Raw genomic sequence first — 72,089 nt, 5'->3', positions numbered from 1 at the left:
TATGATATAGATATATTATAATGTACAGCATGATATATATATAATTTAATATATACTATGATATAGATATATTATAATGTAAGGATGATATAGATATAATTTAATATATACTATGATATAGATATATTATAATGTACAGCATGATATAGATATAATTTAATATATACTATGATATAGATATATTATAATGTAAGGATGTAGAGACGCAGATAACCAGGACCTTTACGGTCAGACCGTCTCAGGCGCTCTCAGATCATCGTCTGAAACATCTGAACCTTTTATATTTAACATCTTTCGTGTTTCAAGAAATCTCATTTTAATAAATTAGGAAAAAGAAAAGGTAAGAAAATGACATGAAGTTAAATATAAAAATGTATGGAATCTGTTCATTATCACAGAGTTTTAAATCATCAGAGCTGATCAATAAATAAAGATTGATTTCTGATATAAAACATCAAAGTTTCTGATATTATTTATTAACAAACAAACAAACAAACAGGTTTCCTGATCTCAAGCGGCGGATAGAGACTCAGATTATAATCATTAATTATTAATGATTATAATCTGACGCAGTTTAAATGAAACGCTCCCAAACATTATAATTCATAAATAAAAGCGATATATATATATATATACATCTATATAGATATATAGATGTATATATATATAGATGTATATATATATATATACATCTATATATATATACATCTATATATCTATACATCTATATAGATATATAGATGTATATATATATATATATACATCTATATATCTATATAGATGTATAGATATATAGATGTATATATATATATATATATATATATATATATACATCTATATATATATATATATATATAGATATATATACATCTATATATCTATATAGATGTATATATATATAAAGAACAGAGTCTGCAGCTCGGAGCATCAGCTTGGATCAACATCAGAACAGATTTAAACGCTGGATGCCATCAGCAAATTCACCGTTTAATGTTAAACCTTAAGTTATAATTAATAATTAAAAGAGCGTTTTCTCTGCGCCGACGCGCTTCATATTAATGTATATATTAAATCTGTTAGAAACAAACTCACATTATAAAATATGATATATCGATCTATAGATAGATAGAGATCGATATACATAAGTTCATATTGAATTTAAACTTTTAAATGTGTTATAATATTAACGTTTTCCTCTGAGAGAAACGGATTTCTAATAATTGATATTAAACTTCATCTCTTAATAAATATGATTTATAAAAACATTAAATTCTTCTAATTATTAAAAGTACTGAAGTTATAATTGAATGTTTTTTATTTAACTCAGTATTTATGAACCAATCAGAAACCAGTTTTTATAACCGGTAGATTTTATTATTAATAATAATTCAGCGCGTTTTATATAAAAGAATAAAATCTGATTCAAACAGAAACTTCTGTTTAAAATTACTTTTCATTTTTAACCTTTTTATTCTAGTTTTAATTTAAAATGACTTTGTCTTTAATTTCACATTCAAGCAGAATTTGACTTTCCTATAAATCTCTCAAATCAGCTTTACTATAACGTTATAATATTAATATATCTATATATCACATTTAATCGGCAGAGCTATTATAAATATACCGTTTACAATAATATATCTGAGTATATATATTAATACTAATGTCATTGTGCGCTCACTGCGTGACCTTCACTTTAAAACGTTTATTATTTGCTGCAGTTTAAGCTTTGATATGTTAAATTCATTCTTCACTTTATTCTCTATTTCTGACCTCTTCATTATCTCCTATTATAGTTATAGTTACTAAACTATCTTCAGCTCAGAAACACGAGGGATAAAGAAACATCAGGAGACCTTTCTTAAAACCTAACCCTAACATCAGGAGACTAACCCTAACATCAGGAGACTAACCCTAACATCAGGAGACTAACCCTAACATCAGGAGACTAACCCTAACATCAGGAGACTAACCCTAACATCAGGAGACTAACCCTAACATCAGGAGACTAACCCTAACATCAGGAGACTAACCCTAACATCAGGAGACTAACCCTAACATCAGGAGACTAACCCTAACATCAGGAGACTAACCCTAACATCAGGACACTAACCCTAACATCAGGAGACTAACCCTAACATCAGGAGACTAACCCTAACCCTAACATCAGGAGACTAACCCTAACATCAGGAGACTAACCCTAACCCTAACATCAGGAGACTAACCCTAACATCAGGAGACTAACCCTAACATCAGGAGACTAACCCTAACATCAGGAGACTAACCCTAACATCAGGAGACTAACCCTAACATCAGGAGACTAACCCTAACATCAGGAGACTAACCCTAACATCAGGAGACTAACCCTAACCCTAACATCAGGAGACTAACCCTAACATCAGGAGACTAACCCTAACATCAGGAGACTAACCCTAACCCTAACATCAGGAGACTAACCCTAACATCAGGAGACTAACCCTAACCCTTCAGAGAATAAAGAAACTGAGAAAAGATTCAGATATATAAGAGTTAAATATTAGAAACTAGATTGAAGTCCAAGATTATTTTGAATCTGCTCTCTGTTCTGCAGAGAAACTTAAACAATATAATAAATGTGATTTAAAGAACATCTTTATAAATCTGAGTTTTTAAAAACTGTATTTAACAAATTCTCCAGAAACAGAAATATATTTGCTGTCTCTAAAATAATTTCCCGTCTCCCTCCCGTCTCTCCCCCCCCCCCGGAGCCCCCGGACCCTCTGATCGGATGCACTCCATCTCCCAGAATCCCCGGGGGCAGTACCTCTGTGCGGCGGTGTTAGCGTCCAGCAGGCCGGAGGAGCTCATCCAGGAACGCACGGACAGCGGCTCCTCCTTCAGGCCCGAGCCGCGGGGGGGCAGCGAGTCCTGGATCCCAAACATCTGCCCGAGACCAGGGAGAAAGAGGAGAAAAACTACAAGAGGAGAAGAAGAAAAACGGCAGGAAAAACGACAAAAAATTGTAGAAAAAAACTAGAAAAGAAAAGAAAATGTGAAGGAAAAATACAAATCACGGGAGAAAAAAACGCTTCAAAAAGTCAAGAGAAGAAGAATTTAAGAACTACAGTCGAAGAAGTATTTAAAAACTACATAAGTAGAAGAAGAAGCTGGATTGTGCGGAGAATTGACGGAGAGGCGACCGTTTATTTCTCGACTTTTTTCTCCTCTTCAGATTTTATTCACTTTTCTCTCTTTTTTTTCCGTTAAAGTGTTTCATTAAAAGTATTATTATTAAAAGTGGAGTTGAAGCAGAGCGACGGAGGAGGAGGAGAAATAAAATCCTCAGAGGACGCCGAGAGGAAACGGTCTTTTTTCTTTTCTTTTCCCCAAAGAGAGAGGAGGAGAGACGGAGGCTGACGGAGGACTGACTCTCAGCCCCGGGCCCCACAGGACTAACAGTGAGGAGAGAGAGAGGAGAGAGGAGAGAGAGAGAGAGGAGAGAGAGAGAGAGAGGAGAGAAAGAGTGTGTGAGTAGAGAGGAGAGAGAGAGAGGAGAGAGGAGAGAGAGAGGAGAGAGGAGAGAGAGAGTGTGTGAGGAGAGAGAGAGGAGAGAGAGAGGAGAGAGAGTGTGTGAGGAGAGAGAGAGAGGAGAGAGAGGAGAGAGAGAGGAGAGAGAGAGGAGAGAGAGGAGAGAGAGAGGAGAGAGAGAGTGTGAGGAGAGAGAGAGGAGAGAGAGAGTGTGAGGAGAGAGAGAGAGTGTGTGAGGAGAGAGAGAGAGAGAGAGAGAGAGAGAGAGAGAGAGAGAGAGAGAGAGAGGAGAGAGAGGGAGAGGACTGACTCTCAGCCCTGGGCCCCACAGGACTGGAGAACAGGACCATAACACCCCTGGGTCTCCTCCGCTGATGACATCACAGCAGGAGGCGGGGCCTGCCCTACAAGGACTGGAGGAGAGAGAGTGTGTGTGTGAGGAGAGAGAGTGTGTGAGGAGAGAGAGAGAGAGAGAGAGAGAGAGAGGGAGGAGAAAGAAAGAGAGAGGGAGGAGGGGGCCTTCCACCCAACCGTAGAGAGAGAGTGCATGAACTCCCCCCCCTCGTTCAGGAACATTTCCTCTCAGAGTGAATGTGAGGAGGGTCCAAGTTTATCTGTCCTCCAGACCGCAGGTCCTCCAGACCTCCAGACCTCCAGACCTCAGCACCACCAGACCTCAGGTCCTCCAGACATCCTGACTTCCAGACCTCAGGTCCTCCAGACCTCCTGACTTCCAGACCTCAGGTCCTCCAGACCTCAGTTCCTCCAGACCTCCAGACCTCCAGACCTCAGCACCACCAGACCTCAGGTCCTCCAGACCTCCAGACCCCAGGTCCTCCTTCCAGTACAGGTTCTGACTCCAGTGTCTTCTCCGGCCCCAGAGCATCTCTATAGAACCGTGAGACATTCATCCGTCAGAGTGCATTCAGCTTCAGGGATCGAGTCCGGTCCCAATGTGGTCCGATGTCCCCGTCTCTGATTCTCCTTCTTCTTGTCCCTCCATGTTGTTTTTCTAGAACATCACCACCTCGCTGTGAGTTCTCCAGACGTAGAGCATCTCTATAGAACCGGTTCTCAGTCGGACAGAGTTCTCTCTCTGCTCTGGGTGAGGTCCGTCTCTCTTAGGGTAGAGTAATGTCCTTCAGAACCGGTCTTTAGGTGGTCTTCTTCTTCTTGCTGGTTCCTGACTCTCAGCATGTGGTCTCTGTAACTCTCGGAGCTTCACAGGAACTCCTCGAGTGAAGGGGTGAACCCTGATTCTGGTCCTGAGTGGAGAGGATTCAACCAGAGGGGGGTGCTGGTTTCACACCAGATATGAAATATAACTATAGTTCATATATAACTATATATAGGTGTTTCTCTGGAGATCTTCCCCTCGTCGAGGAGACACAAGATAAACTGACGGGGTTTCAGAGTAAGAGCTCTGCTGACTGCTGGAGGCCTCCGAGGCTCAGAGGGGAGGAATCAGTGTGGAGGGAGGAGGAGGGAGAGAAGAGGGGAAGAGAGAGGAGGGAGAGAGAAAGGACGGAAAGAGAGAGGGGGGGACAGAGGAGGGGGAGAGAGAAAGGAGAACAAATCATATCAAACTGAGGGGAAACAACAGATTAATGGATACACCACTTTAAAACATGCAGACCTGCATTACAGAGAAATAAAGGAATAAATCACTAAACAAAAAACAATAAATATAAAACAACAACTAAAGAGAAAGAAAAAGGAGGAGGATCAAGTGAGTAAACCTTCGAGTAGTCTCATATGACGATCACATGTTACCTGTAGACTCATATGGTGATCACATGTTACCTGTAGTCTCATATGACGATCACATGTTACCTGTAGACTCATATGGTGATCACATGTTACCTGTAGACTCATATGACGATCACATGTTACCTGTAGACTCATATGACGATCACATGTTACCTGTAGTCTCATATGACGATCACATGTTACCTGTAGACTCATATGTTGATCACATGTTACCTGTAGTCTCATATGACGATCACATGTTACCTGTAGTCTCATATGACGATCACATGTTACCTGTAGTCTCATATGACGATCACATGTTACCTGTAGACTCATATGGTGATCACATGTTACCTGTAGTCTCATATGACGATCACATGTTACCTGTAGACTCATATGGTGATCACATGTTACCTGTAGTCTCATATGACGATCACATGTTACCTGTAGTCTCATATGACGATCACATGTTACCTGTAGACTCATATGGTGATCACATGTTACCTGTAGACTCATATGACGATCACATGTTACCTGTAGACTCATATGACGATCACATGTTACCTGTAGTCTCATATGACGATCACATGTTACCTGTAGACTCATATGTTGATCACATGTTACCTGTAGTCTCATATGACGATCACATGTTACCTGTAGTCTCATATGACGATCACATGTTACCTGTAGACTCATATGACGATCACATGTTACCTGTAGTCTCATATGACGATCACATGTTACCTGTAGACTCATATGGTGATCACATGTTACCTGTAGTCTCATATGGTGATCACATGTTACCTGTAGTCTCATATGGTGATCACATGTTACCTGTAGTCTCATATGGTGATCACATGCTACCTGTAGACTCATATGGTGATCACATGTTACCTGTAGTCTCATATGACGATCACATGTTACCTGTAGTCTCATATGGTGATCACATGTTACCTGTAGACTCATATGGTGATCACATGTTACCTGTAGTCTCATATGGTGATCACATGTTACCTGTAGTCTCATATGGTGATCACATGTTACCTGTAGACTCATATGGTGATCACATGTTACCTGTAGACTCATATGGTGATCACATGTTACCTGTAGTCTTATATGGTGATCACATGTTACCTGTAGTCTCATATGGTGATCACATGTTACCTGTAGACTCATATGGTGATCACATGTTACCTGTAGTCTCATATGGTGATCACATGTTACCTGTAGTCTCATATGGTGATCACATGTTACCTGTAGACTCATATGGTGATCACATGTTACCTGTAGTCTCATATGGTGATCACATGTTACCTGTAGACTCATATGGTGATCACATGTTACCTGTAGTCTCATATGGTGATCACATGTTACCTGTAGACTCATATGGTGATCACATGTTACCTGTAGTCTCATATGGTGATCACATGTTACCTGTAGACTCATATGACGATCACATGTTACCTGTAGTCTCATATGACGATCACATGTTACCTGTAGTCTCATATGGTGATCACATGTTACCTGTAGTTTCATATGACGATCACATGTTACTTAGAGTTCCAAATGACGATCACATGTTACCTGTAGTCTTATATGACGATCACATGTTACATGTAGTCTCATATGACGATCACATGTTACCCTTAGTCTCATATGATCATCACATGTTACCTGTAGTTTCATATGGTGATCACATGTTACCCTTAGTCTCATATGATCATCACATGTTACCTGTAGTCTCATATGACGATCACATGTTACCTGTAGTCTCATATGACGATCACATGTTACCTGTAGTCTCATATGGTGATCACATGTTACCTGTAGTCTCATATGACGATCACATGTTACCCTTAGTCTCATATGATCATCACATGTTAGCTGTAGTTTCATATGGTGATCACATGTTACCCTTAGTCTCATATGATCATCACATGTTACCTGTAGTCTCATATGACGATCACATGTTACCTGTAGTCTCATATGACGATCACATGTTACCTGTAGTCTCATATGACGATCACATGTTACCTGTAGTCTCATATGGTGATCACATGTTACCTGTAGTCTCATATGACGATCACATGTTACCTGTAGTCTCATATGATCATCACATGTTAGCTGTAGTTTCATATGGTGATCACATGTTACCCTTAGTCTCATATGATCATCACATGTTACCTGTAGTCTCATATGACGATCACATGTTACCTGTAGTCTCATATGACGAGCACATGTTACCTGAAGTCTTATATGACGATCACATGTTACCTGTAGTCTCATATGACGATCACATGTTACCTGTAGTCTCATATGACGATCACATGTTACCTGTAGTCTTATATGACGATCACATGTTACCTGTAGTCTCATATGACGATCACATGTTACATGTAGTCTCATATGACGATCAGATGTTACCTGTAGTTCCATATGACGATCAGAGGTTACCTGTAGTTCCATACGACAATCAAATGTTACCTGTAGTTCCATATGACGATCAGATGTTACCTGTAGTTCCATATGACGATCAGAGGTTACCTGTAGTTCCATACGACAATCAAATGTTACATGTAGTCTCATATGACGATCAGATGTTACCTGTAGTTCCATATGACGATCAGAGGTTACCTGTAGTTCCATACGACGATCAAATGTTACCTGTAGTTCCATATGACGATCAGATGTTACCTGTAGTTCCATATGACGATCATATGGTACCTGTAGTCTTTTATGACGATCACATGTTACCTGTAGTCTCATATGACGATCACATGTTACCTGTAGTCTCATATGACGATCACATGTTACCTGTAGTCTCATATGACGATCACATGTTACCTGTAGTCTCATATGGTGATCACATGTTACCTGTAGTCTCATATGACGATCACATGTTACCTGTAGTCTCATATGACGAGCACATGTTACCTGTAGTCTTATATGACGATCACATGTTACCTGTAGTCTCATATGACGATCACATGTTACCTGTAGTCTCATATGACGATCACATGTTACCTGTAGTCTTATATGACGATCACATGTTACCTGTAGTCTCATATGACGATCACATGTTACATGTAGTCTCATATGACGATCACATGTTACATGTAGTCTCATATGACGATCAGATGTTACCTGTAGTTCCATATGACGATCAGATGTTACCTGTAGTTCCATACGACAATCAAATGTTACCTGTAGTTCCATACGACGATCAAATGTTACCTGTAGTTCCATATGACGATCAGATGTTACCTGTAGTTCCATATGACGATCATATGGTACCTGTAGTCTTTTATGACGATCACATGTTACCTGTAGTACCATATGACGATCATATGGTACCCTTAGTCTCATGTGACAATCACATGTTACCTGAACTCTAATATGACGATCACATGTTACCTGTAGTCTCATATGATGATCACATGTTACCTGTAGTTTTTATGATGATCACATATTACCCTTAGTCTCATATGATCATCACATGTTACCTGTAGTCTCATATGACGATCACATGTTACCCTTAGTCTCATATGATGATCACATGTTACCTGTAGTCTCATATGACGATCACATGTTACCTGTAGTCTCATATGACGATCAAATGTTACCTGTAGTCTTATATGACGATCACATGTTACCTATAGTTTTGTATGACGATCACATGTTACCCTTAGTCTCATGTGACAATCACATGTTACCTGAACTCTAATATGACGATCACATGTTACCTGTAGTCTCATATGATGATCACATGTTACCTGTAGTTTTTATGATGATCACATATTACCCTTAGTCTCATATGACGATCACATGTTACCTGTAGTCTCATATGACGATCACATGTTACCTGTAGTTTTTATGATGATCACATATTACCCTTAGTCTCATATGATCATCAAATGTTACCTGTAGTCTCATATGACGATCACATGTTACCCTTAGTCTCATATGATGATCAAATGTTACCTGTAGTCTCATATGACGATCACATGTTACCTGTAGTCTCATATGACGATCAAATGTTACCTGTAGTCTTATATGACGATCGCATGTTACCTATAGGTTTGTATGACGATCACATGTTACCTGTAGTCTCATGTGACAATCAAATGTTACCTGAACTCTAATATGACGATCACATGTTACCTGTAGTCTCATATGATGATCACATTGTACCTGTAGTTTTTATGATGATCACATATTACCCTTAGTCTCATATGATCATCACATGTTACCTGTAGTCTCATATGACGATCACATGTTACCCTTAGTCTCATATGACGATCACATGTTACCTGTAGTCTCATATGATGATCAGATTGTACCTGTAGTTTTTATGATGATCACATATTACCCTTAGTCTCATATGATCATCACATGTTACCTGTAGTCTCATATGACGATCACATGTTACCTTTAGTCTCATATGGTGATCACATGTTACCTGTAGTTTTTATGATGATCACATATTACCCTTAGTCTCATATGATCATCACATGTTACCTGTAGTCTCATATGGTGATCACATGTTACCTGTAGTCTCATATGACGATCACATGTTACCTTTAGTCTCATATGGTGATCACATGTTACCTGTAGTTTTTATGATGATCACATATTACCCTTAGTCTCATATGACGATCACATGTTACCCTTAGTCTCACATGGTGATCACATGTTACCTGTAGTCTCATATGACGATCACATGTTACCTGTAGTCTCATATGACGATCACATGTTACCTGTTGTCTTATATGACGATCACATGTTACCTATAGTTTTGTATGACAATCACATGTTACCCTTAGTCTCATGTGAAAATCACATGTTACCTGAACTCTAATATGACGATCACATGTTACCTGAACTCTAATATGACGATCACATGTTACCTGTAGTCTGATATGATCACATTGTACCTGTAGTTTCATATGATGATCACATGTTACCTGTAGTTTTTATGATGATCACATGTTACCTGTAGTTTGTATGATGATCACATGTTACCTGTATTCTCATATGACGATCATATGTTACCTGTAGTCTCATATGATGATCACATTGTACCTGTAGTTTCATATGACGATCACATGTTACCTGTAGTTTTTATGATGATCACATGTTACCCTTAGTCTCATATGATCATCACATGTTACCTGTAGTCTCATACGACGATAACATGTTACCTGTAGTCTGATATGACGATCACATGTTACCTTTAGTCTCATAAAACGATCACATATTACCCTTAGTCTCATACGACGATCACATGTTACCTGTAGTCTGATATGACGATCACATGTTACCTGTAGTCTCATACGACGATCACATGTTACCTGTAGTCTGATATGACGATCACATGTTACCTGTAGTCTCATAAAACGATCACATATTACCCTTAGTCTCATACGACGATCACATGTTACCTGTAGTCTGATATGACGATCACATGTTACCTTTAGTCTCATAAAACGATCACATGTTACCTGTAGTCTCATTCGACGATCACATGTTACCTTTCGTCTCATATGACGATCAAATGTTACCTGTAGACGTATATGACGATCACATGTTACCTATAGTTTTGTAGGACGATCACATGTTACCTGTAGTCTCATATGACAATCACATTGTACCTGTAGTTCCGTATGACGGTCACATGTTACCTGTAGTCTCATATGACGATCACATGTTACCTGTAGTCTAATATGACGATCACACGTTACCTGTAGTCTTATATGACGATCACATGTTACCAGTATTCTCATATGACGATCACATGTTACCTGTAGTTCCGTATGACGGGCACATGTTACCTGTAGTCTCATACGGGTGATATGAAGATCACATGTTACCTGTAGAATCATATGACTATCACATGTTACCTGTAGTCTTATATGACGATCACATGTTACCAGTATTCTCATATGACGATCACATGTTACCTGTAGTTCCGTATGACGGTCACATGTTACCTGTAGTCTCATACGGGTGATATGAAGATCACATGTTACCTGTAGAATCGTATGACAATCACACGTTACCTTTAGTCTTATATGACGATCACATGTTACCTGTAGTTCTGTATGACAATCACATGTTACCTGTAGTCTCATATGATGATCACATGTTACCTGTAGTCGTATATGACGATCAAATGTTACCAGTAGTCTCATATGACGATCATATATTACCTATAGTTTTGTATGACGATCACATGTTATCTGTAGTCTCATATGACGATCACATGTTACCCTTAGTCTCATGTGACAATCACATGTTACCTATAGTTTTGTATGACGATCACATGTTACCTGTCGTCTAATATGACGACCACATGTTACCTGTAGTCTAATATGACGATCACATGTTACCCTTAGTCTCATGTGACGATCACATGTTACCTGTAGTCTCATATGATGACCACATGTTACCTGTAGAATCATATGACGATCGCATGTTACCTGTAGTATAATATGACGATCACATGTTACCTGTAGTCTTATATGACGATCACATGTTACCTGTAGTCTTATATGACGATCACATGTTACCTGTAGTCTCATATGACGATCACATTTTACCTGTAGTGTCATATGACGATCACATGTTACCAGTATTATCATATGACGATCACATGTTACCTATAGTTTTTATGACGATCACATGTTACCCGTAGTCTCATATGACGATCACCTGTTACCAGTACTTCCATATGACCATCACATGAATGTTATCTGTGATTTCATTTGACGATCACATGTTAGCGTTAGCATTGTGGGTTTTATTTTGAAAAAAATAAAATAATGATCAGTTAGATGAGTTTCTTCCCGTTACATGGATATAAAACACTCATAGTTTATTAAATGAACATGCCCTCAGACACTGTTTCCTGCAACATGTTGCCGCAGTGCCCCGGTACCGGGGTCTCTCGGGCTTAACAGGTTAAAGAGCCCCAAAATAAAATGTAAAACACATACTATATTAATGTGTTTTATAAAGCCTTATCTGCACTCCATCCATCAGACACCTGATCCGTCCTCTGGAGGACCAAACCGCAGAAGAAGAACGAGGAGGAGAAGGAGAAGGACAAAAAGGAAAGGAGCTTCAATACTTCCTTCATCACCTTCTTTAGGAAACACTGGACCTTCTTTTAGGAAAGGAAAGCAGAGATCCTGTCCAACAATGCCTTGCGGCAACATTCGGCCATTCACGGATACAAGCGATCGTGACGAGAACTGATATCACTTATTCAGCATTAAACAACCTATAAAGGGCTTTGTTTGAGCATCACTATAACAACCAATAGGAGAAATATGAACTCCAACAAAGTCTCTGTTTTATAATAACTACAATTATGAATGGAGGCTTGTGGCGCAGTGTATAGTGCCTTGGTGTTCCGATCAGGGGAGCACAGGTTCAAACTCCACTGCAGTCAGCATGTCGTTGTGTCCCTGAGACACTTCACCCCAAATTGCTCCTGTGGGGAGTGTCCTCAGTACTGAGTATGGAAGTCGCTTTGGATAAAAGCGTCTAACAAGTGACATGTAATTAATACGTTTCACTTTACTCTTTTATTTCAGCTCCTGATGACGACCCTCTGACAGGAAGTTATTAAACTCTGATGATGATTAAGACGAGTATCATCTTTAAGTGTGTGTGTGTGTGTGTGTGTGTGTGGTAAACCCTCCTCGTCTTTATCGTATATGAAATGTTTCCTTTTGTGTGTGAGACGGAGCTCTGCACACACACACACACTCACACACATATTTGCATTTAAATAGCGACATCACCAGCGTTCTCGGCGGAACACCGGCGGGTTTCCAAGATGTCACAGCAAAGTCAGATGGGCCAGCTGTCACACACACACACACACACACACACACACACACACACACACACACACACACACACACACACACACACACACACACACACACACACACACACACACACACACACACACACACACACACACAGTGGGTTTAAACGCTGCTGTAGTTTAAACTGAGTGAATTCATGTTTTTAAGTCAGCTATGTGTGTGTGTGTCTCACCTGGTCATAATCTCAGTATTTAAACAGCACCCCCCCCCCCTCGTTACCTGTGGGCTGTCAGCAAATAGGAAATCCCGACAGGTTAAAGACAAAGCACTGTAACAGGAACCGAGTCTCATGAAGCTGCAATAATAATAATAATAATAATAATAATAATAATAATAATAATAATAATAATAATAATAATTAAAGTCTCTGATTTAAAACTCATTATTAATTATTATCTGAGTTTTTTTATTTTATTTTTTTATTCTACTAAAATCATACAAAAACGTATAATTCATACACACAAATGAACAAAATGAGTAGAAGCGGGAGGGTTGAAGCATAGCATATGGGGAGTAGCCCTCCCGTGCATCATCATTAGCATCAATATAACAATGGCATTTATTTTGTCAAAAACGTATAGAAATGAAGGAGTACAAAGAAATAAAGAAAACTAATGAAAACTGGAAACAAATAAAATAAAAGTTAGGGCAAGAAAAAAGTAAATGCATATATAACTGCCTGTCCTCCTACAAAAAACGACCAAATAGGTCGATTGTTTAAGCAGCTTAGATTACGACCCATAGCCACGTTTTAAAGTGTAGCACCTCTAGTGGTCGTGTAAGAAACAACATGCCCCCGTTTATTCACAAATAATCCTCTCTGGAAAATCCTAAATTGTAGCATAGTTTAGCTATTAAAATGCTTTTTGATTAGATTTCTGGTGAGAATATTGTACTCTTAGAATCCACGTCCAGTCGATGTGTAGGATCTATGGTTTGATAGATATTATGAAGATGATCTGAGGTCTCGTCAGGATAACGTGTGTGCAGCTTCCATGTAAAGTTACTGTGGGTGAAAACAGTTTTTCAGGTTTAGAAGTTTTCATAATAAAACCAGATATATCCCCCTCACTGTCAAATGATTACACAGTGATATCTGCATATCCACTAAGAAACATCAGTTTATCCTTGTTGATTACACAATATGGATTGGTTTAAATTGAGTACAATGCTTTTGTGTTTTTAACCTTCGATTCAGAGAAACAAATAGTTTATTAGAAGTTTAGATACTACAGTTTCCGAAGACACTACACTACCCAGAATCCCCAGCTGCCGTTTGGGACTACAGCATCCGCCTTGCTTTACAAACCCCGTGATTAGTCATCAAGCCCTGTGATTGGATGTTGGAGTGGCAGTGTGACAAGGTTACGCTGAGCGTAACAGCTCTTTGAAATGGAATGGAACCACGGCAGACTTTCCAAAACTGGAATTGGACGGCTCCAGCCCCCGGGTCCAGCCCCCCCCCAACATGTTCTATGGCACGTCTCTTTATAAGACGTTTTCGTATTTCCCACAATTAGAAGTTGCCAGTATTAAACTGTGTACACCCTGGAGGTTTAGCGGATACGAAACACAGTGGTGTTATCAGATGTAAAACATATAATTAATAAATGGGTGAATGAATATACCCACATGCCAGCTAAGGTCAGAAGAGCTTTATTTAACAGCTGGTCTTATGTCAGTGACCCCTCCTGTTGTTCATTGATAAGCCTGAAACATGCTCAAGGTTCAGAGGCACATTTTGCAAATATGGCAGTAGCCATCGATCATCTTAAGATAAGATATACTTTATTGATCTCAAGTTGGGAAAGGTTTTTGTTACAGCAGCATACTACTACTATTTGAGTTACTTTGCAGATTCTGATTAATGATGTGAAATATAAACAACCCTTAAATCAGACTTTAGTTACACCTGAGTCAAATTCAGGGAAGGTGATTGTCAAGTGCCAAAATAAACTATGCAATATATTAGACGTTAAGTACTTTGTCAGACTTCATATCTATCTGAGGATAACCCCAACGTTTTTTTCTTATTCAAAAGAAGACCTTAACCTAAAGTAATCTTTAATGTTTAAATAAAGCCTTATTAGTGTGTCTGTTTTGCACATCCTCCTGTTCATGTCTTTGGACGTCCTGCACTAAACTGTTTTATTGTAGAGATCACTACAGTATCTTCTTGATATTTTCAATGTTGTATGTAGGCTACTCTTAATATTTAAATGTTTTCATCAAATAAAACTTATTCAACAACAAAATTCAATAACGTGCTTCAACCACTAGGCGGCGCGGGTTAAAAACCCAGTGGTGTAGTTAATGAAACATAATAATATCAAACATATGACTATTAACTTGATTGTGAAATTAAAACAGAACGGTAAAGGAAAATACAGTTTCAGTCTCTCGAGTTGAAGCTTTAGAAAGGCTAAGAGCGACCGCAGGCTGATGTGTTTTAACCACACACACACACACACACACACACACACACACACACACACACACACACACACACACACACACACACACACACACACACACACACACACACACACACACACACACACACACACACACACACACACACACACACACACACACACACACACACACACACACACACACACACACTAAGCGCAGACTTCTGTTCCTCCATGTTTCGTTGTTATCGTTTCACTGAGCGGACCCGGCGCCTTTTTTTTCTTCAAACGCTCCCTTTTGGTCCATCTGTGGCGGTAACAGGTTTTGTGCGCTGTGATGATTCGGCTAGTAATGAATATTAAATGTTCATTTGATCATTGGTTTTATTTTGAAAACGTTGAGACCGGAAATACTGTTTTCAACCCGTAACTTTACATGGAGGCTGCCGCATACCTCAAATCATCTTCATAATATCAAACTATAGATCCTACATATCGACTGGATGTGGATTCTAAAAGTACCATATACACTTCTCGCTAGAAATCTAATCAAAAAGCGTTTTAATTTAATTAGCAGGCATTTTCTTATGGAACATGTTGTGCATAATCAGAACTGCTTAAAGCTTAACTATATCAACACATTTGAATAGATTGAGTTTTTTAAATATGGGAGTTGTGTGTTCATATTTACCAACACCACAGACGATTCGTAACACTTTTTTAAAATATATTATTATTTTTTGTAGATTTGTTGAGTACGTGTTTCCCCATATTTCGGAGCAGTAATATAGGTAAGGGAGAAATAGACTGTTATAAAGAGTTCTGAGTATTTTTTCCTCGAGAATTTTCTTAGTACGAAACAGTTTTTCATCCACAATGAGTCCTACAAATGTACATGCACCAACTTTCTCCATCTCAGTATGGCCAATCCGTATCATGCAGTCGTTTCTGCTCTCAGACTCTGTATTGAATAACATGTCATTTGTTTTGGCCACATTTAGAGATCATTCATTGACTGCAAACCAGTTACATAATATTTCTAATTCTGCCTTCGCCATTTTAACAAGATCACCAAGATGATGATGGGAGCAGAGAATGGTGGTATCATCGGCAAACAGAACGAATGTTAACATGTCAGAGGTGTTGATAATGTCATTAATATAAATCTGGAACAGTTTTGGACCTAAAATGGATCCTTGAGGGACTCCACGTGTTATAGGAAGATTGTTTGATTTTGCCTCGTCTATGTCCACATATCGTAGCCTATCTCTCAGATAACTCTTGACCCTTCTTTGGCTGGACCCCTTATGCCGTAATGTTCTGATGTGTGCAGCAGTATGGTATGGTTCAGTATCAGAAGCCTTTTGAAGGTCAATGAATATACCAGCTGTAATCTTTTGTTCTCAATGGTGTTGGTCATTTCTTCAACCAGTTCCATTACAGCTGAAGAAGAAGAGTGATTCTCCTGAAGTCCATGTTGTCTGGGGCACAGTGTGTTGACTGAGCTGAGGAATGACTCCAAACGCTTGTTAAAGAGTTTTTCCAGGACTTTTGATTAAAGAAACCGGTCTATAATTATTAAGACTTGATTTATCACCAGATTTCAAAACCGGAATCACCTTCGAGATTTTCATTTCATTGGGAAACACCTTGTTGGAACGATTTATTGCATATATTTACTAGAGGGGCTACAATGGTGCAACTCGTTTAACAATATTCACACTACGTCCTAAATCATCTTTGGACTGTTTACTGTGTTGAGTATTAACGATATCAAGCAGTTCATTTTCTGTGACTGGGTTCAGGAACATACAGGTTGCAGTTTTTCCGAAAATCCTCCACTTTACATGAAGTTGGGCGGACTCGCCAGGTTGGGGCCAGTTTCAGTAAAGAACTCATTAAAGCTATTTGCAACATCCTGTTCATTTAAAGGGTTAAATAATGTTTAATAAAGTGTTTGAATCCCGAATCAGACATATTTAAACAATTCCTTTTATTGTTCTGCCTCTAAAGTTGAGTTTTTAGTTTATAGATGCTATCTTGACATCTTCTAATTACACCCAACCCTTTATCGACTTGTTTACATGTTATTATTTACTCTGTTTCATTTCATTTGACTTTTTGTCTTTATTATTTTCTTCATAATTTTGTTTCCACTTTTTTAAATCTAATGAACTCTATCATCTTATAACTCTTTAAATATATTTTATTTTACACGTTGTATTCTGAAGCCTTTGAGTTGTATTGTTTTATTCATTCTGCGTCTCCCTGCTGCAGGTTCTAAGAAAAACAGAACGTCGACCTTCAGAGTGTGTGTGTGTGTGTGTGTGTGTGTGTGTGTGTGTGTGTGTGTGTGTGTGTGTGTGTGTGTGTGTGTGTATGTGTGTGAGAGTGTTCGGGGACTCCTCTGGTCCCAGCAGTGTGTGTGTGGATGAGGACAGAGCGCCCTCCAGAGGACAGAGTGTGTGGTGATCATGTTCCTCTTGTTCTGAATTAAATAAGGAGCTCCAACAAGCCGTGTAGGATAGAGAGAGAATACACAGACTATACAGAGATGCTGTTTGAGAAACCAATGTGAGTTTGGAACATTGAACAATGTGAATCTATTCTAGTAGACCTCAACGATGGAACTATGATCAGTAGAAATGGCCATGACATGGGACCTTTAGTATTTATTATATTTAGATAGATATGTTTATTATCTCTTTCTTACTCTGATATGTTTTAGAGCTAAACTCTATAAAGTGAACTCATGAAGGTTACAGGAGGCTGGGTTCAAGTTAGGGTTTCATTGAGTATTAACTGAGTGTATTGAAGAGTACTCAGGTGAGTTACCTCAGATCAGAGCTGTGTTCCCTCAGGACAGTCTGTGTTCCCTCAGTGTGGTCTGTCAGGCTGTGTTCCCTCAGCACGGTCTGTCAGGCTGTGATCCCTCAGTACGGTCTGTCAGGCTGTGGTTCCCTGAGTACGGTCTGTCAGGCTGTGTTCCCTCAGTATGGTCTTTCGGGCTGTGTTCCCTAAGTACAGTCTGTCAGGCTGTGCTCCCTCGGTGTGGTCTGTCAGGCTGTACTTCCCTCAGTATGGTCTGTCAGGCTGTGTTCCCTCAGCACGGTCTGTCAGGTTGTGATCCCTCAGTACGGTCTGTCAGGCTGTGTTCCCTCAGTACAGTCTGTCAGGCTGTGTTCCCTCAGTACGGTCTGTCAGACTGTGGTTCTCTGCAGATACTCGTTAGAGTCGTTGAAGTTGCTAATTGAAGCTGACGCATCTGTAATTAATTAGCGAGGAGGTTAACAAGGCTCTTTGAGTCGCGGCACTCTTCCTCAGGGCTTTTATTGTGAAGGGGCTGGGACCGTTAACGTAGAGGAAACTGACAATAATAACAATAAACTAATATATAACTCTTTATACTAAAGAAAGGTGATTTAATTAACCTGTTAAGCCCCAAAGACCCTGTCAGGCTCGGGGCTTAACGAGAAAACATAGAAACGATTGATAATAAGCATCCTTTAAAGTCAGAGGAGCTCGATCAGCTGGAGTGTGTCTCCCCCTGCTGGACAAACTGCGCCAACACACAACCAAACATTTACATTCAATATGAAATGAAAATACTTCATGTGTAATTAATTACCTGGAGGATTAAACAACTTTAACTAATATTAAATAATAAGAATCCACTTTATGGATTAATAAGAAATAGTAGAAACCAATATCAGCTGATCGGCAGCGACACGATGTCATCTGAACCCCATTTAATCTGTGTGTGTGTGTGTGTGTGTGTCAGTGTTGTGTGTGTGTGTGTGTGTGTGTCTGTGTGTCAGTGTGTGTGTCAGTGTGTGTGTCAATGTGTGCGTGTGTGTGTGTCTGTGTCAGTGTGTGTGTCTGTGTGTGTGTCAGTGTGTGTGTCGGTGTGTCAGTGTGTGTGTCAGTGTGTGTCTGTGTCTGTGTGTGTGTGTGTGTGTGTGTCAGTGTGTGTGTCAGTGTGTGTGTCAATGTGTGCGTGTGTGTGTGTCTGTGTCAGTGTGTGTGTCTGTGTGTGTGTGTCAGTGTGTGTGTCAGTGTGTCAGTGTGTGTCTGTGTGTGTGTGTGTGTGTGTGTGTGTGTGTGTGTGTGTGTGTGTGTGTGTGTGTGTCAGTGTGTGTGTCAGTGTGTGTGTGTGTGTCAGTGTGTGTGTGTGTCAGTGTGTGTGTCAGTGTGTGTGTCAATGTGTGTGTGTGTGTGTCAGTGTGTGTGTCGGTGTATGTGTGTCAGTGTGTGTGTCAGTGTGTGTGTCAGTATGTGTGTGTCAGTGTGTGTGTGTCAGTGTGTGTGTGTGTGTGTGTGTGTGTGTGTGTGTGTCAGTGTGTGTGTCAGTGTGTGTGTCAGTGTGTGTGTCAGTGTGTGTGTCAGTGTGTCAGTGTGTGTGTCTGTGTGTGTGTCAGTGTGTGTGTGTCAGTGTGTGTGTGTGTGTGTGTGTGTGTGTGTGTGTGTGTGTGTATGTGTGTGTGTGTCAGTGTGTGTGTCAGTGTGTGTGTCAGTGTGTCAGTGTGTGTGTCACTGTGTCAGTGTGTGTGTCAGTGTGTCAGTGTGTGTGTCAGTGTGTGTGTCAGTGTGTGTGTGTGTGTGTGTCAGTGTGTGTGTGTGTGTGTGTGTGTGTGTGTGTCAGTGTGTGTGTCAGTGTGTGTGTGTGTGTGTGTGTGTGTGTGTCGGTGTGTGTGTCAGTGTGTGTGTCAGTGTGTGTGTCAGTGTGTGTGTCTGTGTGTCAGTGTGTGTGTCGGTGTGTGTGTCGGTGTGTCAGTGTGTGTGTGTGTGTGTGTGTCAGTGTGTGTGTCGGTGTGTCAGTGTGTGTGTGTGTGTGTGTGTCAGTGTGTGTGTCGGTGTATCACTGTGTGTGTCGGTGTGTGTGTGTGTGTGTGTGTCAGTGTGTGTGTATGTGTGTGTGTGTGTGTGTGTGTATGTGTGTCAGTGTGTGTGTGTGTGTGTGTGTGTCAGTGTGTGTGTCAGTGTGTGTGTGTGTGTGTGTGTATCAGTGTGTGTGTGTGTGTGTGTGTGTGTGTCAGTGTGTGTGTCAGTGTGTGTGTCGGTGTGTGTGTGTGTGTGCGTGTCAGTGTGTGTGTCAGTGTGTGTGTCAGTGTGTGTGTGTGTGTGTGTCAGTGTGTGTGTGTGTGTGTGTCAGTGTGTGTGTGTGTGTGTGTGTGTGTCAGTGTGTGTCAGTGTGTGTCAGTGTGTGTGTGTGTGTGTGTGTGTGTGTGTGTGTGTGTGTCAGTGTGTGTGTGTGTGTGTGTGTGTGTGTGTGTCTGTATGTGTGTCAGTGTGTCATTGTGTGTGTCTGTGTGTGTGAGTGTGTGTGTGTGTGTGTGTGTGTGTGTGTGTGTGTGTGTGTGTGTGTGTGTGTGTGTGTTTGTCAGTGTGTGTGTCGGTGTGTCAGTGTGTGTATCGGTGTGTCAGTGTGTGTGTGTGTGTGTGTCAGTGTGTGTGTCGGTGTGTCAGTGTGTGTGTCAGTGTGTCAGTGTGTGTGTGTGTGTGTGTGTGTGTGTGTGTGTGTCAGTGTGTCAGTGTGTCAGTGTGTCTGTGTGTGTGTGTGTTTGTCAGTGTGTGTGTCGGTGTGTCAGTGTGTGTGTCGGTGTGTCAGTGTGTGTGTGTGTGTCAGTGTGTGTGTCGGTGTGTCAGTGTGTGTGTGTGTGTCAGTGTGTGTGTCGGTGTGTGATCTGGGACAGTCCTCAGCAGCAGCTGACTTGGGGAACGAGGCTCCTACAAAATAAAGTGTTACATAAACATCAATATGAGTGAATAACTAACAAACATTAAAAACTATAAATATTAGACTTTTATTTTGAAAGGACACACAAAAAGGAGTGATGCTGGTGATGCTAGCAGCCGGCTAGCAAAGTTCAATGGCATCTATCATGTGTGTTAGCAACAAGCTAACTGCTGAAATTATGCGTTCAGGGCATGTCGGATAACAAAATCGAATGATTTAAAATCAGCCTCAAATATTTACTCCCCGGTTCAAAGATACAAATAGTTATAAAAAGCTTGACGTGACCTGAAGGCATCGTCTCTCCCTGTCACACGCCTGAGGCCTGTACTACGAAGCAGGATGTTCTCTTAGCGGCTAACTTCAGGGTAAACTCAGGGTTTCCGGTCCTACGAAGCTGGTTCTCTTTTTAGCGGGCTAGATCTCCATGGTAACTGATGCTGAGCGGCTAACCTGCCCCGGAGCAGGTTAGGTTGCAGGCTAAGAGATCAACTCAGTGAAAGCACTGCCTGCTGACCAATCAGAGCTCAGTGTGCGGAGTTTAAAGCGATCAAGTCATATTACAGGAGAAAGGAAATACAAAAAAACTGCCTTGTTACTTGTTGAAAATCCTTGTTACCGTCACAAGGTATGTATCTTGTAATTTGTAGATTGTGTAACTTGCTGTTAAATACCATCAAACTATGTGCAATATATACTTTATGTAAATATGCCATCTTTAATAACTGTAATATATACCGGGCTGCTAAATCCTAAGAACTGCTACAGGATTTGATTTTTAGATTTGATTTGTTTTTGATCTGTATTTTTGAAAATTATGTAACTTTTTTAGTTTTTATCTTTTTTAGCATATTGTTTATTATATTATAACTTAGTACTTTTTTAACGCATGTAAGATATGCAACACTAAGCTGTCTGTGGCTCTTTCTGCTGTAACGCTGCACATTTCCCCTTTGTGGGACTAATAAAGGTATTCTGAAGTTGAGGAAACACTCGAGTCAAATGTAATGAAAGTCAGATGGTGTCTTAGACGGGGCAGTGATATCATAAACCTGTTCATGTACGCATTCAAACACTTGTTCTGTTACCAGCTGTATTCACCTTGCAGGTGCAGCTATGTGGCTTTGATCCTGGATCAAGTGTTTAAGTCATGGATGTTTAAAGTTTAACTTCTTCATATGTCTAATATTATAGTTGACTTTTCATTCAGGAAGTATGACGCTGCGCTGTCAGTAGCTTCTCCATGTTTGTGATTGGTCGAATGCTCCAGATACCACCCCTTTCATGTGAACGCACCTAACTAGATAGGACACGGCTGGCTTGAGCGATCCACTTGATAACCAGCGTCGTAGGACCGTTTAGCGAGAGCGCGTATGTTTTGGATTAGGCCAACCGGCTAACTCAAACATATCCAGGTTAGGTTGAACCAGCTTCGTAGAACAGGCCTCTGGTACACTTACAACAACAACAGTTTTATTGTTGTTAATATCAACACTTTGGGTAATACAGGCTTTTATTTTGGTGGGTTTAAAAAGGAACTAACAGGAAGTGCAAGCAGCAGTTACCACGACAACCTGAAGCTAACAGGCTAATTAAAGTTGGCAGTTAGCTGAGGAGCTAATGCTAATGGCTTCAATCAAAAAGTTTCACTGAGGCATTGTGGGAGATGTGGGCAGGGACAGCAGGAGGTGTGCTGGTTAATGATTGGCTGGTTTAACACTAACTTTATAAAGTGCAGACAGGTAACACACCCACCCACCCACACACACACACACACACACACACACACACACACACACACACACACACACACACACACACACACACACACACACACACACACACACACACACACACACACACACACACACACACACACACACACACACACACACACACACACACACACACACACACACACACACACACACACACACACACACACACACACACACACACACACACACACACACACACACACACACACACACACACACACAGGTCTGTAAGATGGTCTGTATGTTGGTTTAAAGTGCAGTTTCCTGGTTTCCCTGAACCAATCAGTGAGGAGCTCCTGCAGGTACGGGCGGGGCAAAGCTGTGATCTGATTGTTTGATTTGGCCTATGATGGTGATGAGAGACAGTTCTTATGTTTTGATAATTTACTCGTCAGGCCTTGAACGCCTCGCAGGTCTTTGGGGTCAAATAAAGCCCTGATTGAGGACTGGTGAAGGTCTGGAGGTCTCTGGAGGACTCTTGACCCCCTGCACGTCCGTAGTGAAGGTCTGGAGGACTCTGGACCCCCTGCTTATCCCTAGTGAAGGTCTGGAGGACTCTGGACCCCCTGCTGGTCCCTGGTGAAGGTCTGGAGGTCTCTGGAGGACTCTAGACCCCCTGCTGGTCCCTGGTGAAGTTCCGGACGACTCTGGACCCCCTGCTCGTCCTCAGTGAAGGTCTGGAGGACTCTGGACCCCCTGCTCGTCCCTGGTGAAGGTCTGGAGGACTCTGGAGGACTCTGGACCCCCTGCTGGTCTCTGGTGAAGGTCTGGAGGACTCTGGAGGGCTCTGGACCCCCTGCTGGTCCCTGGTGAAGAGAACCAGATGATCCGGGTCAGGTTCTGATGGGCAGCGGGTTCCTGGGAGAACCAGATGAGCCGGGTCAGGTTCTGATGGGCAGCGGGTTCCTTGGAGAACCAGATGATCCGGGTCAGGTTCTGATGGGCAGCGGGTCTCTAACCGGGGGTGGAGACGTGGAACTCTTTCAAAGTCTTTCAGAAAGACTTAAGGTAATTCAGTGAGGGCGGCTAGAGTGCTAAAGAGCTAAAGTGCTAAAGAGCTAACGTGCTATAGAGCTAACGTGCTAAAGTGTCTGGTGGTAGAGCGAGGATCTGCGGTGGGTTCCTCAGAGGTTCTCAAAGGGTTCTCAGTGGGTCCTTTGGCCCTCGTTGGGTTGATAATAAACCCAGTTCTCACCAGTAGGGGGCGCTGGTCTCCACGCTGCCACAGCTCTGCCAGAGGAAGACCCCCGCAGAGGTTCTGGGGCTGCCGAACGGGTCAATCTGGTCCCGCTGTTTCTGGTTCTGGATCTGCATCCCGGGGTTCTCCGTCTCCTGGTTCTCCCCGGGACTCGGGTCCACCAGCCGGTAGTTGTTCCCCTGGTTGTTGTCCCAGAAGGTTCCCTCTGGAGTCTGGTACTGGACGCAGAACTCGACACGGTCTTCGGGGTGCAGAACCTCCGGTACGCAGACGCAGAAGGAGAAGGTGTTGGTGTCGGGGGAACCGTACACCTGGTTCAGGTACGAACACGGAACGTCCTGGAAGCAGCGCCAAGAGTCGAAGGTGATCCGGACCCACACGTTCTTCTGGAAGCAGAGGTTCTGCACCTGAACGGTTCCCGAGAGCAGGCGCTCCTGCAGAGAACACGTCTCCAGAGCCACCTGCTGGGCCTTCAGACGGTTCCTCAGGTCCAGATAGTCTTCTGCCGGCGGGGTGAAGTCCAGAACCAGAGCTGGATAACCGTCTGCTGAGAGAGGAACATGAAACAGTCAAGATTCACTTCACTTATTCTAGAGGAGAAACACAACCGTGGTTCTGGAACAAGACTAATACAGGTCCTGGTTCTCACCTGTCCTGTCTCTCAGGTCCAGAGGGCTGTACTACGAAGCAGGATTTTCTCTTAGCCGGCTAACTTCAGGTTAACTCTGGGTTTCCGGTCCTACGACGCTGGTTCTCTTTTTACCGGGCTAGATCTCCATGGTAACTTTTGCTGAACGGCTAGCCTCAACTCAGTGAAAGCACTGCCTGCTGACCAATCAGAGCTCAGTGTGCGGAGTTTAAAGCGATCAAGTCATATTACAGGAGAAAGGAAATACAGAAAAGCTGCCGTTGCAGAAAGACGGCCGGCAAAAATCAGCGACTGTGTGAACGTGAACATTAATAGAATATCACCTCCCATCTTCAGAGCAATCTGACTATTATAACATTAGCGTTAAGAAAGCTTACTTAAATATCTGCCACAACATAAGTAACCGGATCAGAGTCACATTAAGTACAGTCCGCGGCATATCACATCATAATGTATCATATATCTCCTTATCTGAGTCAGCTGAGCCGTATCTGGCCGTGCAACACTCACAGTGTCACATACTGTATGCAGAAGTATTATTTTATGCACCGAGTTAATAACCAGCGTCGTAGGACCGCTTAGCGAGAGCGCGTTTGTTTTGGGTTAGTTTGAACTGGATTCGTAGTACAGGCCTCTTTACTACGAATCCAGTTCAAGAGACCCTGGATCTCTCTGAGTTATCTTACCTAACCCAAAACAAAGGCACTCTCGCTAAGCGGTCCTACGACGCTGGTTATCAACTCGGTAACTCAAGCCAGGGTTTCTCTGTCCGGCTGAGTGCGCGTTCACATGAAAGGGGCGGGGTTAACAACATTCGACCAATCACAAACATGGAGAAGCGTACTGACAGCGCAGCGTCATACTTCCTGAATGAAAAGTCAACTATAATATTAGACATATGAAGAAGTTAAACTTTAAACATCCATGACTTAAACACTTGATCCAGGATCAAAGCCACATAGCTGCACCTGCAAGGTGAATACAGCTGGTAACAGAACAAGTGTTTGAATGCGTACATGAACAGGTTTATGATATTACTGCCCCGTCTAAGACAACATCTGACTTTCATTACATTTGACTCGAGTGTTTCCTCAACTTAATGTGTTGCTTAAAATAATACTTCTGCATCCATGACAAACTGGAGTTGAGACCAGGAGGCGGAGTCGGAGTCTTACACGCTTCTCTGCGCTCTCTCCTAGACAGTCATCCATAGGAATCCTGAACCCAATAAAATACCCAATATTAACGGTGTGTGTGTCTGCCCAAGGACAATTTAAGGTAAAACCTAATAGAGGTGTCATACATAATAACCTAATCAAAGTAAATGTAACAACTACTACAGTGCAACAAAACAGGAAGATGAAATGTGGACTCTTAAACATAAGATCTCTAGCATCTAAAGCAATACTGGTAAATGATTTAATATCAGATTATAATATTGATATATGCTGTCTCACTGAAACTTGGTTGAGACATGAAGAATATGTCAGCATAAATGAGGCCACTCCACCCAGCCATATCAATACTCATATTGCCCGAGGCACGGGCCGAGGAGGTGGAGTTGCAGCAATCTTTGACTCGAGTTTACTAATCAATACTAAACAAAAATTAAATGATACCTCCTTTGAAAGCCTCGTTTTTAGTCTTACGCATCCGACCTGGAAAACTTTGTAGCCAATCTTATTTGTTACAGTGTACCGTGCACCAGGTCCTTATTCAGAATTCTTATCAGAATTTTCTGAGTTTTGATCAGCTTTGGTTCTTAAAACAGATAAAGTAATTATCGTAGGTGACTTTAATATTCATGTTGACGATGATAAAAATAGCCTTACTGTTGCATTTAACTCTATATTAGATTCTGTTGGTTTCTGTCACAGTGTAAATAAACCAACCCACTGCTATAATCACACTCTTGACCTTGTTCTGACTTATGGTATTGAAATTGAGCAACTATTAGTCGAACCGCATAATCCTGCTTTATCCGACCATTTCTTAGTAACTTTTGAAGTACTGTTACTAGACTACAAAGCATTAGCCAAAAGCTCCTGCAGCAGAAACCTATCTGTTAGTGCTATAGCCAAATTTAAGGAAGAGATTCCACCAATACTTAACTCGATAGCATGTCTGCATGTAGGGGAGGAAACTTATACAAAATGTACACCACCCCAAATTGATCATGTTGTTGATAGTGCTACAGATGCGCTGCGAATAAAATTAGACTCTGTTGCTCCTTTGAAAAAGAAGAAAATAAAACAACATAGATTAGCTCCATGGAATAATGCCCAAACCCGCAAAATAAAGCAAAAGTCGAGACAACTTGAAAGGATATGGCGTTCCACTAAACTTGAAGAATCTCGTTTAATTTGGCATATTACTCTCAATGAATATAAGAAAGCACTGCGTAAAGCGAGAGCAGCATACTACTCTTCATTAATAGATGAGAATAAGAATAAGATTTCTTTTCAGCACTGTAGCCAGGCTGACAGAGAGCCACAGCTCGACTGAGCCTTCTATTCCCATAGCACTCAGTAGCAATGATTTGATGTGCTTCTTTAACGATAAAATTGTTACTCTTAGAAACAAAATCAATGACCTCTTGCCTTTGACCAGTATAGTGTTATCAACAGCTCCCGGAAACGTAAGTTCTAATATTACACTAGATAGTAAACTAGAATGCTTTTCAGCCATAAACCTTGAACAATTAAATTCAATGATTCTCTCTCTAAACCATCAACGTGTATCTTAGACCCGATTCCAACTAAGCTGTTAAAATAAGTTTTTCCATTAATTAGCACTTCTTTATTAAATATTATGAATATGTCTTTATTATCAGGCTATGTTCCACAATCATTCAAAGTAGCAGTGATAAAACCGCTTCTTAAAAAGCACAACCTCGATCCAGAGGTTTTAGCCAACTATAGACCTATTTCTAATCTTCCGTTCCTCTCAAAGATTCTTGAGAAAGCAGTCGCAAAACAGCTGTGTGATTACTTAAAAAACTATGATTTATTTGAAGATGTTCAATCTGGCTTTAGAACACATCATAGCACAGAGACAGCTCTGGTTAAAGTCACAAATGACATTCTAATAGCCTCAGACAAGGGACTTGTCTCTATTCTTGTCTTGCTCGATCTTAGTGCTGCATTTGATACTATCGACCATGATATCCTATTGCAAAGACTAGAGCACTTAGTTGGCATACAGGGAACTGCTTTAGGCTGGTTTAGGTCTTATCTGAACGCTCTCAGTTTGTACGTGTCAACGATGAATCTTCCATGCAAACCAAAGTTAGCCATGGAGTGCCACAGGGCTCAGTGCTCGGACCTATTTTGTTCACCCTATATATGCTTCCGTTAGGCAATATTATAAGGAATCATTATGTAAATTTTCATTGTTATGCGGATGATACTCAACTATATTTATCAATCAAGCCTGATGAAATTAATCATCTAAATAAAATTCAAGACTGCCTCAAGGACTTAAAAACGTGGATGACCTTAAATGTTTTGATGTTAAACACGACCAAAACTGAAGTTATTGTACTTGGCTCGAAGAATCTACGAAACAAATGATCTAAAGATATACTAACTATGGATGGCATTAATTTGGCCTCCAGTGAGACTGTAAGGAATCTTGGTGTTATATTTGATCAGGATTTATCCTTTAACACCCACATAAAATCAATTTCAAGGACCGCCTACTTCCATCTACGTAACATTGCGAAAATCAGGCATATCTTGCCTCAAAACGATGCAGAGAAACTAGTCCATGCATTTGTTACTTCAAGACTGGATTATTGTAACTCCTTATTATCAGGGTGTACCAAGAATTCAGTCAAGTCTCTTCAGCTGATTCAAAATGCTGCAGCTCGTGTACTAACCAGAGTTAGGAAAACGGACCACATTACTCCTGTTCTGGCTGCCTTACACTGGCTCCCTATAGAACACAGGATAGAATTTAAAATTCTTCTTCTGGCCTACAAAGCCCTTAATGGGCAGGCGCCATCTTACCTTAAAGAACTCATTATACCCTACTGGCCTACTAGGGCATTGCGTTCCAAGAATGCAGGGTTGTTGGTTGTTCCTAGAGTCTCTAAAAGTACAATGGGAGCCAGAGCCTTTTCTTATCAAGCTCCACTTTTGTGGAATCAGCTTCCAGTTTGTGTTCGGACGGCAGACACCCTATCCGTTTTTAAGAGTGCGCTTAAGACCTTCCTTTTTGATAAAGCATATAGTTAGGGCTGATTAGATTCAGCCCCTAGTTTTGCTGATATAGGCTTAGTTTGTCGGGGGACATCTTACTTCTTCCTTCTCTCTGTCTATACCTGTGTACTCTCATGTTCCGATTAACCCAGCTTCCCCAAATGTCTTTCTTTTTGGTGTCTATATACGCCGGGATCCGGAGTCATGGAAGATCCTGCGGTCCTGTGTCATGGATCGCGAGTCCTGGATCTTGAGTCGTGGCTGTGGTCCTGGATCATAAGTCCTGGATGGATATCCTCGTGGATTCATCTTCCTATTATACACACATGCTTTTCCAAACATTTGGTCTACCTATGTTGCAAATGTATTATCTTTTCAATTTACACACGGCATCTATTGCACGTCTGTCCATCCTGGGAGAGTCCTCTTCTGCTCTCCCTGAGGTTTCTCCCATGTTCCCCTTAAACTGTGGGGTTTCTTCTGAAGTTTTTCCTTGTACGATGTGAGGGTCTAAGGACAGAGGGTGTCGTATTGTCATACTGATATTCTGTACAAACTGTGAAGTCCACTGAGACAAATGTAACATTTGTGATATTGGGCTATATAAATAAACATTGATTGATTGATTGCATACAGTATGTGACACTGTGAGTGTTGCACGGCCAGATACGGCTCAGCTGACTCAGATAAGGAGATATATGATACATTATGATGTGATATGCCGCGGACTGTACTTAATGTTACTCTGATCCGGTTACTTATGTTGTGGCAGATATTTAATTAAGCTTTCTTAACATAATAGTATAATAATATTATAATAGTTATAGTAGTCCGATTACTCTGAAGATGGGAGGTGATGTTCTATTCATTTTCACGTTCACACAGTCTGTGATTTTGGCCGGCCGTCTTTCCTGCAACGGCAGTTTAAACTGTATTTCCTCCGCACACTGAGCTCTGATTGGTCAGCAGGCAGTGCTTTCACTGAGTTGATCTCTTATCCTGGAACCTATCCTGCTCCGGAGCAGGCTAGCCGCTCAGCATAAGTTATCTACAGGGTTCCTGCAGGTTTCCCCAACTCAAATGTAAGACTTTTTAAGATCTTTTTAAGACCACTTTGAAAATAATTTAAAACCTATTTTACGGCAAGAAAGTATGAAGGAAAATTGCTATGAAAGAAAAAATACGTCCCATAATGAATTACAAAGTAAATGTATTCATGTTCAACATAAGAACAATGACTGAACATAACAGCACAGAACTGTGCTAGCCAAAAAGTGTGTATGTGTGTGTGTCTCTGTGTGTGTGTGTGTGTGTGTGTGTGTGTGTGTGTGTGTGTGTGTTCGTACTGTGCAATTAATCGTATTTTAATCGCAACTACGATTTTGGCCTGCCACAATTACAAAAACAACATAATCGAAAAAAACTATTATTTAGCATTGCTAGGTTGTGACAGTGACAACATATTTAATCTAATTAATTTGAGTCTAATTTATATTTATTTATCATATTTATATATGTTTAGTAGCTTGTGGAAGTGCGCTCCAAAATAATTGTTGATCTTGTTTATTGGTATTTATTATTTTGATATTATTTATTTAAATATATCATTTATTTAATTAATTTTTGTATTGCTTTTTCAGTTGAATTATACTTTCAGGGTAATCAACAGTTAAAAATATAATGTTCAAATTATTATTTGTTTTAAAGTTCAATAAATGGATGTTTTCAAAGTCAATGAATAATCGTATTTAATAATCGTGATATCAATTATTGACCAAAAATAATCGTGATTATGATTTTTGCCATAATCGAGCAGCCCTTGTGTGTGTGTGTGTGTGTGTGTGTGTGTGTGTGTGTGTGTGTGTGTGTGTGTGTGTGTGTGTGTGTGTGTGTGTGTGTGTGTGTGTGTGTGTGTGAGTAACAAGAGCTATATTCAGAGCTCTGCTGCCTTGGCTACAATCTTTCATCATTGCTGTTGTATGATTGGTGTTTAGCTACGGTATTTAGCGTCTAATGCACCTCCGCTTTTAGGGTTGACGTAAACCCAAACGTCGCCCAGAGGTCCCTCGGTGTTGTTGCGGGAGCTGCTGCACTGGCTAACGCTAAACTAGCTAACGCTACATTAGCAAAACAAACGCTGATTTCTTTTGCAAAAGGTGCAGCAGGCTTCAAACTCGTTCCCCTCCACTGGTTTCACCCAAGCACTAAATTAGATGTTTTCCAACCAAATACGGTTGACCTTACACTTCCCCATATTTATTTGTAAGTAGATTTGAAGAGACATGAGTTTCTGACTACCGCTAGCTGAAGCTTGGTTGCTAGGTTACTAGCTGGGTGTTCTCCGATAAGGGGCCGGGGGAAACAAAGTTAGTGATTACTGGTTCCATGTTGATTTATTTTAATACAAATTGTTGAGGGGAACTGAAAGGCTCTTACCGTACTGGTTACTTTGCAGCCCGGACCTTTTCCCCAAAACACATTTAGACGCGATCGCAACACAGAAGTACCTTTCAAATCCCATTGTTTTTAAGACCTTCTAAATCATATTTAAGACATTTTTAAGGCCTTAAATTCAGATGATAAAATTTAAGACCCCGCGGGAAACCTGTATCTAGCCCCTTAAAAAGTGAACCAGCTTCGTAGGACCGGAAATCCCTGAAGTTAGCTTGCTAAACGAAAATCCTGATTCGTAGTATACCCCCCAGGTTAGCCGCTCAGCATCAGTTACCATGGAGATCTAGCCTGCTAAAAAGAGAACCAGCGTCGTAGGACCGGAAACCCAGAGTTTTCCCTGAAGTTAGCCGCTAAGAGAACATCCTGCTTCGTAGGACAGGCCTCAGTTTCTCACCTGTCCTGTCTCTCAGGTGCTGGTTCTCACCTGTCCTGTCTCTCAGGTCCTGGTTCTCACCTGTCCTGTCTCTCAGGTGCTAGTTCTCACCTGTCCTCTCTCTCAGCTTCAGGTCCTGGTTCTCCGTCAGCAGCTGGTCCTCGTCCTCGTTATAAACGTGGACGTTAGCGAGAGCCAGACCCCGAGAGTCCGCGAAAACAACGTTCCTCTTCTTTTTCAGACAGACCGCTGACCTCCTGGTTACCGTGGTGTTAGTGCAGGCGTCGCCGTGGAGACCGGAGGACAGGCAGGGCCTCAGCGGGGAACAGTGTTTTAACAGGAAGGAACCCAGAGGAGGAGAACCGGCCAGACAGAACCTCATCGCCATGTCCACTGGCATCATGTGAGACAGAGCCCCCTGGAGAACCCTGCAGAACAAAGACACAAAACAGGGTCCAGAACCGTAAAGAGACAGAACAGGGTTCAGAACCCTGCAGACACAGAACAGGGTCCAGAACTGTAAAGACACAGAACAGGGTCCAGAACCGTAAAGAGACAGAACAGGGTTCAGAACCCTGCAGACACAGAACAGGGTCCAGAACTGTAAAGACACAGAACAGGGTTCAGAACCCTGCAGACACAGAACAGGGTTCAGAACCCTGCAGACACAGAAAAGGGTTCAGAACCCTGCAGACAGCATGTCGTTGTGCTCCTGTGGGGATCGTCCACAGTATGGAGTATGTTAGTCGCTTTGGATAAAAGCGTCTAACAAGTGACATGTAATAATGACAAAGAACAGGGTTCAGTTGGAGAACCCTAAAGACACAGAACAGGGTTCAGGTGGAGAACCCTAAAGACACAGAACAGGGTTCAGGTGGAGAACCCTAAAGACACAGAACAGGGTTCAGGTGGAGAACCCTAAACAGAACAGGGTTCAGGTGGAGAACCCTAAAGACACAGAACAGGGTTCAGTTGGAGAACCCTAAACAGAACAGGGTTCAGGTCGAGAACCCGAAAGACACAGAACAGGGTTCAGGTGGAGAACCCTAAAGACACAGAACAGGGTTCAGGTGGAGAACCCTAAACAGAACAGGGTTCAGGTGGAGAACCCTAAAGACACAGAACAGGGTTCAGTTGGAGAACCCTAAAGACACAGAACAGGGTTCAGGTGGAGAACCCTAAAGACACAGAACAGGGTTTAGGTGGAGCACAGAACCCTAAAGACACAGAACAGGGTTCAGGTGGAGAACCCTAAAGACACAGAACAGGGTTCAGGTGGAGAACCCTAAAGACACAGAACAGGGTTCAGTTGGAGAACCCTGAAGACACAGAACAGGGTTCAGGTGGAGAACCCTAAAGACAGAGAACAGGGTTCAGTTGGAGAACCCTAAAGAAACAGAACAGGGTTCAGTTGGAGAACCCTAAAGAAACAGAACAGGGTTCAATTGGAGAACCCTAAAGACACAGAACAGGGTTCGGTTGGAGAACCCAAAAGACACAGAACAGGGTTCAGTTGGAGAACCCTAAAGACACAGAACAGGGTTCAGTTGGAGAACCCTAAAGACACAGAACAGGGTTCAGGTGGAGAACCCTAAAGACACAGAACAGGGTTCAGTTGGAGAACCCTAAAGACACAGAACAGGGTTCAGGTGGAGAACCCTAAAGACACAGAACAGGGTTCAGGTGGAGAACCCTAAAGACACAGAACAGGGTTCAGGTGGAGCACAGAACCCTAAAGACACAGAACAGGGTTCAGGTGGAGAACCCTAAAGACACAGAACAGGGTTCAGGTGGAGCACAGAACCCTAAAGACAAACAATTTTCAATCATCATCCTCACGATCATTTAATGTATCATAATGTTTTGAAGAATACACTAATATAGTTTAATCCACGTGAGTTTACAACAACAAAAATAATCGCTTTGTTTTTATATCACATCTGACCGGAGGAAAATACAGCACGGGTCTCACTACCGATAATCCTAAACCCACGGGCAAACAAACAATAATATGTACAGTGTTAATAGTTTACTGTATTATTAGTGTCTAATATTACGGCTATAACAATCACACATTGAGTTGTTAAAATCAGACCGTTTTTTTTTTTTTAAACAGTCTGAATGAAACGGCAGCTCTCAGGTGATCAGCTGTGTGTTTACACAATAAAATATTAGGGCCGGGACTTTAACGCGTTAATTAAGATTAATTAATTACACAAAAATTAACGCGTTAAAAAAATTAACGCATTTTAAATCGCACTTATTTTTGCACCGCGGAACGTTTCTCACTGGATGAGTTTCAGGGGTACCGATTATACTGGAGCACCAACTAACGTTCATGACTTCAGACAACAACAAACCACAGTGAACAATAGTCAAACATGAACGAAGAAGCTGATGAGACCGCTTTGGTTGGCCCCGTGGATGGGACATTTTGTTTTAAAAAACGGACGGATGGAAGCGTCAATAAGAGCACGGTTGTTTGCAAATTATGCAAAAAGGAATTTGCATATCACCGCAGCACATCAAGCCTCAAGTATCACCTCAATGCAAAACATATAGCAGCTAGCGTGGAAGCTAGCGTGGACGTTAGCCCGACTCGGAGTACAAGGACCCACACCCAATTCGCGTTGATCAAACAGTGGCCTATGCAACAGAGAGATTTTATTTTTCATCAGGATATTTGAAGAATAGGAGGGATTGAGGTCAATCACTGGAACTTTTTTATTTTATTTTAAATGGTACACTTTATGTTGAACTATTTATTATGTTGTTGGTGCAACTGGCACTTTATGTTGAACTGTTTATTGTTTTGGCCAAGGTTATTGAGAGAGTTGGACTGAAATTGATTAGATTTTTTAAATCAACTGTTGGTACATCAACAAAGTCTGTTATGGCCTTTGAAGCAACAGAGAGATGTTTTCTAATAGTCAGGGTTTCCAATGTTCTGAATGTTCTTGAAAGTATTGTGTTTTACTTAAAAAACAAAGTGTTATAGTTTACAGAAGGTCTACCTATCTATATATATATATATATATATATATATACTGTACTATATTCCTATGCTATTGCTACACTTTATGGCAAAAATTGCACTTTTCTGTAGGTCTTGGTTAAGGACCACCTTGAAAAAAAATAAACAATGTTTTGTTGCTTAAGCTTATGTATTCAGTCATTATTCAATGGTATACTCAAATCCATGTGAAAAAAATTGCTTCTCACTGTTCTCAGGTCAAATATTTATATGTGATTAAAAATGCGATTCATTTCGATTAATTAATTACAAAGCCTCTAATTAATTAGATTAATTTTTTTAATCGAGTCCCGGCCCTATAAAATATGCATAGTAATTTAATCAATCCTTCCAACACACATTGTAAGAACAGTTCTGTTTCATATGAGTGTTGAGAGCTGTATCCACAAATCTCTTAATTTTGCCCTCAAAAGTGCACCAGATTGATGCATTTAACCCTTTGGAGTCGACCGACCGTGACGCCGGCGTGATCAGATCACATGACCTGTTCAAGCCGGTGCCGCATAAAAACAACAATCCGGACAACATTGCCGTGTGTTTCTGTCGAAAGTAGTGGCTTGAAACTATATCCCAGTCTTTGTTTCATGCAAAAAGACCCAGTAAACACGGAGATACGATGATATAAAGTTAATACATTTACAATGGAACTGGATTTTGATGTATTGTATCGGCTTCATATCGCAATATATTCCCAAAGTCTGAAATGCAAAAATGTCCCACATTAGGGCAATTCACCCATTTAATCATTCAAACAAAATCATATTTGCTGCTCTAAACAAAGTCAAAAATCGTACATCCAAACGGAATACATTTAATTAATTATTATTAATACGTTAAGTCTTGTTCATTGTTTTTCACTTTTATTAAATGTTTGATATTTCCGGCACAGACCCGGGACTAAGGTGTTAATGGTGGACTATCGGACATTCAAAATGCAGCATATTTTCCCCCAAGTGTCCATCTTGTCTGTCAAAATGCATATTACGTTTCTAACTTGCAATATCAATATTTCCGCTCTCTTCACTCCAGAAGAGCGGTCTCTCTGTGTGCGGGGGATCACAGGAGGGGGGGGGGGGGGGAGAGCTGTGGAATGTGACCAATCCCCCCTGGGAGACTTCCTCCACACGTTCCGATGGCCAATTCGTTTTAAACAAAGAGTTCTCAACAGCATAGTCAACACGGGGGGTGGGGGCTGGTGAATGGTATGGTCCTAAGGATGTGTTCTAATCAAACCAAAAGAGAAAATGCAGATTACATTCTCTCTCTCGACTCGCTGGTATCTCGAGCTGAGCGCTCATTGGTGGGTTTTACCACGTGCTGCTGATGAAACTCTCCAATTGGCTCAGCAAAAGTTTGTTGTTGTTTTGTGTCAGTTTTACCTCGCCACTTCCATTCACATTTTCATCATTGTTCCACAATGTTTATCATCATGAAATTAATATCTATATATGTTATACTATACTTGCACTGCTTACCGTTTTCATACTTTATATATCTTAGCATATTCATACACACTGTTCATACTGCTCTCAGGCTGCTGTGTGTATCTAGTGTATTCATACACACTGTTCATACTGCTCACAGGCTGCTGTGTGTATCTAGTGTATTCCTACACACTGTTCATACTGCTCACAGGCTGCTGTGTGTATCTAGTGTATTCATACACACTGTTCATACTGCTCACAGGCTGCTGTGTGTATCTAGTGTATTCCTACACACTGTTCATACTGCTCACAGGCTGCTGTGTGTATCTAGTGTATTCATACACACTGTTCATACTGCTCACAGGCTGCTGTGTGTATCTAGTGTATTCATACACACTGTTCATACTGCTCACAGGCTGCTGTGTGTATCTAGTGTATTCATACACACTGTTCATACTGCTCACAGGCTGCTGTGTGTATCTAGTGTATTCCTACACACTGTTCATACTGCTCACAGGCTGCTGTGTGTATCTAGTGTATTCCTACACACTGTTCATACTGCTCACAGGCTGCTGCGTGTATCTAGTGTATTCATACACACTGTTCATACTGCTCACAGGCTGCTGTGTGTATCTAGTGTATTCATACACACTGTTCATACTGCTCTCAGGCTGCTGTGTGTATCTAGTGTATTCATACACACTGTTCATACTGCTCTCAGGCTGCTGTGTGTATCTAGTGTATTCATACACACTGTTCATACTGCTCACAGGCTGCTGTGTGTATCTAGTGTATTCATACACACTGTTCATACTGCTCTCAGGCTGCTGTGTGTATCTAGTGTATTCATACACACTGTTCATACTGCTCTCAGGCTGCTGTGTGTATCTAGTGTATTCACACACACTGTTCATACTGCTCTCAGGCTGCTGTGTGTATCTAGTGTATTCATACACACTGTTCATACTGCTCTCAGGCTGCTGTGTGTATCTAGTGTATTCATACACACTGTTCATACTGCTCTCAGGCTGCTGTGTGTATATCTATCTAGTGTATTCATACTGTACCCCTCCTCACTGTTTATTCATCATTGAATTAATTCTATATTTTATTCTGTAGATTGTGTACATAACTTTTCACTTTACTGCTTGTTGCACTCCTGGTTGGAAGCTAAACTGCATTTCGTTGTCTCAGTACCTGTAATATGGTGGGGAGACGTGTGTGATTAAAGGTTTATTCGCAGAAATGTAAAGTGATCTAACTGAGTTCTATTCATATTCTTGACGATTACTGTGATCTGCATGCACTTATCAAACATTTAATTAAAGTAGGCTAGTGAGGGGGTCCAAAATCAGCCAACGTGCTTTTGTTTTTATTACATGAATTGAGGTGACTGAGGCTTTTTAATATAGACTTTTCAGTGAAAACTGAACTTGAAAATGGCTTCCTCTTTTTATTTTCGGGGTTAGGAGACGTGTGTGATTAAAAATGCATTCGCAGAAATGTAAAGTGATCTAACTAAGCTCTATTCATATTCTTGACGGGAAGAGCAGTGTAGATGGGTGTCCATATGCATTTGAAAAGCAATATAAATCACAGTTATTATGCAATAGGCTTTAAAAGCGCCATCGATAACCATTACCTTTTTTCCAATTCAAACTCTTGATGGGAAAAAAGGAAGGTGTAAATGGTTGGGCTAGACCAGGGGTCGGCAACCCTAACCACTGACCCTAGTTACGGTGCCGCGTGCCAATGCACCGTAACCAGTGGCACACGAGGAATAAGCGGAATAAGTGTGCAAAATATTTAAATTGTATTTTCGGAAACTGAACGAGACCGCAGCCAGAGCGCGTCTCCCCGTTACCTGCAGAAGGAAGCCATGCACGCAACGCAGCCCCGCGCTCTTTATCTCCAGGTGACTTTCTGCCGCTTTCCTCCGTGGTGCAGTGCTGATCGTTTCACCACGGAGGAAAGCACTTCACTAATTCCAGTACCCATAAGGAGCTGTACACATGCTGCAGTTTTTGCGTGGCTGTGTCTTTAGTTGAAAGCCCAGTGGCGATCTGTTCATCTCTCATCGAAATAATATGCTACAAAGGGGCGGACTGGCCATCTGTGTGTTGAACTTTCCTGTCGGCTCCCAGACCGTAGTCGAGGAGGGCAGCAGCAACAAGCTTCAGGTTCAATAACCCACTTTAGCTTCAATGACTGGAGAGAGGCGAGCTCTTCTTGGGAGGCCGTTGCATTTATTTAGATGTTCTTCTGTTTCACAAAATACATCACAGACCTCTGTTTTTCTGCTGCCTCGTTTCACTTCCAGAAACATACACGTTCCCTCACTGTCGCTCTACCATCCACAAACACACATGCACAAGCCGCACCCCTCTTTCTCTCTCTCTTAAAGGGAAAGCGACCTCATCTCACTCTGCATGAACCTAATATCATAACATGTGTGTTCTGGAGAATCACAGAACGGACGATCGTCCTTATTATTATGCCGTTTAAACCAATTGTTTAAATGTGTTTGTTAAATTCGGCATCATGTAAGTTGCGCTGACAGGTCCACACACTGCTTCCCCGCAGCGAGGCTCCCCCGCCCTCCTGCTGAGAGTTGACGAGCGTCAAGGTCCTCAACCGCCCCCCCCCCCGTTAATAATTATCGATCGTTGGCACGCTGATAACATTTTTCTTTTTAATGGCACTTCATATCAAAAAGGTTGCCGACCCCTGGGCTAGACTGTACTGTATACATACAAAGGCCATTTAATAGACGTTCTTCTGGAAATGTTCACATCAGGCACCTTCAAGTTAAACAATACTACAGTAAACATTTAACACAGTAAATTATGTGGATTAAACCACATTTATTTTGTTAAAAATAAACAAAATATGATTTTGGAGTCGGCTTGACTCGGTTTGCATCCATAAAGAATGCACAAATGTGTTTAATCGTTAATCTCAGATATACTAAGTAAATACATTTGTTCCTGCTCAAGATTAGATTCAACTTTATTGATATTGCACATATTACAGTTACTGAGACAACGAAATGCAGTTTAGCTTCTAACCAGGAGTGCAACAAGCAGTAAAGTGAAAAGTAATGTACACAATCTACAGAATAAAATATAGAATGAATTGAATAATGAATAAACAGTGATGAGGGGTACAGTATGAATACACTAGATATACACTGCAGCCCAGCCTGTGAGCAGTATTAACAGCAGTGTTCGAATTACCAATTTGCTTTCGGGGGAGCCCTATTTTTCAGTGCATATCCTGCTACTAAATATGTCCCACGCACGCTCTGTTGACTGGCGCAGCAGGGCGGATGCGATCAATTGCTATAAAAACACTGCTATTTTTTATTTACTTATGAAAAGCCATGGATCCTTTCATTCCACTCACTCCATCTTTTCTGTGTCCAGTTAAAAGGCAGGTCATGGGCATCGTCAGGTTCGCTAGTGCAGGTGGCGCCAACTCGTTAAACTCTTTGTTTAAAACGAATTGGCCATCGGAACGTGTGGAGGAAGTCTCCCAGGGGGGATTGGTCACATTCCACAGCTCTCCCCCCCCCCTCCTGTGATCCCCCGCACACAGAGAGACCGCTCTTCTGGAGTGAAGAGAGCGGAAATAATGATATTGCAAGGTAGAAACGTAATATGCATTTTGACAGACAAGACGGACACTTGGGGGAAAATATGCTGCATTTTGAATGTCCGATAGTCCACCATTAACACCTTAGTCCCGGGTGCGGAAATATCAAACATTTAATAAAAGTGAAAAACAATGAACAAGACTTAACGTATTAATAATAATTAATTATATTTATTCCGTTTTGGATTTTTGACTTTGTTTAGAGCAGTGATCTTCTCTGCAGCAGAGAGCTAAGCGCTGTCAGACCGGACCTAACCCTGAAAAGTATTATGTTATTCATATTAAATACATATAAGTATTTTTACAACTTGTATTTAGAAATACTACTAACCCTGTAATTATTGATGCATAAATGTGTTCATCCATTCAATGTGGCATCTATATAATGGGGTTAATGTATGATATTACTTAATAATACAATACATTATAATATATGATATGATAATTATATTTTAGTTTTATTCATTTCTAATTTCATAGTTTCTCATTATTATTATTTTTATCGCTCATCTTATTTTAGATGTTATTAATCTGTGTGAATCTGTGCTCCTGTTTTTCACTCTCACCCTGTTGCTGTTTGAAATACTGAATTTCCCCACAGGGATTAATAAAGGTCCATCTTATCTTATCTTAATGAATAAATTGATTTACTTCAATCTACTGTACTGTGTAAAAACACCCCAACAATATTACAAAAAATATACTGCATAAAGCAAACTTTATACTTTATTTGATCTAAAATATTGATATTTTTTCATTCTAGTGTGAAAACCATAACAAATAAGTGATTAAATGCTACAGTATTAAACAAACACAACTGCAGAGCTGCAAACATTGCAAACAGACTAAGTTCTACAACACCCAGTTGTCTTTGTGTATTTGTGAATGAAGCGCCATCCAGTGTTTCCCCTATATACAAAGAGTGGCGGCGCAGCGCCGCTGCTGAAATATGAGCGCCGCTGCTAGGGAGCACCAGCCAGGTACCAAAAAAAAAAAAAAAGGATTTTTTTTTTTAACTTTTTTCTTAAAATAATCATAAGTGGCGACCCTTTTTCATTTTTGATTGTTTGTTATGTGGATTTGTATTATTTGTGTTACTGTATGTTCAATAAAAGGTGTATTTTTGCTAAATCTTGAGACATTGCCCCGGACCCCCCTAGGGGATTTGACGTCCAACCCCCAATTCAAACATGTTCATACAATACTGAATACATTTGAAGCCATGTTGACGTGTATCACCTGTGTCAATACATTTCTGTTTTTGCAGTGTATTTGTCTTTTGTAGAGATTTTTCATTTATTCTTTACATATAAAATGTCGCCTAAAATCTCACCTAGAGCAGCAAATAGTCTAGAACCGGCCCTGGAGCTAGGCCTCAAGAGCCTTTCTTGTGCTGATATAAAGAAACAAATTGGCGGGGCGCACTTCGCACGCACTAAAAAATTCCACGTGCTCCACGCTCACATTATGCTGGGCCCACATGCCTTAGCACCGCTGCTATGACTCCATCCTAGGGGAAACACTGCCATCTCATGGTTAAATCCTGTAATTGAACAAATGGAGACATTTGGCAACACCCCCAGCCACTGGGATCCGCTGGGCTTTTGACCGGGACACACCCATGTGAGTCCTATCTGGAGTGCTACATCTGTAAATGACCTCATGAAGCTGCAGGTCTCTGGAGTGTTTTGAGGGTTCTGCGCTCAGTGGTCTGCTGACAGGGAACCAGCTTCAGGTTCTTTATAAATACACTTTATAGAACAATTGTCTGACTTAGTTTTAATATTAAAAAAAATAAAAATATGATTTTGAGTTTCTGATTAAAATACTTTGACTGCCAGCATATATATATATTATGACTGAACGATATATCGTGTCATGGCGATAACCGCGATATTCACACCGCAGGGACGTGCGGTTTTATTCATAAAAAAAAAAATGCTGACGCACTTTAGCACAGAATTCAAAATAAAGATACCCTTATTACTTATCGAAACTGCACATACAATATATCCGATTAAAACTGAGACTCTACAGATTATTTAAGTTTAGTATCATCACTAAGCGATCCGATCTCGCGACAGGCAAAGCAAACACAGATATCACAACACGAACCTTTACGGAGCTTTTAGGGAGATCGTTTCACCGTAGCTGTCAATCTGATCAAAAGACGTGTTCAATGGAATTAAAATGAGAAAAAACGCAGCTGAATCGGTTAATCCATAGGTTATTAATGTATCTGTGGCTTTGAAGCAATTGTTTATAATCCATAATTCCATTTTTATGTAAAAATCGGAGCGCAGAAGTTAGCTGCTAATGATGCAGTAATATATATATATATATATATTAGGGCCGGGACTTTAACGCGTTAATTAAGATGAATTAATTACACAAAAATTAACGCATTTTAATCGCACTTGTTTTTGCACCGCGGAACGTTTCTCACTGGATGAGTTTCAGGGGTCCGATTATACTGGAGCACCAACTAACGTTCATGACTTCAGACAACAACAAACCACAGTGAACAATAGTCAAACATGAACGAAGAAGCTGATGAGACCGCTTTGGTTGGCCCCGTGGATGGGACATTTTGTTTTAAAAAACGGACGGATGGAAGCGTCAATAAGAGCACGGTTGTTTGCAAATGATGCAAAAAGGAATTTGCATATCACCGCAGCACATCAAGCCTCAAGTATCACCTCAATGCAAAACATATAGCAGCTAGCGTGGAAGCTAGCGTGGACGTTAGCCCGACTCGGAGTACAAGGACCCACACCCAATTCGCGTTGATCAAACAGTGGCCTATGCAACAGAGAGATTTTATTTTTCATCAGGATATTGGAAGAATAGGAGGGATTGAGGTCAATCACTGGCACTTTTTTATTTGATTTTAAATGGTACACTTTATGTTGAACTATTTATTATGTTGTTGGTGCAACTCACACTTTATGTTGAACTGTTTATTGTTTTGGCCAAGGTTATTGAGAGAGTTGGACTGAAATTGATTAGATTTTTTAAATCAACTATTGGTAAATCAACAAAGTCTGTTATGGCCTCTGAAGCAACAGAGAGATGTTTTCAAATAGTCAGGGTTTCCAATGTTCTGAATGTACTTGAAAGTATTGTGTTTTACTTAAAAAACAAAGTGTTATAGTTTACAGGTGGTCTACCTACCTATAGGCTACCTGAATCTCTGAAATGTACTATATTCCTAAATATGCTATTGCTACACTTTATGGCAAAAATTGCACTTTTCTGTTGGTCTTGGTTAAGGACCGCCTTGAACAAAATAAACAATGTTTTGTTGCTTAAGCTTATGTATTCAGTCATTATTCAATGGTATACTAAAATCCATCTTCTCACTGTTCTCAGGTCAAATATTTATATGTGATTAAAAATGCGATTAATTAATTACAAAGCCTGTAATTAATTAGATTAATTTTTTTAATCGAGTCCCGGCCCTAATATATATATATATATATATATATATACACATATTATTACAGCATGATGAGGTCCATGATGAAGTAATATATATATATATATATATATATATATATATATATATATATATATATATATATATATATATAAAGTATTGCAGTATTCTCCTCTTTACTCCGTTTTATAACCACAGATGATATTCCTAAATAAAGATTATATGTATTTACTTTCTCATACAATTATATGTATTGGGCAGTTTAGGAAAGCACCTGACAAACTGTTGTTGTTGTTGTTGTTGTTGTTGTTGTTGTTCAAACAACAAAAATAAATACAGAATAAAATACTTTAGACAGGCATTTATAACCGGTTTAACTCTTTATAAAGATCTGAGACATTAAAGCAGGAAGAAAAGAAGAATGTATGATGAATAAAGTTGTGCTGCTGCTCAGAGTTGCGGGTAGGATGTATTTATAATCTGATGCTCAGACTGTATAGGTTAGGTTTAGCATAGGCTAAAGTGCTGACCCTAACCCCTAACCCTCAGACTGCATCAGATTATAACAACACCCCATAAATCAATAAAGAGGGTAAGTGCAGCAGCAGTGGCGCAGTTACCTGATGTTCATCTAAACTTTGTTTCTGCAGAACCTGCAGAACCCAGAGAAACTCCGCAGGACTTCCCGGTGCAGAACCCTCCCGGTGCAGAACCTAGAACCTGCAGAACCCGCTTCTTCGTCTTTTTTTGTTCACTTAGTTTTATTTCCGTCGCATTCTGCAGCCATTTTAAGCAGAGAAGCCGTTGCTTCACAAGCCCCGTCCCCACATAGGACAGCAGCCAATCAGCGCTCAGCTGCGTCAGCTGCTCGCCCCTTGGCCAATCAGAGAGAAGCTAGTGGTCCAGCCGTGACGTAAGGATGAGGAGCTCTGGGATGTGAGAGCCCTGAAACTTGCCTGGCAGGCACTTTTTATTTTAATCAATAGCTATATTTAAAACTTTAAAAACTGTGATCAAATGAAACACATAAAACATGACCTGTTTCTACTTCGCAAACTAACATTATATATGAAATTAAAACTCAGATTGAATCGAGTGTATTTATTTAGAAAAGAGGTTTGTGTTTCAGGTTCACCTGAGTCCTGTCAGACCGCACTGAGGGCTGATCTGTCTGCAACAGGAACACAGGTTCTCTCTGGGTTCTCTCTAGTGATGGGAATTCGGATCATTTGGCTCGGCCAAGAAGAGCCGGCTCTTTCGGCTCCCAAACGGCTCTTCAGTTTACCACATATTATACCTTTTAATTAAATCAAATGTCGCCCTGTTTTGATGTGTATAGGCCTATGTGTACACATATATCACTTAAATTAATCAATACATCCTTTGTACTAAAGTATTCAAAATTAAATATTACATGTTTAATATGAATGATTCGCTGCGGCCAAATGTTTTCATTGCATTTACAGACCCTTGTAACTGTCTGATACCACCCAATGAATGCACTGACTTGCTTGTAGAACCACGCTACACAAAACAGATAGCAACACCTATAAAAACTAATTAAAAAAAGGGGCTATTGTATCGACATTTTAAAATTATTTTTAAAGAAAAGGCCAATTCTCTGAGCTGCAGCTGACCACGCCCCCCTGCAGGAGAGGGGAGCGTGCTCTGAGATCAGCTGCTGGGCTCTCAGAAGAGGGGGAGAAAAAGAGATCTCCCTCCTCCGTGTTTTATTCTTATAGAAGTAAGAAGAGAAGCAACGGGGCAGAAACCCTCTTTTTTACGCAGCGGTCCAGACATAGACATCAAACGGCGACACATATTCAGTTGATATTTACTTTGGCATTAGGGCAGGGATATCTAGATACTTTCCAAGGTTTGACAGAATGAATTGTGCTACTTTTAAAGCAAGCAACGATGTTTTCAAATCTGTAATCAAAAAGCTCCTCAAAAACACTATCGAAGCAGTTCCTGTCGTTGCTACGTAGTTCAAACAGTAACAACGGACTATTTTTCTTTAGCGGATGCATGTCAATTTAAATAAATACATACAACTATTTTTTAAATCGATAAAATAATTTTCTAAATCCATAAAAGCATTTCAATTAATATTGGGAGTCATGTCGTTACTTTGTTGAGAATGTGGCCGTGTAATAAGCGGGATAATGTGCACATTGCATAATGTGCCTTCATGCTGATCTAGATCCCTCCGCAAAAAAAAAAGAGAACCAGCTCGTTCGCGGGCGCGAACCGGCTCCCGTCGTTCACTTAAAAGAGCCGGCTCTTTGAGCCGGATCGTTCGCCACCGACACATTACTCGTTCTCTCTGGGTTCTCTCTGGGTTCTCTCTGAGTTCTCTCTGGGTTCTCTCTGGGTTCTCTCTGGGTTCTGCAGAACCTGGAACCAGAGTCACGTGAGCCAGATGCACAGGATGACTCTCAGATCAACTCATGTTCTTCCCTTTTGAGAAATGATAGTAAAGTGCAAAGAAAGCTGGGTTTGAGGACCTCTACTCCCAGCGGCTCAGGAAGAAAGCCCTCCGGATTACAAAAGACCCCGCCCCATCAACCCAGCCACAAACTGTTCTGTCTGCTGCCGTCTGGCAGGCGGTACCGCAGCATCCGGACTTAAACCTCCAGACTCAGGGACAGCATCCAGACTTAAACCTCCAGACTCAGGGACAGCATCCGGACTTAAACCACCAGACTCAGGGACAGCATCCAGACTTAAACCACCAGACTCAGGGACAGCATCCAGACTTAAACCTCCAGACTCAGGGACAGCATCCAGACTTAAACCTCCAGACTCAGGGAGAGCATCCAGACTTAAATCTCCAGACTCAGGGACAGCATCCGGACTAAAACCACCAGAGTCAGGGACAGCATCCGGACTTAAACCTCCAGACTCAGGGACAGCATCCGGACTAAAACCACCAGAGTCAGGGACAGCATCCGGACTTAAACCTCCAGACTCAGGGACAGCATCCGGACTTAAACCTCCAGAGTCAGGGACAGCATCCGGACTTAAACCTCCAGACTCAGGGACAGCATCCGGACTTAAACCTCCAGACTCAGGGACAGCATCCGGACTAAAACCACCAGAGTCAGGGACAGCATCCGGACTTAAACCTCCAGACTCAGGGACAGCATCCGGACTTAAACCTCCAGACTCAGGGACAGCATCCGGACCAAAACCACCAGAGTCAGGGACAGCATCCGGACATAAACCTCTAGACCAGGGGTCGGCAACCTTTTTGATATGAAGTGCCATTTTAAAAAAAAAATGTTATCAGCGTGCCATTGATCGAGAATTTCAGCGGCCTCCCAGAAGAGCTCGCCTCTCTCCAGTCATTGAAGCTAAAGTGGGTTATTGAACCTGAAGCTTGTTGTTTCTGCCCTCCTCGACTACGGTCTGGGAGCCGACAGGAAAGTTCAACACACAGATGGCCAGTCCGCCCCTTTGTAGCATATTATTTCGATGAGAGATGAACAGATCGCCACTGGGCTTTCAACTAAATAGACTGAGGTACAGCATCTAGATTTAAACCCAGTGGCGGCCGGACCATAGGGGTGCTAGGGGCGCCGCCCCACCTCTTCCCACATTACAAATTAAAATTACAAAAATTAAAAAATATATATTTTTTAATTTATTTTTTAATATATTTTTTTAATTTTAATTTTTAATGAACAAGGTAAATATTATATAATTGGTATCAGTAAAATGTATAATCTACAATAAAATCTCGTTTAAAATGGTGTTACGATGTCTAAAGTTACTGATAAGTCACATTTTTCCTGCCTGGCCTTGCCCGTGTATCATCCTCTCTCGTCTGGGTTAAGAGAGGAGCCCTCAGCCAGTGCAGCAGCAGCCACTAGCAGCTGACTGTTGCTATCTGTAAGCTATTGCTCCGAAACATAATTTCAGCCAATCAGCGTCGTCAAATCTGATGATCACCGGGCGCCAATGTCAGCGCCAGGTGCAGGGTTATGGCTAGAAAGGATCTGTCTTGTGTAAAACTCTCGCGAAAGTTTGCGAGTCACGTGGCTGAATGTTTACGTTTGACAGGCAGCCTTTCAGTTACGATCGTTAACATCATTGGGCCACAGCAAATGATGGTGAGAAGCTAAACTATCTATTAATTAGGTCAATTACAGGGAGTGTGATTGTAACTGTGTGTGTGACTAGCTGGATGCAAAGAGGTAAACACTGTCTTTTGTTTCCCATGCCCATATAGGGCGACTGTGGCTGTGAGGGAGTGTGGTCGTCTTTCAACCAGAAGGTTGTGGGTTCGATCCCAGCCCATGCAGTCAACATGTCGATGTATCCTTGGGAAAGATACTTAACCCTGAGTTGCTCCCGATGGCATGGCCAACGGTGTGTGAATGTGTCTGAATGTTAGGTCCTCGAGTAAGGTACACTGCTCTGTATGAATGGGTGTGAATGGGTGAATGACATGTAGTATGTAAAGCGCTTTGAGGGGTCTTAAAGACTGGATAAAGCGCTATATAAGTACAGTCCATTTACCATTTACCATGCTTGCTCTTCAAACAGCCGGGGACAGATACTATGTGCCCGTGCTAAATACACACACACACACACACACATATATTATTGTAGTTGAGTTTTGACAGTATCCATCAAACTAGATGTTTTGCCTTAATGTTCTGTTTTCTAATATTTATGTGTTTCTGAACCACGTCTGTGTCTACATATCATGTTCGTATTTAATCTCCTCAGGGTTCCCGCGGGGTTTTAAAAAGTCTTACATTTGATAATCTGAATGTAAGGCCTTAAAAAGGTCTTAAATATGACCAAAAAAATAAGAAAGGTCTAATATGATTTAGAACAGTGATTCTTAACCATAGGGCCGCGGCCCACACTTGGGCCGCCAGCGCCCCCCAGAGGGCCACAAAAAACTTTCAGTTTTGCACCTGTGGGCCGCAAGGGCCGCGAGACTGCGTGCAGCTTTCGACCACGTGGTGGCGTTTTTTTTTTTGTCAATGTATCTTTATTACCACTCAGTTGTTAACAAGCGCCAATACACATAGATGAAGCGGCAAAAATTGAGAAGTTTTTAAAAAGAAAAAATGAAGACGAATGTCCTGCCAACCCCCCCACCCAAAAGACAAAGTTTTTACGGAAATACAATCTCGACTTCATTAAATACGGTTTCGTAAATGGAGGAACAGAGGCAGTGCCAAAAGCCCAGTGTGTGGAGTGTGGGCTAATGCTGTCCAACGAAGCCCTCAAGCCCTCAAAACTACAGCGGCATCTAGAGACCAAGCACCCGAATCTCGTGGGAAAGCCGGTGGAATATTTTAAGAGGAAGGAAAGTGGGCTGCAGATGCAGAAAAGGTCTGTCGTGTCACTGACAAGCAACTCTAAATGTGCATTGAAAGCGAGCTACCTCGTAGCCAGACGTGTGGCACAGAGTAAGAAAGCATTCACCATAGCGGAGGAGTTGGTTCTGCCTGCCGCTGTTGATATGTGCCGTGAGATGGTCGGAGAGGCCGCTGCAAAAAAGCTAATGACCATCCCACTCTCAAACGACACTGTGAGTCACCGTATCGCGGACATGGCATCAGACATACAGCATCAACTTATAGAAAGAATAAAAAGCAGCCCTTTTTTTTCTTTGCAATTAGACGAGTCCACGGATGTCACGAATGCTGCACTGCTGCTTGTTTTTGTTCGCTATCGCTGGGACAGTAGTTTGCACGAAGACATACTGTTTTGTGGAGAGCTACCAACACGAACTACGGCTCAGGAATGTTTCCGCTGCATGGATAACTACTTCACTGAGAACGGCCTGGACTGGCAGAACTGTGTCGGGGTGTGCAGTGACGGTGCAGCATCAATGACTGGCAGGCATCATGGTGTCATTAGACAGATCCTTGATCGTGCACCAGAAGCTAAATGGACACACTGTTTTCTCCACCGTGAAAGCCTTGCAGCAAAAAAGATGTCACCAGACCTCCACCAGGTGATGGATGTAAGTGTGAAAACCATAAACTTTATTAAAAACAATGCTGTGAACTCCAGATGTTTTGCTAAGCTTTGTGAGGACATAGAAGCAGATCATGTCCAACTGCTATATCACAGTGAAGTGAGATTGCTTTCCAGAGGACTGGTCCTCAATCGTTTGTTTGAACTGAGGAATGAGGTCTTCTCTTTTCTCAGTGAGAAAAAATCTAATCTTGTAGATTACTATGCTGACACAATGTTCACAGCAAAACTTGCCTACCTCTGTGACATTTTTTCACTACTGAACCAACTGAACACCTCACTTCAAGGAAGAAACAGCAACATATTTTGTGTTGCAGACAAAGTTGAAGCTTTCAAGAGGAAACTTGCTTTGTGGACCAAGAGGGCCCAGGAAAATAGGATGGACATGTTTCCACTTTTGTCTGACATTTTGGAAAACTCCCCTCAGGTGAAGATCAGCGACTCAGTCTCCCAGCACCTCTCACAACTGGCAGAGAAATTTGGTGACTACTTTCCTGAGGATCCCAGAGAGGGAAACATGTGGATTTTGGACCCATTTTCAGTGGATCCCACTGCAAATGATGTTGCTTTGCCCTCACACCTGGAATCCCAGCTTCTGGACGTTTCCACTGACAGCACTTTAAAGCTGCAGTGGGGAAAACTGGACCTGGGCTCATTCTGGGTTGCTGTCTCAAAGGAGTACCCATGTCTTGCACTGAGGGCTGTGAAACTCCTTCTCCCATTCACAACTACGTACCTGTGTGAATCAGGATTCTCCATTGTGGCCACAACTAAGACCAAAGCCCGAAACAGACTCAGAGCAACACTGGAGTCTACTCTGAGAGTGAGCCTTTCTCCCATTCCACCCAGACTGGATCTGATTATGTCTCAGAAGCAGGCCCAAGTGTCTCATTAAGAGGTCAAGATAAAAAGGGAGTTGTATTATTGTTGTTATTGTTGTTCATTGTTGTTATTATTTGTGTCATTGTTCATTTGTCACAGATATAAAGATTATTCTGGTTCTGCCATGCAAAAATGGAGACTGCTGAAGCAATTTTCAAATAGCTTTGCAGATTATAAGGCTATAGTTTCATTTGCACTTTATTTCAATTTCATTTAGTTTATTTATTTAATTTAAAAATAGATTTATATTATTTGAATGCATTTATTTTATCACCCCCTTTTATTGATTGATTGATTATTTATATATATATATATATATTTGTTTTATTAATTTAAAGTAAAATCCTAATATTGGTCTTTTTTATTATTATTTAAAAGCCTGACTTGATCCTTGACATTTTTTCTTGTCACAGCTTGATTTGGTCCAGGAATTATCAGCCTGTTCGGTGTCTTGATACAGTATGTGTAGGTTTACATACACATGTTTAATAAAAGTATTTGTGATGATCCCATTTTATCATGTCATTTTATTTGATAAGGTTTTTGCTTGTTAAACAGTTAGTGGATTTGGTTTATTATTGAATACAAATCAAACCGAGAATGAGGTCAATTAAACCTATACAGTGTTAATATTTAATGGGCCCCGGGCCACTTTGTACTATAAAAATTGGGCCTCAAGGTCAAAAAGGTTAAGAACCCCTGATTTAGAAGGTCTTAAAAATGATGGGATTTGAAAGGTACTTCTGTGTTGAGATCGCGTCTAAAATGTGTTTTAGGGGAAAGGTCCAGGCTGCAAAGTAACCAGGACTGTAAGAGCTTTTCAGTTCCCCCCAACAATTTGTATTTAATTAAATCAACATGGAACCAGTAATCACTAACTTTGTTTCCCCCGGCCCCTTATCGGAGAACACCCAGCTAGTAACCTAGCAACCAAGCTTCAGCTAGCGGCAGTCGGAAACTCAGGTATCTTCGAATCTACTTAACAATAAATATGGGGAAGTGTCAGTTCAACCGTATTTGGTTGGAAAACATCTAATTTAGTGCTTGGTTGAAACCAGTGGAGGGGAACGTGTTTGAAGCCTGCTGTACCATTTGCAAAAGAGATAAGCGTTTGTTTTGCTAATGTAGCGTTAGCTAGTGCAGCGTTAGCTAGTGCAGCAGCTCCTGCAACAACACCGGGGGACCTCCGGGCGACGTTTGGGTCTACGTCAACCCTAAAAGCGGAGGTGCTGTAGACGCTAAATACCGTAGCTAAACACCAATCATACAACAGCAACGATGAAATAGTGTAGCCAATTTAATTTAAGGGGTAATTTCTCAAAATGTTCCCCGTGTGGTTTATTCACCATTACAATAGCCTCACCTAAAATAATTTCCACCAGCCGCCACTGCTTAAACCTCCAGACTCAGAGACAGTTTCATCCAACAGGCCATAAGACTGTTAAACACCTGCACTTTGAAACAACATCCATAACATTCATCTGCTACTTAGTAATTATGTATCTATTCATCTGTGTGAAGCTGACAATTGAGCGGCCCGACCAAGCAAGGAGGCAGAGGCAGAACGTCCAAAAATATAACCTGGTGTGGGCATTTATTAAATCAGACACAATGATTCACAGCCTCAATCCTGCTGAACATGTGCACACCGTCACCAACCACAGGGATCTCACAGACACTACCAGCCGAACACAGACAGGGGGTCCTTCTCACTTCGGTTAAATTGATTCCTTGCGCCCCTCACTTGCGTCGTTTCCCTGCGTCTAGTCCCTCCCACAAGGGAAGCATGGAGAGACGCAAGGAAACCACGAGAAGCAGGAAATGAGTTTTAAGAGCAATGGGACGTTCTTTCCTCCGGAGCGTCACGTGAAACGACGTCCGTTTGCGATGACGCTGCACAGCTGATCGTCTGACAGCAGCTCTGTCCCCGTTATTCACACACACACCCCCGCCTCTGTTAGTACACATTTACTGACACAAACATTTGTATCATCTGTTGTAGAACCAAATACATTAAATCAAATAGGAACTCATTCTCAAAAAAGATAAACGCCATTCTTAAAATGTATAAACGAACAATAGCTTGATTAATATTGATTAGAATGCACAAAATAAATAAAATAATTGAGAGAAGAAAAAGAGATATGTATCAAAACCCAGTTAGATTAACATTCATTGGATTGCACACTTTGTTTGTTTGTGTGGATATGTAGCACATTAACATTTTAATAGCTCTTAATGACTGACTGAATGGAAATGGCAATAAATGAAAATGTAAAACGAAAAAAGCGATCATGAAAATGTTTCCAAGAAATGAATAAAATGATTTTTGCCCACTTTGTTGTTCAGATATATCACATGTTTGTAACTAAATGAAACATGAATTGAAACAAAACACAGTTTAAACTGAGGAGTGACTCCCGTGAGGTTCATGTATTTTCTTCACTCCGCTGGGAAACTGCTCTCATGTCAAGAAGCATCAGATCAGTGCATGCACTGCCTCGTCCAATCAGTGAGCGATACACAGTAAGGGGGCGGGGCGAGTGTTTGAGGATTTTATCGGAGGATGGACTGGTGGTTCCCCGGTTATCGGTCCTCCATTATCGCTCCTCGCTCCTCGTCCCTCGGTCCTTTGGCAAAAATAAGGAAATTTTGACGCTACTCAAGATGGAGCAGACAAATCAACTTCCGGTGAGACCGAGGCCGAGGAGCGAGGAAATGAAAAATAAGAGAAGTGAGAAAGGGCCATTGAAACCTAAATACACCATTGAGCCTAAATACACACACACTAATCAGCAATTAGAAACAGGTGGGGGGGGGGGGGGGGGGGGGGGGGGGGGGGGAGGAGACAACACAGGGCACCAGGTGCACACAATCAACAGCAACAGACACAGGGGAAGGGGAACACTTTTCAACATAAAACCAGCAAACAGAGACAGACAACCTAAAACACAGACAGATGCACAAACTGCATACATTTCTCCACCAACAAAGCTACACAATTCGTAACGGAGGCAGAGATCTATGGCCCCAAAGACAGGGGCGGATCTACCGGGGTGGCATGGGGTGGCAACTGCCGCCCTAAAAAATATTCTTGCCACCCCATGCCACCCCAGTTGGCATCTTTGTTTTGAAAGAAAAGTTGTGGCTCATCCGGACATTTATGAGAGAAAATCTCGAATGTCCGAGTGCAAGTGAAGGCAGCACAAGACGCGAGTCTTGAAAACTAGGGGGAGGGGCTTGGAAAATAACATGATAGGCGGCGAAATAATATGATTGGCGGCGATTTCATTTGAAACGGACGGACAGGACGGTGCATAACGAGAACCATTCGGACTCAAGTAGACGGAAGGAATGAGGTATTTGCGGTCTACAATGACAGAGAAGAGACTGTCAAGTTTGGCTGTACTCAGCATAGATATATATAAACACTAGATGACTCACCCGCGCTGCTGGCCAATGGAGACAGACGTTGCCACGTGGCGGCCATCTTGCCACAGGCAGCTTGCTCACTCATAACATTATGTCTCTGGTGCACTATTGAAATAACCGTAGATTGCTCAATTTTCAACCAACTTTCAAACGCTTTGGTTCGTTATAAACATCAAAGATGTAGTTATGATACTGCCTACTTATAATTATAATCATGAACTTTTTTTTTCAACATGTTTTGTTGTCTCCTGTATCATAGCCATGCTAATAACGTTTATAATAAGCTAAACAGTTTGTAAATCAGTCAAGATTTCAGCGAGTTAAGAGTATTTTTGTGCAGATCACTCGCCTTACAACAGCTGTAGCAGTAGTTGTTGACTGTGGCAAGATGGCCGCCGGTGAGCTACGCTGGCGACTCCCCCTTCAGCCATCTAGTGTTTATATATATATCTATGGTACTCAGCATTGAATCAAAATGCACTAAAGCTTTAGATCTTAATCAGTTTGTGGCGTTTTGCTGATCAAGATGGTAATCACCGCATTCAGCTGTTATGCATGCCAACTTGATGCTCTGCTCACGGATGACTCGATGAGAATAATAAACTGTTAAGATGATGATCTTACGTGTGTAAATATATTTTTTTCTTTGTAGGGGTCTGCCCCCAACAAACAGTTTGAAGTCCTGAGAAAGTCAAATAAGACGGTGTGTAAAACTTCAGCCCAGCCAACAGGAAGTAACCACTTCGATTTAACTAGGCCAGTAGGTAAGGGCTTTCCACTGGATCATAACTGCAGCGATGTATGTTTTAGCTGAATACACGTTTTTTAACCCTAACTGATGCAGTTAGTCACTTCTTTAATGTTTGTTCTTTCTGATGTAAAGTCAAGGTTGTAACTATTTGCAATGAAGTTGTGGGGCGCTGAACTGTTCCTTTGATTCTTTCGAATTATGATACATGACATAATTACTTGTCTTTCAAATGTGAAGGAGGGTGAGCAAGCGTCCTCTCCAAAAAATATAGTTTATTCAATAATAAATGAATATGTGAATCATAACAGTGATTGACAGCTGATTGGAATAATATGATTGTTAATATTATCATATTCATTCAGACAAACATCGATGAGACGGTTAATTAATATACTGATTGCAGCAGTCTGCATAGATTTGGTACCCCTGCTGGTCTAAGAGTGAAACAAACTCATTCAGTTATTGTTTAGTTAAAATTCAATCAGTTATGTCAGCCACCTTATATATTTATATGTAAGACTTTACTGATGTGCCACAATAATGTCACCTAATGTTATTGAGTTAAAATAAATATTGTGACTTTCCAAGTTAACATTGATTGATATGACTGCAATTAAATCAGCATATACTTCTGCCAGGGGATGCCACCCCTCAGAATCTCCTGCCACCCTCTGGCCACCCCTCAGAATCTCCTGCCACCCTCTGGCCACCCCATGAATATTTGTCTAGATCCGCCCCTGCCCAAAGATCACCTCCGTTATATTCGAATATATCATATCCCAATAGACTCTTATTTCACTATTTCACTTTTTTTAAACTATTTTTCTTTTTGTATTTACTTTTTAATATTTACTTGCACTATATTTTTCAGTTTTTCTGTATCATTGTGTTGCCCTGTTGGAGGAGCCTGTGACACAAGATTTTCATCGTCATAACTACTCTGTAGCTATGTTCGTATGACAAATAAAGAACCTTGAACCTTGTTTGTGCACACAGGGTCTCCCCCAGGGTCCCCCCTGGCCAAAAGTCTGCGTGATCTGCATGTAGGGCGGGCCGGGTCTCGGGTCTCGGGTCTCGGGTCTCAGGTCTCAGGTCTTACAGTCTGTCTCAGGTCTCGGGTCTCAGGTCTTACAGTCTGTCTCAGGTCTCAGGTCTCAGGTCTTACAGTCTGTCTCAGGTCTCAGGTCTTACAGTCTGTCTCAGGTCTCAGGTCTCAGGTCTTACAGTCTGTCTCAGATCTCAGGCGTTTGTTTAATCGTTTTCAGATCGGCTTTTATCCATTTCTGTAAATGAAGTCTAGAAATGTTCAAGATGGAACATTTAGATGTATGGTTTATGTTCTCTCCTTTCTGCCGATGGTCTCTCTCTCTCCGGTTCCTGAGCGGTGTCACGTTGCCGTGGACGACGTCACCGTGCCGTGGACGACCGCACGTTCTCCCCTCAGGGCGGTTTTTACCAATCACAAAGATGACTCATAAATATATTTTAAATAGTAAACTCTCCTCTGTTTTCAGGAAACTGAAACTGATGAAACATTAAGTTCTATTTCGTATATGGCTGTATATCGCTATTGGGTAATCCCCCTGCGCACCCGCTCAGCACTGAAAACACTTGTAGTCCACGCCCGCCCGCAAGGTGGGCCCCACCCTCGGGCTCCCTTCCGGTAGGCGGCTGCCTGCAAAAATCTCCCCGTTCCCCTGGCTCAGGAGAGGTGTGCTCCGGACGATATGGCCGGAGTTTTCTCACGGGTGCAGACGGTCAGGAGTGACCCGATCTGGCCATCAGGAGGTACCAGGAGGGGTCGGCGGCGAACCCGAGGGCCCTGAAGGCTCCGGTGGGCACATTTGTTCCCCTCACCAAGGTGGAGGGGTTTACAGATGCGGGCTTCCCAGCCACCCCTTCTCTGGAGCCGAGCCTGACGGCGTTTTTCGGGGTAAAACAGGCCAACTTGATTACTCCCGTTTTTCTAAATCCCGGGAAAAAAATGGGGGAGTGAGACCCAGCCTTGATCTGTCAGTGTTCCACATGCTGACGATCAAACAGAGGCTGGAATGTGTTCGCCGGCATGTGGTTTTCTCTGGACGACCTGCTATTTGCTGGCTCGCTAAAGGGAGGAAGTCGCTTTACAGACGTTACATCTCGTATCGCATCTGTCAAAGCCTGGGTTTTCATAATGAATTGGAAGAAGAGCTGTCCTCTTCCCTCTCAGATATCCATTTATCTGGGAGTGGAATTAAACTCAGCCAGCAGAGCGCGGCTCTCGCGGCAGCGAGTGGAGGAACTGAGAGCTCCCTTTCCGGCTTGTCACATCCCGCAGGCCCTCTCTGTGATACAGCTGCTCAGCATGACGTCAGCTGGTCACGTGGGGATCCCCCTGGGACTCCCCCACAGGAGGAGTCTCCAGGTGGTTCATTCGCCCGCGCATCAACCCCGTGCGTCAGAAGTAAATGTGCTGGAGCTGTTCTCCGGTTTGGAAGTATTCCAGCACTGCGCCCTGTTGCTGTACAATCAGACATGCGTTGATTCGCACAGACAACAGGCCACGGCAGCCCACCTCAATCTCCAGGGAGGAGTACGATCTGCCAGCTTCTGAACGCAGCCAGGCGGCTGCTGTTCTGGGCGCGCACACAAGTTGCTCTCATCAGAGCAATGTATATTCCAGGAGAGTTGAACAGAGGGGCTCGCAGAGCGCAGCAGCCGTGTTATGGAGTACGGAGACTCAGACCTGTGTCACGTGCACTAAGCAAAGCCCCATTTGAGCCTTTAGACCAGGTTCCCCTTAAACTGTTTACATACAAAGTAGTATTACTTTAGGCTCTATCAGCTAAAGGGTGAGTGATGTGTCTGCTCTCTCTGGGGCTCCGTCAGGCCTCCGGATCCAAGGAGATGCAGCTCAGCTGTTTGACGCCCTAACCCGGCTTCATGCCAAAGGTCATCACAAGCTCTTTAGAGTGGAGAGTGATCACCTTGGAGGGCTTCTTCCCCCCTCCTCACAGGTCGGAGGAAGAAGCCACGTCTCATCTCCTCTGTCCTGCTAGTGGTGCATGTTCTCAGCGCCTGTTTGTGCATTATAGAGAGTGCTCGATCGGGCAGCCTCTGTCTGCACAGCGGCTTCACACTGGCTGTGTGAGGCTGTGTCACAGGCATGTCTCCTCATGGGGTGGATCCCCCGGAGAACATCAGAGCGCACTCCAACAGAGGAATGTCCTCCTCAACGGCTTGGCACGGAGGAACGTCAGTGGAAGACATTTGCTCTGCTGCATCTTGGTCTTCCCCCTGTTCATTGATTCAATTGTATTTGAGGGATGTCTCCCATTCCTCTCTGACACACCCTGTACGGAGTGTCCTGTCAGAGTGAGTGACGTCAGGGATCCAGCCGTGCTCTCCTGCCTGTCTGCACGCAGAGAGCTGCTGTTCCCCCTCTTTTTGTCACTGGGCAAAGTATGACCTTCGTCTCTACTTCTCACAGCGGCAGGTATGCATTGTTCCCAGCCTTCGTCCCCTCATGGAGAATATTCATGTTATGCTATATTCCAGGGACGGTGATGCGCCATTACGCATGGCACATCAGGCATGGGGTGTTATTGAGCAGGTGTGTCTGTGCTTCTAGTGCCGGGCGGACCCAGTGGGGCGCAGACTACATCATGCTTCACCCTTAACCCAATAGCGATAGCCTTAGAGGGCGAAGCCATATACGAGAGAGAACTGAGGTTACCTACTGTAACCCCAGCTTCTATGAGTATTGGCGTAGCCCTCTAAGTGCTGGGCCCCACTGGCTCCACGAATAACTGAAGAAAAGTTATTTTGTATGGGAGCAGATTGTCGGGCCTCTTTCCTATTTATAATGGAAGGAGGCCCGAGGGTGGGCCCCACCTTGTGGGTGGACGTGGACTACAAGTGTTTCAGTGCTGCGCGGGGGCGCAGGGGATTACCCAATAACAATAGGGTTAGAGGGCTACGCCATTACTCATAGAAGCTGGAGTTACAGTAGGTAACTTCAGATTTGTTAACTTCTACTAGACTTCTAATAACAAACAAACAACAACAATAATAATAATAATAAGTGTTTAATATTTGGTCGGGTTATAAAACATACAGACAGGAAATGTGCTTCCACACTTTGGTTCATCTGCATAGAAACATCGTTGTCAATAACAACAGAAGTGCTTAATATCTGTGCAAAACAACAATACTGTCAACAAAACAATACTGTCAACAAAACAATAATACTTTCAACAAAACAATAATACTGTCAACCAAACAACAATACTGTCAACACAAAAATACTGTCAACAAACATGAGAAAAAACCGTAAACAGCTTCTGTCTGTAACCCTCAGTACGGATTCCTTCATCACTCTGTACCGCGAAATACTGAAGAACCTCTGCAGAACACATCGCTCTGCTGGAATCCAGGGGAACCTGAAACCATCAGGAACCTGAACCCTACAGGAACCCTTTAGGACCTGCAGGACTAACAGGAAACTGAAGGACTAGGAGAACCCCAAAGGACTAGGAGAACCTGGAAGGAGAACCTGGGAGGAGAACCTGGAAGGACTAGGAGAATCAGCAGCGCAATGGGTTCTGCAAGACGTTCCCTTCAAAGTTGTAAGATGTAAAATAGAGATTATGGCTTCAACAGCCCGACAGGATAGTACCCTGATACCCAGAGCCACCAGAACCACCAGAACCCGTTCACATCTTCAGAGGGTCCACACTGCAACAACAATAATAATAGCAATAATACAAATAAAACTGTTCTGATGAGGGAACCAACATTAGTTCCCTCTCGTCTCCTTCAGTTTAGAGCTACGTTTACCTTTCGATCAAAAGAATATATAATCTGCTTTGACGGCAAAGGAACATCAAGAACCTTAGAACCACCAGGAACCACCAGGAACCACCAGAAACCTTAGAACCATCAGAACCATCAGGAACCTTGGAACCACCAGGAACCATCAGAACGATCAGAACAATCAGAAACATCAGAACCATCAGGAACCTTAGAACCACCAGGAACCATCAGAACCATCAGGACCATCAGGAACCTTAGAAACACCAGGAACAATCAGAACCATCAGGAACCTTAGAACCACCAGGAACAATCAGAACCATCAGAACCATCAGGACAATCAGGAACCTTGGAACCACCAGGAACAATCAGAACCATCAGAACCATCAGAACCATCATAACCATCAGAACCATCAGGAACATCAGGAACATCAGAACCATCAGGAACCTTAGAACCACCAGGAACAATCAGAACCATCAGAACCATCAGGACCATCAGGAACCTTCGAACCACCAGGAACAATCAGAACCATCAGAACCATCAGGACCATCAGGAACATTGGAACCACCAGGAACAATCAGAACCATCAGAACCATAAAGAACCTTAGAACCACCAGGAACAATCAGAACCATCAGAACCATCAGAACCATCAGAACCATCAGAACTATCAGGAACATCAGAACCATCAGGAACATCAGGAACATCAGGAACTACAGGCAGATGTGGATCAGTTCTCGCTCCAGGTCGTGGATCAGAGTGTCGAAGTCCTTCAAACTGAGTCGACAGTTGAACGGAGCGTCAAAGTCCAGGAACTCTTCGACATAAAGACCTGGTCCTGCTGCTGATGAAGACCAGGACCTCTTCTTCTGCTCCTCTTCATCACTGCTGCACCTCTTCTTCTGCTCCTCTTCATCACTGCTGCCTGGAACAGAAGAGTTTCAGTCACACACTGGCTCTTTCTGAACTGGGACTCATTGGCCCAGACTACCTGCTCCCCCTCGCTACTGAAGCTTCCCTCAGGTCCCCATCCTGGGCCTCATGACCCCTCCCTCACCTTCCTCACCTTCCTCCCTCACCTCCCTCACCTTCTTCACCTCCCTCATCTTCCTCACCTTCCTTCACCTTCCTCACCTTCCTCACCTTCCTCACCACATCCGAGTCTGGACTGGTCTGAACTGGACTGGTCTGGTCTGGTCTGAACTGGTCTGAACTGGTCTGGACTGGTGTTAATGGTACCGGTCTATGCTACACTGATGTCTTAACAGGAAGTGATGTCAACAGTTACCTCCGTCGCTGTCGCTTCCTGCCACCTCGTCATAGTCGGCTTCCTGTCCGGACAGGAAGTCCCGCCCACAGACGCTCCAGTCCCCGGCGTACCGGTTGATCGGTGGCGGACTCTCCAACCGGGCGTCTCGACCGCGGCGTGACACCACTTTCTGTTCAGGGCTCTCAGCCATTCGCAGCGCAGGAAGCCGAGGCTGCTTCTTCCGCAGGGGTTTATGGGTCAGGCCGGGGGAGGGAGGGGGGGAGGCGTCGCTGTGGTCGTCTGATGGCACTCGATTGGTCGGCACTGAGGGGGAGACATTAGAATACATTTAGCTGAGTCTAAAAGGAGTATCCAAGGAAAACCAGACCCTCAGAGACCCTCCCAGTTTACACCAGTTTATAACAGTAAAGCTAATAAAGATAAACCAGTATCGTGTCTTTTTCCGTCTCACTCAGTCTTCAGTTTCTAAGCTGCTGACAATGAGTCTGAACCAGGAGCTGAGTCTGAACCAGGACCAGCTGAGTCTGCACCAGGACAAGCTGAGTCTGAACCAGGACCAGCAGAGTCTGAACCAGGAGCTGAGTCTGAGCCAGGAGCTGAGTCTGAACCAGGAGCTGAGTCTGAACCAGGACCAGCAGAGTCTGAACCAGGACCAGCTGAGTCTGAACCAGGAACTGAGTCTGAACCAGGAGCAGCAGAGTCTGAACCAGGACCAGCTGAGTCTGAAACCAACACTAGCTGAGAGGAACCAGCACCAGAACCCTAGAGGGACTCACCTGGCCACAGCTGCAGCAGGTAATGCAGAGCCTCGATGTGTCTCTTGAAGTCCACCGCACTCTCCTCCCCCAATGCCTTCCCCCCCATCCTGCCTCCCCCCCCTCCCCCTCCCCTCCAGGCCTCCTGGGTGGGGGTGAGCAGAACCGGGCCGAAGCAGACCGCCAGGTTCTGGTGGGTCATCCTGTTCCAGGGGCTGAGGGAGGCCACCAGGCTCAGGTGGTCCAGCAGCAGGGACAGGGTGGCCTGAAAGACAGGGGGTTCACATTCAGGTGTAGGACAGGTGGTCTATTACACTATCAAACATATAGATGATCAAACATATAGATGATCAATACATGTATGTGTAGACATTTCTACACTGTAGCTGCTGAGCACATGATGATAAAGACAGGTACAGGTGTGTTGTGTGTTACAGGCAGTGTTGGGACTAACGCGTTACTGTAACGCAGTAACTAGTACTCTAACGCATTACTTTGTAAATTCAGTAACTCAGTTCCCGTTACTACGTGGTGCGTTACTCCGTTATTTTTTTTATATAGTCTCGGCTCCCAGACGTTGGTGAGCGGCGCCAACAGCGAGGCGAACAGAGATGAGAACTGTACTTAAGCACTTGAGTAAATATACTTGGATACTTCCTGTGTCACATGCGGAGACGCGCTGTGGGCGTGTTTGTGTTTACTAACAAGACTATCATGGCGGCGGCGGAGCTCAAGTCGAGTTTCTCCGCCTGGAGATATTCTCAATATTTCACTTTTGTCGAGCACAAAGAAAAGAAGGTTTTAGTTAAATGTAAGTTGTGTCTTGGCGGGTCAAAGATCCTATCTACTGCCCAAAACAGCAATTCAGATCTGTTGGAACATCTTCAGAAACAACATGCTGGGACGAAGCTAGTAGCTAAGACCACAGACCCAGACTCATCCCACTCCACCTCTACCTCAGCAACAGCTGCTGGGTTTGAACCGAGGGACTGCTAGCCAGGGAAAAGTTGATAAAGCCATTGCACGTTGTAGAACACATGCAGGCTATTTCTACTATTTCTATTTCTATTTCTTGATCAACAGATTGCATTATTCTGCAATGCAATAACAGTACTGAAATGGAGGCTATAAGGGCATTAATGGGAGCCCTTTAAGTAACTAACGCGTTACTGTTCACAGTAACGCGTTACTTTTGGGTGTAAGTAATCAGTAAAGTAGCTTAGTTACTTTTGAAATGAAGTAACTAGTAATGGTAGCACAAAACTGGTTACAGGTGTGTTACAGGTGTGTTATGTGTTACAGGTGTGTTGTGTGTTACAGATGTGTCGGGTGCCCTCTCCCCTCCCTGGAGGTACTGTACAGCTCTCGTTGCCTTAAGAAGGCAGTCAAGATTCTCAAGGACCCACACCATCCGGGTAACGAGCACTTTGTACGGCTGCGCTCAGGCAGGCGCTTCTGTGCCATGTCTTCCCGGACAAACAGACTCAAGTTTAGTTTCTTTCCCAGGGCCATATGTGCACTAAACGCTGCTAATATTTAAGTTATCATGTCTTCCGTGCAATATGAGGGGAATCGTGCAATTTAATGTGTGTTTCAGGTGTGTTTCAGGTGTGTTACAGGTGTTTCAGGTGTGTTTCAGGTGTATTTCAGGTTTGTTACAGGTGTGTTTCAGGTGTATTTCAGGTGTGTTTCAGGTGTGTTACAGGTGTGTTACAGGTATGTTACAGATGTTGCAGGTGTGTTACAGGCGTTTAAGGTGTGTTTCAGGTGTTTCAGGTGTATTTCAGGTGTGTTTCAGGTGTGTTTCAGGTGTGCTACAGGTGTTTTACAGATGTTTCAGGTGTGTTACAGATGTTTAAGGTGTGTTACAGGTGTTTCAGGTGTGTTTCAGGTGTGTTACAGGTGTGTTTCAGGTGTGTTTCAGGTGTGTTTCAGGTGTGTTTCAGGTGTTTTACAGATGTTTCAGGTGTGTTACAGATGTTTAAGGTGTGTTACAGGTGTTTCAGGTGTGTTTCAGGTGTGTTACAGGTGTTTCAGGTGTGTTTCAGGTGTATTTCAGGTTTGTTACAGGTGTGTTTCAGGTGTATTTCAGGTGTGTTACAGATGTTTCAGGTGTGTTACAGGTGTTTAAGGTGTGTTTCAGGTGTTTCAGGTGTATTTCAGGTGTGTTTCAGGTGTGTTTCAGGTGTGTTACAGGTGTGTTACAGGTGTGTTACAGGTGTGTTACAGATGTTTCAGGTGTGTTACAGATGTTTAAGGTGTGTTACAGGTGTTTCAGGTGTGTTTCAGGTGTGTTACAGGTGTTTCAGGTGTGTTACAGGTGTTTCAGGTGTGTTTCAGGTGTGTTTCAGGTGTGTTACAGGTGTGTTACAGGTGTTTCAGGTGTGTTTCAGGTGTGTTACAGGTGTTTCAGGTGTGTTTCAGGTGTGTTACAGGTGTGTTTCAGGTGTGTTACAGGTGTGTTACAGTTGTTTCAGGTGTGTTTCAGGTCTGTTTCAGGTGTGTTTCAGGTGTGTTTCAGGTGTGTTACAGGTGTGTTTCAGGTGTGTTTCAGGTGTGTTACAGGTGTGTTTCAGGTGTGTTACAGGTGTGTTACAGTTGTTTCAGGTGTGTTTCAGGTGTGTTACAGGTGTTTCAGGTGTATTTCAGGTGTGTTACAGGTGTGTTACAGGTGTATTTCAGGTTTGTTACAGGTGTGTTTCAGGTGTATTTCAGGTGTGTTTCAGGTGTGTTACAGGTGTGTTTCAGGTGTGTTACAGGTGTGTTACAGTTGTTTCAGGTGTGTTTCAGGTGTGTTTCAGGTGTGTTACAGGTGTTTCAGGTGTATTTCAGGTTTGTTACAGGTGTGTTTCAGGTGTATTTCAGGTGTGTTTCAGGTGTGTTACAGGTGTGTTCCAGGTGTGTTACAGGTGTTTAAGGTGTGTTACAGGTGTTTCAGGTGTATTTCAGGTGTGTTTCAGGTGTGTTTCAGGTGTGTTACAGGTGTGTTACAGGTATTTTACAGATGTTTCAGGTGTGTTACAGATGTTTAAGGTGTGTTACAGGTGTTTCAGGTGTGTTTCAGGTGTGTTACAGGTGTTTCAGGTGTGTTACAGGTGTTTCAGGTGTGTTTCAGGTGTGTTTCAGGTGTGTTTCAGGTGTGTTACAGGTGTTTCAGGTGTGTTTCAGGTGTGTTACAGGTGTGTTACAGGTGTTTCAGGTGTGTTTCAGGTGTGTTTCAGGTGTGTTACAGGTGTGTTACAGGTGTTTCAGGTGTGTTTCAGGTGTGTTACAGGTGTGTTACAGGTGTTTCAGGTGTGTTTCAGGTTTGTTTCAGGTGTTTCAGGTGTGTTTCAGGTGTGTTACAGGTGTGTTACAGGTGTTTCAGGTGTGTTTCAGGTTTGTTTCAGGTGTTTCAGGTGTGTTTCAGGTGTGTTACAGGTGTGTTACAGGTGTTACAGGTGTGTTTCAGGTGAGTTTCAGGTATTCAGGTCTCACTCTCTCAGGCGGTGGCAGACAGGTCAGCAACTCCACGGTTCTCCGGTTCTGCTCGGGATCCGGGGCTGTGGGGGGGGCCGGGGGGGGCTGCAGGGTCAAGGCCTCCCTCACCACCTGGTACAGGGAGGAGGTGATGAGGGGGGAGGGCAGCTCCCGCAGGTAGTCCTTCAGGATACCTGAGGACAGGAAGGACTTCAGGAGTTTGATTAAAGAGGGGGGCCCTGAGGGGACCTGGTGAACACAGAGGACCTTTACTTCCAGCAGCTCAGGAAGAAAGCCCTCAGGATTATCAAAGACCCCCATCCCCCCAGCCACAAACTGCTCAGTCTGCTGCCGCCTGGCAGGCGGTACCGCAGCATCCGGACTAAAACCACCAGACTCAGAGACAGCTTCATCCCACAGGCCAGAAGACTGTTAAACACCTGGACTGCTGAAACAACATCCATAACATTCATCTGCTACTTAGTAATTATCTATCTATTATCTAATATATCATTCCAATAGCTTGCATATAGACTCTTATTTCACTATTTCACTTTTTTAAAACTATTTTTATTTTGTATTACTTTTAATATAATATACTTTAATATTGTTTTAATATTGTCTGCTTTTCTGTATTATTGTGTTGCTCTGTTGGAGAAGCCTATGACCTAAGATTTTCAACAACATCATTACTCTGTAGCTATGTTAGTTTGACAATAAAGAACCTTGAACCTTCAGAGACCCCCAAAGACCCCCAGAGACCTCCAAAGACCCTCCAGACCCTCCATACCAAGAAAGCCCCTTCAAAGACCCCCAAAGCCCCCAAAGACCCCCCAGGTGTCCCCTTACCTGTGAGCACGTTGATATCCGGATACAGGTCTTCACTGAGACAGACTGCTGAGCTGTTCCTCTCAAACCAGTCCCTCAGATCCTTCTTCACTGAGGCAGAACCACAGAGCCGGTACAGACCCACCACCTGAGAGACAGGTGAGAGACAGGTGAGAGGGAGACAGGTGAGAGACAGGTGAGAGACAGACAGGTAGAGACAGGTGAAAGACAGACAGGTGAGAGACAGACAGGTAGAGACAGGTGAGAGACAGACAGGTAGAGACAGGTGAGAGACAGACAGGTGAGAGACAGACAGGTAGAGACAGACAGGTGAGAGACAGACAGGTAGAGACAGGTGAGAGACAGACAGGTGAGAGACAGACAGGTAGAGACAGACAGGTGAGAGACAGACAGGTAGAGACAGGTGAGAGACAGACAGGTGAGAGACAGACAGGTAGAGACAGACAGGTAGAGACAGGTGACAGACAGACAGGTGAGAGACAGACAGGTAGAGACAGACAGGTGAGAGACAGACAGGTGAGAGACAGACAGATAGAGACAGACAGGTAGAGACAGGTGAGAGACAGACAGGTGAGAGACAGACAGGTAGAGACAGACAGGTAGAGACAGGTGAGAGACAGACAGGTGAGAGACAGACAGGTAGAGACAGACAGGTAGAGACAGGTGAGAGACAGACAGGTGCGAGACAGACAGGTGAGAGACAGACAGGTGAAAGACAGGTGAGAGACAGCCAGGTGAGAGACAGGTGAGACAGACAGGTGAGCGACAGGAAAGACAGAAAGTTGAGAGACAGGTGAGAGACAGACAGGTGAGAGGGAGACAGGCAGATATGGACAGGTGGACAGGTGTATGCAGGTAGGACAGGTGTATACAGTTAGGACAGGTGGACAGGTGTATGCAGGTAGGACAGGTGGACAGGTGTATACAGTTAGGACAAGTGGACAGGTGTATGCAGGTAGGACAGGTGTATACAGTTAGGACAGGTGGACAGGTGTATACAGTTAGGACAGGTGTATACAGGTTGAACATGTAGGACAGGTGTATACAGTTAGGACAAGTGGACAGGTGTATACAGGTAGGACAGGTGTATACAGTTAAGACAGGTGGACAGGTGTATACAGGTAGGACAGGTGTACCTTGAGTCCTCTGCGCTCGATCTCAGCGACACACTTGGTGATGAGCCGGGGGATGGGGGGGGAGGAGCCTTCTTTCTCCACCAGGTGATGCAGATCCACCCCGAAGACATTAGCCGGGCCCGAGGACTCACTGCAAGACTAAAGGACACACACACACACACACACACACACACACACACACACACACACACACACACACACACACACACACACACACACACACACACACACACACACACACACACACACACACACACACACACACACACACACACACACACACACACACACACACACACACACACACACACACATTACCTGAAACACCTGAGTACCTGAGCGTCTCTCAGCAGTAGTAGCACTGGTAGTAGAAGACTTGGTAGTAATAGTATTGGCAGTATAAGTATTGGTAGTAGTAGTATTGGTAGTAGAAGTATTGGTAGTAGTAGTATATTGGTAGTAGAATTATTGGTAGTAGTAGTATTGGTAGTAGAAGTATTGGTAGTAGTAGTATATTGGTAGTAGAATTATTGGTAGTAGAAGTATTGGTAGTAGTAGTATTGGTAGTAGAATTATTGGTAGTAGTAGTATTGGTAGTAGAAGTATTGGTAGTAGTAGTATATTGGTAGTAGAATTATTGGTAGTAGAAGTATTGGTAGTAGAAGTATTGGTAGTAGAAGTATTGGTAGAAGTATTATTGGTAGTAGAAGTATTGGTAGTAGAAGTATAGGTAGTAGAAGTATTGGTAGTATTGGTAGTAGTAGTATTGGTAGTAGTACTATTGGTAGTAGCAGTATTGGTAGTAGTAGTATTGTTAGTAGAAGTATTGGTAGTAGAAGTATTGGTAGTAGAAGTATTGGTACAGTAGTATAAGTATTGGTAGTAGCAGTATTGGTAGTAGAAGTATTGGTAGTAGCAGTATTGGTAGTAGAAGTATTGGTAGTAGAAGTATTGGTAGTACTGCTGTTACCTGGTTGTCCCAGTTCTCCTGCAGAGACAGCTTCAGGTAGATCAGTCCTCGGGGCTCCAGCCTCACACACAGCTGCTGACTGCGACTCCCTGAAACACACACCTTTAATTAACACACACACGTTTAATTAACACACACACACCTTTAATTAACACACACACACACACACACACACACACACACACACACACACACACACACACACACACACACACACACACACACACACACACACACACACACACACACACACACACACACACACACACACACACACACACACACACACACACACACACACACACACCTTTAATTAAACAAACACCTTGAATGATCATAATGTTTATGTCTGTGCAGTACAGTAGTGTGTGTGTGTGTGTGTGTGGGGGGGGTTGTAACTCACCTTTAAAGAGCGGGGGGATGCAGACCCCCCCCAGAGCACAGACCCTGTTCCTTGGGGGGGGGTCTGATGGTCCTCCTGCAGGAGGAGCTAAAAACACAGGAAAAAACGTCAACACCTTTATTAACACTGCAGAAGAACAGGTGGGACAGGTGAGCAGCAGACAGGTGAGCTGCAGACAGGTGAGCTGCAGACAGGTGAGCAGCAGACAGGTGAGCTGCAGACAGGTGAGCTGCAGACAGGTGAGCTGCAGACAGGTGAGCAGCAGACAGGTGAGCTGCAGACAGGTGAGCTGCAGACAGGTGAGCTGCAGACAGGTGAGCAGCAGACAGGTGAGCTGCAGACAGGTGAGCTGCAGACAGGTGAGCAGCAGACAGGTGAGCTGCAGACAGGTGAGCTGCAGACAGGTGAGCTGCAGACAGGTGAGCTGCAGACAGGTGAGCAGCAGACAGGTGAGCTGCAGACAGGTGAGCAGCAGACAGGTGAGCTGCAGACAGGTGAGCTGCAGACAGGTGAGCAGCAGACAGGTGAGCTGCAGACAGGTGAGCTGCAGACAGGTGAGCAGCAGACAGGTGAGCTGCAGACAGGTGAGCAGCAGACAGGTGAGCAGCAGACAGGTGAGCTGCAGACGGGTGAGCAGCAGACGGGTGAGCAGCAGACAGGTGAGCAGCAGACAGGTGAGCAGCAGACAGGTGAGCAGCAGACAGGTGAGCTGCAGACAGGTGAGCAGCAGACGGGTGAGCAGCAGACAGGTGAGCTGCAGACAGGTGAGCTGCAGACAGGTGAGCTGCAGACAGGTGAGCAGCAGACAGGTGAGCTGCAGACAGGTGAGCTGCAGACAGGTGAGCTGCAGACAGGTGAGCAGCAGACAGGTGAGCTGCAGACAGGTGAGCTGCAGACAGGTGAGCAGCAGACAGGTGAGCAGCAGACAGGTGAGCAGCAGACAGGTGAGCAGCAGACAGCTGAGCTGCAAACAGGTGAGCAGCAGACAGGTGAGCTGCAGACAGGTGTAGTACCAGGGCCCTTTCTCTAACTCCCCTCCTCGTCCCTTAGTCCCGCCCACAGGAGATGCGAGCGGAGGAGCCGAGGAGAGAGGAGTCGAGGAGGGGAGCCGAGGAGAGAGGATCAGAGGAAGGGAGCCGAGGAGAGAGGAGTCGAGGAGGGGAGCCGAGGAGAGAGGAGTCGAGGAGGGGAAGCAGTCTGATGGACAGATGTGTTCATGACGACTTATATATTTACTTTAATTCATTCACAGTGCGGTATAATGAGACAATAACATTCTACATATGCGGGGACACACACACACACACACACACACACACACACACACACACACACACACACACACACACACACACACACACACACACACACACACACACACACACACACACACACACACACACACACACACACACACACACACACACACACACACACACACACACACACACACACACACACACACACACACACACACACACACACTGCTCTGCTTTCTGCACGGACCTCTCAGCTGTTCTCTCTGGAAACATCGCGTCGTGATGAGAGCAGTTAATAAAATAATATCCAGGGGATGCATGCAGAGCTGTGATTGGCTGAGATCAGTCCGGCCGTGCGTCACGACTCTTTGAAACATCTCTGTTCCCGGAAATGCATCCACGAAGGAGCCGAGGAGGAGCCATCAGTGTTTCCTCGGTTAGAGCTCCTCCAGAGAGCCTCCTCTCTCCTCTCTCCTCTCTCCTCTCTCCTCGGTTAGAGCTCCTCCAGAGAGCCTCCTCTCTCCTCTCTCCTCTTTCCTCTCTCCTCGGTTAGAGCTCCTCCAGAGAGCCTCCTCTCTTCTCTCTCCTCTCTCCTCTCTCCTCGGTTAGAGCTCCTCCAGAGAGCCTCCTCTCTCCTCTCTCCTCTCTCCTCTCTCCTCGGTTAGAGCTCCTCCAGAGAGCCTCATCTCTCCTCTTTCCTCTCTCCTCGGTTAGAGCTCCTCCAGAGAGCCTCCTCTCTCCTCTCTCCTCTTTCCTCTCTCCTCGGTTAGAGCTCCTCCAGAGAGCCTCCTCTCTCCTCTCTCCTCGGTTAGAGCTCCTCCAGAGAGCCTCCTCTCTCCTCTTTCCTCTCTCCTCGGTTAGAGCTCCTTCAGAGAGCCTCCTCTCTCCTCTCTCCTCTCTCCTCGGTTAGAGCTCCTCCAGAGAGACTCCTCTCTCCTCTCTCCTCTCTCCTCGGTTAGAGCTCCTCCAGAGAGCCTCCTCTCTCCTCTCTCCTCTCTCCTCGGTTAGAGCTCCTCCAGAGAGCCTCCTTGACGCTCGATCCTTGGTCCTCGATGTACATTTAGAGAAATGAGATGTCCTTCAACATGGTGCGCTGAAATCCATTTCCGGGTCACTACCGGAGGACCGAGGAGTCGAGGAGTCGAGGAGTCGAGGAGGGGAAATCAGTGGAATGAGAAAGGGCCCTGGAGTCAGCAGCAGACAGGTGAGCAGCAGACAGGTGAGACAGACAGGTGAGACAGGTGAGCAGCAGACAGCTGTAGTACCTGGAGTCAGCAGCAGACAGGTGAGACAGGTGAGACAGGTGAGCAGCAGACAGGTGAGACAGACAGGTGCAGTACCTGGAGTCAGCAGCAGGAGGCGCAGCAGCCTGGCTCTCTCCAGCTGCAGGTGGAAGGCGTGGTTCAGAGGGAGGGCGGAGCCTCTGAGGGTCAGCTGGGACGTCCGGGCTCTGGTGACTCCGTCCACCTGGATCGCCAGGAACACCTGCTTACTGCCAGAACACCTGAGAGACAACATCACAGGAACACCTGAGAGACAATACCACAGGAACACCTGAGAGACAATACCACAGGAACACCGGAGAGACAACACCTGAGAGACAATACCACAGGAACACCTGAGCGACAATACCACAGGAACACCTGAGAGACAATACCACAGGAACACCTGAGAGACAATACCACAGGAACACCTGAGCGACAATACCACAGGAACACCTGAGAGACAACACCTGAGAGACAATACCACAGGAACACCTGAGAGACAACACCTGAGAGACAATACCACAGGAACACCTGAGAGACAATACCAAAGGAACACCTGAGAGACAATACCACAGGAACATCTGAGAGACAATACCTGAGAGACAACACCTGAGAGACAATACCACAGGAACACCTGAGAGACAACACCTGAGAGACAACACCTGAGAGACAATACCACAGGAACACCTGAGAGACAACACCTGAGAGACAATACCACAGGAACACCTGAGAGACAACACCTGAGAGACAACACCTGAGAGACAATACCACAGGAACACCTGAGAGACAACACCTGAGAGACAACACCTGAGAGACAATACCACAGGAACACCTGAGAGAAAATACCACAGGAACACCTGAGAGACAATACCACAGGAACACCTGAGAGACAACACCTGAGAGACAACACCTGAGAGACAATACCTGAGAGACAACACCACAGGAACACCTGAGAGACAACATCATAGGAACACCTGAGAGACAGACAATACCTGAGAGACAATACAGGAGAGACAACACCCGAGAGACAATACCGGAGAGACAACACCTGAGAGACAACACCTGAGAGACAACACCACAGGAACACCTGAGAGACAACATCACATGAACACCTGAGAGACAATACCACAGGAACACCTGAGAGACAACACCTGAGAGACAATACCTGAGAGACAACACCTGAGAGACAATACCACAGGAACACCTGAGAGACAATACCACAGGAACACCTGAGAGACAATACCACAGGAACACCTGAGAGACAATACCAAAGGAACACCTGAGAGACAACACCTGAGAGACAATACCTGAGAGACAACACCTGAGAGACAATACCAAAGGAACACCTGAGAGAC

The 72,089-nt window shown here is 43.2% G+C and overlaps 3 protein-coding genes across 10 annotated transcripts in view; all 3 read right to left on the bottom strand.

Moving 5' to 3' along the window:
- The window catches only part of LOC307024816 (transcription factor COE3-like), a 47,075-nt gene extending 41,690 nt beyond the window's left edge, over positions 1 to 5,385 (bottom strand). For 2 of the 6 annotated variants that reach the window (XR_013803998.1, XM_079659235.1), the window contains exon 1: positions 2,804 to 5,360. Coding sequence is in view for 5 of the 6 variants with exons in the window: in XM_079659235.1 (XP_079515361.1) it covers positions 2,804 to 2,922 (119 nt within the window). In the remaining variant the exon portion in view is untranslated. Of the gene's footprint in view, positions 1 to 2,803 lie in introns of all 6 variants that reach the window. The other 4 variants (XM_079659238.1, XM_079659239.1, XM_079659237.1 and 1 more) reach the window with 4 other exon arrangements.
- Positions 5,386 to 21,353: 15,968 nt separating this feature from the next.
- On the bottom strand, positions 21,354 to 44,342 carry LOC307024152 (protein phosphatase 1 regulatory subunit 3C-B-like). Of its 2 annotated transcripts, none has more exons than XM_079658013.1 (3): positions 44,128 to 44,342; positions 32,068 to 32,384; positions 21,354 to 24,822 (listed from the first exon to the last, which is right to left on the bottom strand). In XM_079658013.1, the coding sequence occupies exons 1-3, from the start codon at positions 44,136 to 44,138 to the stop codon at positions 24,272 to 24,274; spliced, it is 879 nt and encodes a 292-aa protein (XP_079514139.1). In that variant the 5' UTR covers positions 44,139 to 44,342; the 3' UTR covers positions 21,354 to 24,271. The 2 variants fall into 2 exon arrangements, with proteins under 2 accessions (XP_079514139.1, XP_079514138.1); XM_079658012.1 differs by having other exon boundaries at positions 21,354 to 24,825; positions 44,128 to 44,341.
- A 14,287-nt stretch (positions 44,343 to 58,629) lies between these two features.
- Positions 58,630 to 72,089, bottom strand: part of syde1 (synapse defective Rho GTPase homolog 1) — a 33,126-nt gene continuing 19,666 nt past the window's right edge. For both annotated transcript variants that reach the window (XM_079657003.1, XM_079657004.1), the window contains exons 7-15: positions 70,810 to 70,973; positions 68,211 to 68,297; positions 67,808 to 67,896; positions 66,838 to 66,975; positions 65,702 to 65,828; positions 64,871 to 65,046; positions 61,415 to 61,658; positions 60,657 to 60,941; positions 58,630 to 60,293 (exon numbers count right to left, since the gene is read on the bottom strand). In XM_079657003.1, the coding sequence (XP_079513129.1) occupies positions 60,082 to 60,293; positions 60,657 to 60,941; positions 61,415 to 61,658; positions 64,871 to 65,046; positions 65,702 to 65,828; positions 66,838 to 66,975; positions 67,808 to 67,896; positions 68,211 to 68,297; positions 70,810 to 70,973 (1,522 nt within the window). In that variant the 3' untranslated portion in view covers positions 58,630 to 60,081. The remainder of the gene's footprint in view (positions 60,294 to 60,656; positions 60,942 to 61,414; positions 61,659 to 64,870; positions 65,047 to 65,701; positions 65,829 to 66,837; positions 66,976 to 67,807; positions 67,897 to 68,210; positions 68,298 to 70,809; positions 70,974 to 72,089) is intronic.

Source organism: Notothenia rossii (assembly GCF_949606895.1).
Source record: "Notothenia rossii genome assembly, chromosome: 11".
In the NCBI taxonomy this organism is placed as follows: domain Eukaryota; kingdom Metazoa; phylum Chordata; class Actinopteri; order Perciformes; family Nototheniidae; genus Notothenia; species Notothenia rossii.
Note: the sequence above shows the minus strand (reverse complement) of the source record. Positions and strands in the feature narration are given on the sequence as shown.

Coding starts and splice junctions, on each gene's coding strand:
- LOC307024152 (XM_079658012.1), bottom strand. Junction 24,826..32,067: donor GAAGCTGAGAGAGAGGACAG/GTGAGAACTAGC, acceptor TTCCTCTCTCAG/CAGACGGTTATCCAGCTCTG.